Source organism: Scomber japonicus, chromosome 19, assembly GCF_027409825.1.
Source record: "Scomber japonicus isolate fScoJap1 chromosome 19, fScoJap1.pri, whole genome shotgun sequence".
Taxonomy (NCBI): Eukaryota; Metazoa; Chordata; class Actinopteri; order Scombriformes; family Scombridae; genus Scomber; species Scomber japonicus.
Window position 1 is genome coordinate 22,315,455 of NC_070596.1, and position 72,089 is coordinate 22,387,543.

At 37.8% G+C, this 72,089-nt stretch overlaps 3 protein-coding genes across 4 annotated transcripts in view; all 3 read right to left on the reverse strand.

The window, feature by feature from the left end:
- ttc33 (tetratricopeptide repeat domain 33) overlaps window positions 1–15,933 on the reverse strand; it is an 18,343-nt gene extending 2,410 nt beyond the window's left edge. The window contains exons 1-6 of one of the 2 annotated variants that reach the window (XM_053340466.1): window positions 15,873–15,888; window positions 15,259–15,308; window positions 14,908–15,135; window positions 8,371–8,452; window positions 3,537–3,668; window positions 1–205 (exon numbers count right to left, since the gene is read on the reverse strand). The exon at window positions 1–205 is cut by the window's left edge and continues 2,410 nt beyond it. In XM_053340466.1, coding sequence (XP_053196441.1) covers window positions 1–205; window positions 3,537–3,668; window positions 8,371–8,452; window positions 14,908–15,134 — 646 coding nt within the window. In that variant the 5' untranslated portion in view covers window position 15,135; window positions 15,259–15,308; window positions 15,873–15,888. Of the gene's footprint in view, window positions 206–3,536; window positions 3,669–8,370; window positions 8,453–14,907; window positions 15,136–15,258; window positions 15,309–15,872 lie in introns of both variants that reach the window. The other variant, XM_053340467.1, reaches the window with a different exon arrangement.
- A 1,954-nt stretch (window positions 15,934–17,887) lies between these two features.
- prkaa1 (protein kinase, AMP-activated, alpha 1 catalytic subunit) lies at window positions 17,888–29,204 on the reverse strand. The gene is made up of 9 exons (XM_053339951.1): window positions 29,034–29,204; window positions 26,758–26,899; window positions 24,149–24,242; window positions 23,703–23,847; window positions 22,885–22,972; window positions 22,485–22,709; window positions 21,849–22,359; window positions 21,483–21,609; window positions 17,888–20,847 (listed from the first exon to the last, which is right to left on the reverse strand). Exons 1-9 carry the CDS (start codon window positions 29,128–29,130, stop codon window positions 20,564–20,566), a joined length of 1,713 nt encoding a protein of 570 aa, XP_053195926.1. The 5' UTR covers window positions 29,131–29,204; the 3' UTR covers window positions 17,888–20,563.
- A 5,397-nt stretch (window positions 29,205–34,601) lies between these two features.
- Window positions 34,602–48,369, reverse strand: aif1l (allograft inflammatory factor 1-like). The gene is made up of 6 exons (XM_053339989.1): window positions 48,229–48,369; window positions 47,979–48,040; window positions 45,173–45,239; window positions 41,960–42,001; window positions 40,534–40,699; window positions 34,602–36,318 (listed from the first exon to the last, which is right to left on the reverse strand). Exons 1-6 carry the CDS (start codon window positions 48,251–48,253, stop codon window positions 36,231–36,233), a joined length of 450 nt encoding a protein of 149 aa, XP_053195964.1. The 5' UTR covers window positions 48,254–48,369; the 3' UTR covers window positions 34,602–36,230.
- Between the last annotated feature and the right edge of the window lie 23,720 nt (window positions 48,370–72,089).

The following is a 72,089-nucleotide window of genomic DNA, read 5'->3' on the forward strand; positions in this document are numbered from 1 at the left end:
CCAGCACCTCGTCAGATTCGAAGTCATAGTCCTGCTCGAGCTCCGGGGCATTAAGGATCTGTTTTTTGGTCTCCTCCTCCTGGTGAATCTTCTCCTTGTTTGCTGTGTGCTGCTTCTGTAACCTCGATGCCCACAACAGGTCTTCCTGCCACAGGGTGCGCTCTGATGGGCACAAGTGTATTGCAACCTGGAAGGACCTCACAGCCTGCAGGGACAGTACAGACAGCGGTTTAGGATTCAAATATAATCCTAACACCAAAATGTATAGATGTGTAAAAGAATCAGAAGACAAAACATCAGATTTGGTTGTGCTAAACTTTTTTTTTTACGTGTTCTTAAAAAAAAAAAAAAAAAAGGAGCACTTACTCAAGCTGTCGTCGTTTACGATCTCTAACAAATTGAAGCCTGAATTCTTTCAAGCCTGTTTGTGCTTCACTGTAATTCACACAGATGAATGGGGCACCACTGCCATCGGTGCACGTGGATGCATTATCAGCATGTCCATAAACAAGCACCTTACGGTCTTCATGCTGTATTTCAGTCAGATTTACGGATTTCATCAAGAAGACATCAATACCTCTTAGCTGACTGTGCATTTGTAGGTCTATACTGACATTATCGTTTTGTCGAAGTGAAATACAAATGTCTTCCAATAAGTTCCAGCACCTAATGCCAATCTGGAGCTGTGATGATTTGTCACCTGTGAGATGGCGAAATAAATGGTGACTAACGAGCTCATAAATCATTTCTGACACATGACTGGGAAGGAAATGACTGAAACCTGGCAACCACGCGCTGAACGTTTGAAAGTAGTTGCATAATGGATGGCCCATGTTAATATGGTGATGAATACATTCAGTGGGGAGAAGCCATTGTGCACAGTGAGGCTCAAACATCCAGCTTAAGTAACAAATAAGCACCTTTTTGAGTGGAAGGGAACTTTAAAATCTCCTAAAATGACTCAAAGGACACTAGATTTTAAAGTTCACCTTCCTTCCTTTGCTTTTTGCTACTTTAGTTATATGTTGGAGCATCAGTGTGCAGGATGACACGTGCAGAGTGTGTTTTCACAATCATCTGCTGAAGGAGGAAACTTTCTCTGTGCTCAACTTAAATCTGAGCTTAAAGCATGTGAAGCATTTGATTTGTCCGGTAATTCAACTTACACAAGTGCGATGTGGAAACTTGAAACCTCCCACTGCGCATACACTGAGAATGACCTTTTCAGTGAAGTAGCAGACACACGGTATATAACAGTTAAATGTTTGAAATAAAACATATGTGCACATTTATAGCTTCTGGATTTATGATGAGATTTTAAGGATTGTAATGAAGTAATTGAACTTTTTTGTGAAGAAAAAAAACCCACATCAGCAATTATTATATTTCTTAAAACCTGCCAGCGTGGATCTTTAAATTACTTTAAAGGAGCACTCCACCATTTCTACACATAAGGTACTTTTACACTCGACTCAGCTTGTAAAAACTATTGTATAAAATCTTCTGAGGCTGTGAAGGAGCATTGTTAACCCTGGACAAAATTACTGGTATTGACGTCATCGTGGTTATGGAAATTTTAGGATTCTGTGTTTTTGAGGTGTTACATATTTACTATTATGAGTCAGCTTCTTTTGGACTATTCTATTTTAATATATTCATCACAAACCTCCCAGCTTTATGAAGTGCAACACTACATTGGCGCACTACTTCTACAAGTGAGATATGATGACTTCACATCTGTATTGAGCTTTTGGGTTACTGCACCTGTTGTCGGTAATACAGAGGTCAACAACACCTCTTGTGAAAATGTGAACGACGCTGAAACTAAAAGCCTTGTGGTTAACTCGTGGTTAAAGTGTCAATGAGGCAAAAAACACACAAACACGTGCTGGTATTTCATGCATGACTTAACAAAATGGGGACTTTTTAGTGCACAGCAAAATAAAGGAGAATTTTAAATGTAAAAGTGAAAATAAATATAGTTAGTAATTAAACAAATAGTTGTAGATCAGTTTGTAGTCTTCTTCTCCTTCATCTTCATCCATTAACCTCTTTATGGGAATCAAGCAGAACAGCTTAGGACTCAGCGTGAAACGTTTCCAGCCTGTAATAACCTGCACCGTGAGCCTCGACTGAAAAGGTCTGTTGAAAAGATGTAACTGTAATGGATTTTTTGACAAATGGTACTGTCGGCACCACAAACATTGTATCAAGTTTCGTCTTGAACAGACTCGAGTCCAATCAGCCTTTGCATTTCCAAAGTGTCCTTCAACAGATCTCAACGGCAGATTAACGGCTTCTCTTGGAAATCCACGGCCAAAGAGAACTTAATGATAATAATGAGAAGATTAATGGTGAATGAGCTGCCCCTGCTGTTCTGCCATCGGTGGCAGCTTCTAACGTTTTCTTAACAATATGAAAAAGGAACAGCCAAAAAAAAAAAACATAATCAGAGGCTACCTGTTTTATTTGGGTACTTTCCACATTTTATTAGAGTGAGACAGACAGGAGTGGAGATTAAACAGGAGAGGGGAAAAGAACTGAGGCAAGGAGAAAATGGGAAATCGCTCACATTTGCAAAATCAGGCACCACTCAAACATGTCGATGCATACAAAGCTCTAAGACTCGACTGAACACGCCTCGCTATAAATAGATCTTTTTTTCTCTTCCTTCCCAATAGCTTCATTATACAAGGGAGGTGTGTCTATATTTGACATAGTTTTAGCTCAGGTAACTTTCAACACTTCCCATTGTTATTTTTTGGTGCCGTAGGACAGGTCTCTCGCTCTAGGACATGTAGGAGCTGCACACAGCGCCATGTGTGTGTGTGTGTGTGTGTGGGGGGGGGGGGGTTGCGGGGTTTGCTTGGCTCTAAAATGGGTCACCAGTGTAACCATGATCTGCAGTTTTCATACACCCCACAGGTCCCGGCGTGTTCTGGGGCAATTTAAGCAATCGTCTAGGCCCCAGGCACCTGGGCGTGCTTTGAAAGAGGCACAGAGGGAGTTTGCAAAAAAAAAAAAAAAAAGAAGAAGCAGCAAACAGAAATGATTGACGGATCATAACGGCTCGACAAAACCGAGCTGATTTATGGACAGCTACGAAAACATGTGTATGTAATTGCAAAATCAAGCATTTCAAATGAAAATATGGACATTCCCGATCAATAATGAATCATTGAGCGTGAAGACATAATTTGTTATGTAACCAAGTTAATGTTTGTAGAGTCTTTAAATTTGGTGGCACCCATGAGCCAGCTTGAAAGGTGGTAGCACAGACCAAATGGCGCCTTTTTGAGTACAATGAAGCATTTGATTTTAATCACCCAAATTGAGCACTGCCGCCACCACCGTAAATCACCATCATCTGTAATTAGCAAACAAAGATCTTATGACCCAACACTACCCCCCCCTCACTATGACTCACGAATTCCTCCTCCTAGCGCTTGCCTTTGTTTACGGTATATTTACAGCATTTACGAGCAGACCGTATTCTAATTAGTTTCAATTTTGAGGCTACTGCCGGTTGTACTCACCAGATCCACCTCTCCCAGGTTGAGCTGGGCGCGGCCCAGAGTCTGCCAGCCCTCCCACCAAAGAGGGCGGAACTTCACTGCCATCTCTGCCGCCTTCACAGCTGGGAAGACTTCCTGCAGGATGGTCAACACCTGCGGAGACACACGACTGTTAGAGATGGAACGTGTTTATAGTGAGAATGGAGCCATCTTCACTAAGAACCAAAGAGTGATTCATGATATTAATAAAAGTAAAAAATAAATTGTTAAATTAGGGTTATGTAATGACTTTACCTATAATAGAAGAGTAGCATTTAACCCTTTATATTGTATCTATCAAAACAACAGACTTTTGACAGAGGAGAGAGATCTATTCATTTCAGATAGAAGATGTAACAGAAGAAAACAAACAATATTTCTCAATATTTTCCAGTTCTTATCAGTTCTATGTGATGTGTAGAGCTGAACAATTAGCTGATAAATCAATAAGCAAATCAACAGAAGCAGCAACTATTTTAATAGTTTAAATTATTTTTCAAGCAAAAATGCCCATCTCTCAAATGTGACGATATTGCAGTTTTTTCCCCCTCAATTGCATATAATTTCAAATTGAATACCTTTGGATTTTTTCACTGTTACAAAAGAAGAAATTCCAACTTGGCCTTTGGGGATTTTTGACAGGCATTATTTACCATTTACAAATGGATCAACAGATTAATTTTGACTATTAAAATAACTTTAACCACTGCACACTGAACTGACTTAAGATGTTCCTGCGACCGACCTGCACCTAAAAATACCGGCTGTGCACGAGGAGTACTCTAAAATAACTTTGTTGCAGCCCTGCAGCTCCACTGATGTGACTCATCCATCATAACACAACATAGCACAACAACAGGATTACATTCTGTAAATTACTACATTGTTCATTTATCTATGTTCACATTTGCACTCATTAACCTCTTCAACCCTGCCAGAACCAAAGATGAATCCATCTTTCATTCAGACACTAAGTTAAAAAACAATCTGCGGTTTTGTGGGGATATGGTTTAATTCTGCTGTCATGTAGAGAACCATTTGTCAAGGAGGCGATACGTTCGTGCATGAGTTTGCATTGTAAAATTAGCTAACTAATTTGAGTCAAAATTAAAGTTATTTGACTTTTATCATTTAAGGTTTTATGCACTACAGTGTTTTGTTTTTTTTGTTTGAGGCTGCAGCTGTGACATAAGTCCCTAAAACATCTTGCATCACACCTATATTTCTTTGAAATCTCACACCCATACAGGTGCAGGTTCGTGTAAAGCAAGTCGACTGTGCTAGGAATAAAGTGTGATATCAGAGGTTAGGAATCTGGTTAATCACAGACATCAAAGAAAGAAAGAGTGAGGAGCAGTACCTCTTAAAAAGGGACGTCTCATGCACATTTCCACGTCCATATTTTTATTAGAATATATCTTCATGATTTACAGCTTAAAAATCATTCTTTTCTGATCTTATACTGGCCCTTTATGCAGTCCCTCAGCCTCTGTCTGAAACAGGCTGTTTTAGTGCCCCCCCTGCACCCCTCACTCATGGCTCCGGAGGCTAAATAAACAAATAGTAGTAGACATATTTCACTTCTTTTTCTTGTTCTTAAGTAGAAATGTAACCCAAAAAATGTAAGCGGACAACCGGAATAACCCATGGAACAACTTCCGCAATGACAACAAAGGTTACAGAACAGACGTTTGTGAGCTTGTGTGAACCACACGACGTCAGTTTGATGAGGAAGTAGAAGTAATGTTGCAAACTAAGCATTTAGAGCTTGCTGAAGCACTTGCTTTTGACTTAATGCGTCATTTTTACATACATTCACTTCGAGTTTTGAAACTTTTAACAAAGACATTTGACATCATAACAGTATAAATAAATAAATAACAGAAAGTCACACAAGCATCTTATGTCGCCTTTAAGTGTTTGATGTTTTCCTCAATAACACAATCAACATGGAATTAGGACACAAGTGCTTGATAAATTGAATTCATAAGGGTTCACTGCTCCTAAATCATGTCCAGCATCAGGCAGAAGCGTTATTATTACCTTGATACCCGTGTTTCTTATTAACATGCACGGAGCACTTCTACTGAAGGGAGATATCACAATGAAAAATGTTGAGAAAAGTTTCTTGGAAGAGCCCAATTAACCTCAAAGTCCCAATTAACATGAGGAAAAGCACAACTGAGCTCCTGAATTTGCCACTTTGAGAAGTTTTAATGACTAAAAAGGTAATTTCTCACAATCAGCCAGATTCCCGTTAGGTTGAAATTATTCATACAACCGGGAAGATGTGACGACAGTGTTAGAAATGGATCTAGTTTCCTCCAGAGCACGCTACGGTCCACTGAGACAGACAGACAGGGGGGTGGGATGTATTAGGCACAAGCTGATTGAGTTAGTTAGCAGGAAAGTTTCAAGTTTCAAGTTTTATTTCATTAATATAGCATTTTAAAAAGGAAACTGATTTTGCACCAAAGTCAAGGCCAAAGACAGACAGAGATGCGTACACATACAAGCATAAAGGCAGAAATGTGCATAACTGATTAACAAGTTTAAACACAATTTAAAACACAAGGAAACAGAAAGAAATAAAAACAGGTTAGACACAATTAAAAGCCAGAGAATAAAAGTGGGTTTTAATGTGCATCTTAAAAGCATCAACAGACTCAGCCTGTCTAATGGGCTCCGACAGCATATGTCAGAGCTGAGGAGAAGCTATAGAAAAAGCCCTGGCCTTTGTTTGTTTCACGTAAGTGATGAGGAGAAGTAAATGGCCAGTGTAACCAGTGTAACTACCTTCGTCATCTGGCCCAGTAATGGGATTTTGATGAGGCCTGTTCTATTTTCAAACTAACCAACGTGAATAATATGACACTGATAATGGACAATAATAGGTTAGTTGTGCTATACGTGTGTAGTCACACACACTGAAACTGAATCTAAGTAAAAAACAGAAGTGTGTGCTTATGTCATACTACAACTTGGTTGCATTGTAAAGCTTTTTGTGGTGGTGTTTTCCAAGCCTGGTCGTCTAATGATTTCCTTCTCAAATATCCTATAATAGACACTATTATATTAGGCATACAATACGGCATGCGATGTGAATGGTTAGGGATATAGGAAGAGATTTTATTGTGTTACTTGAAGTAAATGAATAAGAGATAATGTAAAAGGGCAAAGTCCACTTCCTGTGGCTTCTCCTCCCAAATTCATAATATCTGAATAATTTTGTCAAAGACGCCTACTGTATTTTTGAAGAGCAGGATAGATAAGTGAAAGCAGAACAAGAAACAAAAGAAGACACAAAGACACAAACCCAGAGGAAGAGGAAGTGAAAGGAACGAGAGAGAAAGAGAGGAACAGGAAAATTGAGCTAAAAAGATAAAACATTGAGGGCCCCATCTTGTGCTCAGCGCACAGCGGATGGTGGGCGTGGCGCATGTGTTGTTGTTAGCTTCCCCCGGCCCAGTTTTCATTTTCTCGCCCTGCACCCACATTGTCTAAATAGCAAATGCACTTGCATGAGTCTGTGCGCCTATGAGCGTGTTGGTCTCAAAATGAGGTGTGGTCAGGCGCATTGGTGGCGCGTTGCTATTTTAAGGCAGAGGAGAGCACGTAGACACTGTGCAGCAGCACACAAACATGCAAAACATCACTAATAAAAAGGACCACAATGTGAATTGGTATTATGATGTACACCAACATTGCTTTAACAGATTTAATTAATTGTAAAAAATGGAGAGCGCCACTGCAGACAGTCCTAACAACCGTATGAAAGTCTGTAGCCTCTGAGATGCTGCACAGAGCGCAGTGCCATTACGCACAGCCACTCACTGTTTATTAAATCAGCTGATGACACCAGGCTGCTGCAGTATAACCACACACACCTCTATACTCATCAGACTGGTTGGTTATAACCACACACACCTCTACACTCATCAGACTGGTTAGTTATATCTCCATATTCTTCCTTTATATGAATGAAATGTGAGGTTAGCAGCTCATCAGCCAACTATCTTTTCAGCAAAAGTAACTCATGATATATTATTGAAACGCATTGCTGGTAAATGTGCTGTTATAATAGCAATCCGCCAATGTGACAGCGCTCCTGGATATAAAAGGGAATGGGAGATGACCCTCGGTTTGGTTTACCGCGTGGTACGCCTACAACACGCCTATGATTAATGAGGGGACTTAAGTCCATCCCTTTTAGACCATGCGCCTGGCGCAGTGACCATTTATCCGCCGTTAAAATAGCAAAAGTGGATTTGGACACGCCCCAAAGGCACTTGCGCCACGTGCTTCATGACATGCTCTATAGATCGTTAAAATGGGGCCCTAAAGCTGTTGAAAACAAGCTGATGAGTTTCAGCTGTGCCACTGTCATGCTGATATCACCAATCTGACTTGACGGCATACCAAAGTGACAGCAGGGAAGTGGCCATGAAGAGTGGCCATGATGGCTGATAAATAATCGCATACACACACTGGACACAAGCAGGCATGCATAGATAGCATGCTGGTGGTCAGTCGCATTTCCAAACCTAAAGACAGCAATGCAATGCCTGTTCTGTAATAAAGTTTCAAACTGCAAAACAAACAGGTTGGCTGTGGTTTCCTCAGTATATTTTGAAAACAGCTCTTTTAGATATGATCTAAACCAATCGTAAAACCCCAAAGTCTGAAGGCAGCTGTTGGATTTCATCCCATTTTAGACACACTTTGTACTGTGCCAATTTTAACCACATCACCTTGCTTCACAGTAGATTAGATGATAAATGTGTGTAAATAAATAGTAAAATATGGGTTTATATACCTGAGACTTCATCTCATACAGTGACGAGTTTTCTGGTGTCAGGTGAATGGCCTCGTCCCACTTCTTGATGGCCTCCCAGTGCCTGAAGAAAGCACACAATATGGTTCAAATGTAACAGAGAGAACTGTTATAGAAAATGCATGCTAATCTCAAATGGCTGAAAGTTGAGCAAAGGGTTGAGATGTAGAAGATTAACTTGCTTTAGGATGTTTTGAAGCAGTCATATTGTCTATATTCTATAATACAATTTCAGAATAACACACACACACACACACACACTTATCACACCAGCAAATGAAGAGGAGTCATACAATGCTACCCTAACTACAGACACATTATAGGAAACACTCATTAAAGAAACAAATCTCAATAATGTCTCATAAAAAAGCTTTAAAAAGAAATTGAAAATGTTATTCTTAAAAGACAGGCCTGAAAAATAAACAAGTTAAATAATTAATATTATTTTTCTTTAGATTTTTTAGCAAATGTGTTTAATTGCACTGACATTATCATTGTGGTTCTGGTTTTACTCATCAAACCAATTTAAAAGGCTCTATTTAAGATATTTTATACAGGTCTCTTGTATTGCTAGATGCAAATGGTAATGTTTTAACTATATTGTTTAATGTACATTATATAGTCTATGCTCATATTTACTTTATTGTAATATGAACCCCTGGAAGAGTAGTTAGGCTGCGACATCTGAATTAAATGTGGTGCATGAATAACGGTTGATTACAGTGTCAAAGTTACCCAAAGTTCAGCTATCGACAGACACAGACATGTTGCACTAGATCTGGTTAAAGGTGACTTTGTGCTGACTGTAGCTGAGGTTTAGTTCTGACTGACTCACAAAAAGAATGAGATAAAGCTATGGAAGATTCATTATCTTCACTCTGAGATATACATATATATATATAAACATATATATACATACACACATATATAACCTAACAGTGCCACATGTATGTTCAGTGAAGATGTAATTCATGTCTTTGGAATTCTGCCTATTTTCCGTCATTATAATCTTACATAGAATTTCTGAAAAGTGGAGATTAATCGACTTCTATTAAAAATGGATGATTCACATTTCAGTCTGTGTTTGCTATCACCCTAACCACAAATCACTCAAATAAAAAGCTAAACAATTGATTGATCTCTGCTCTACTAATAGTAAAAAGGAAAAATGACTTCCAGTACAAAGAGCATTTTTGTTTTTTTAAACACCCTGATTGTTTTTCTGTGACGTTTGCTCATCTGAGGTCTCCTAACTGTCCAAACTTGTCGTAAATCGCTCATTTCAGCCTGGTGAATGTCCCCTGTTCGTGAGGAGGTGCACGTTTGTGAGATTTTATCGTTAGTGTACTCAACGCCCCAAAGACTGCCATGTAAAGCAACCTGTTCTGCTGTTTCATTTACAACATTTTTTCCCAGAGAATAAAAACAAGAATTTCACACTCCACTGCTTTTAGTAATCAGCAGACAAAAATATAACAAAATTTAATCTGTAACAATCACAAAATATGAATACAGCTGCCAACAATGTGTCATCAGAGGAACATTGCAGTGTGAGGAAATGTTTAAGTTAGATGTTTAAAAAAAAAAAAAAACATCTCTCAAAAGCAAAAATGTCCGTAATCAGAGGCGGACAAGAGATGTGACTGTCCAAGATATGAGAAAATACTATAATAATAATAATATAAAAATAATAGCGGGGAAGGCTAGAATATTTTCACACTGGGCTCAAACAAACGCTGCTGTCAGCTGCAACACAAGCCGATATTAGACAGAAACCACCAGAGAGACTCAAATAATCCTGCCAGCTTATTAGCAAGCTATGACGATAATGATGATGATATCGTCATGGGTGAACAGAATATTCATTTTGTTTGTTTTGGTTACCCATTTGATTTTAGTTGATTTTGGAATCAAATTTAACTTCAAAGTTATCCAGATTAATACTTTATAATCCTGAGTCAAACAAGAGTTTCTCTTTATGTGACTAAAGGTCAGGAGTATCTGTTCATGACTCCTACTACAGATCTGAACCATGGTAATTAAGCTTTTTTTTACTGTGCCTCCTAAGAGTCTGTTAATATGAGTGTTTCTTGCATGAAGCCCAAAGTGCTCCCTGAGCTTATCGAAGCTTTACAGCTACAAGCGTACACCACAGCACCTGTCCACCTGTCTGACGGAGTATATGAGGGCAGCAGCAGGTTGATTAAACACAGGCGCTTCCAGTAAGATGAACAAAATCTTTCCAGCAAAGCCAGTAACTTATTATCTGAGCAAGGTGGGCACAGAGATTAGCTACTGGCTCCTTTTCAGACATGCACAGGGATAATAACCAGGATTTGCATACAAACTGGGCAGAAGCAACATTGATCGCCACTGCAGCTTCACTCCAAGCAGCTGTCGCCCCTGTAGTCTCCCTAATCTGTTTTGCATATATTTGTCTACCAGAGAGTTCACAATCGTTAACAATTTTGATGAGCAGATATTTACTTTTTCAACACGCTAAAAGGACAAGAGGATATGTTCGTGCTCGCTCTAATAACCGTCTCCTCGTCAAGTCAATATTGACTCAAGAATCATTGCAATTGCACGATCAAGACAAAGGCTTGGAAAGATTATGAGGTGAAATCCCAGGTTTAGCAAATATACCTGTCATGTCTACAGCTTTCTTTTTTTTATTGCTTTATGGAGACGGATATCCTGAAAAAATTCCATAGCAATTAAATCCGCACAATGAGACCATTAACACAGATCAGTTATTAAAGTGATTTCAGATTACAGCCAGAACCAGAGTCAGGCCTGAACAAACATACAGTATACTGCTGCTAGGAGTTATAGTAGTGAGGAAATGGAACTAAGGCCATGTGGACATTTTACTAACAAGTGAGGCAAAGGACATTGCAATATCATGTGAGGAATATTAAGCAATACGTGCTGCACCACATGAAGCCCGAGAGCTAAAAATGACTCCTTGTGATTCTGTACATCAGTCAAAGAAAGCACAGAGATGCACAGACAGTAAGACTGCTGCGAAAAACTAAAAATGTTTATAGTGACATATACATGCTGTTGTGTTGGAAAATAGTGTTGAAACAGGTCCGTTTTAGTCTGAAAACTGACTCAGCTCTGACTCTGTTCGCTGGAAATCAGACAGATTATAATTTGTTAGCTGACTCTTGACGCTTTCTTCTCTTGTTGGCTCACAAAAATACCTCCCTTGCTTTTCAGAGTTTCATCAGTTTCTAAGGAATTGCATTAGGCGGATACCTATAAAAAAGGCGTTGATGCTTCCACAGAAAATGCCAATGTGGTTGCAGGTTGGTGGGGGTACATTGAGTTGCCATTGTGTATGAAATAAGCTATATAAATAAAACTGCCTTGCCTTGCCTTGGTTGTTTTTTTGGGGCGGGGGTTTGGGTTAGTTTTGATTTTTAAGTTTGGAAGGCTTCCAGCTGATGTCTGAGAAATGAAAACATCACCTTTAGTTCACTTCAAATGAATATGCAACCTATTAATTAAGCATCTTATATGTTTGTATTATTTGTATGTCAATCATTCATTTCTCAGTCTGTTAATTGTTTTTTTTTCTATTTGATATACAATGAATGAAAGTGTCACCCAGTCCATTCGTGCGTATGCAATAACAGGACAGTCTGTCATCCTTCATATTTTACTCTGAATAACGGCAAAAAAAGCTGATATTACAGAAAACATTTTAGTGTGCTACCGTGTGAAGATTCTTGTGACTGTAGAGAGTTTATACGATTCTTCTGCTCTGCTAAAGAGGCTAAATCTGAAGTAAGGAAAACATAATTAAAAAACACACTGTAAAATACCAACTGTAGTTTGTAAGATTTGGGTAATTACAGCAGTACAGGAAATTGTACCTAACTGTGAATTGTGACCCTAGTAAATTCACATAAGATAAGCAGAAAACGTCAAATATGATATCATACCTCTACATTCACAGGCCCACCTATCAGCTCACTATGCAGTTCTAGAGGAGATGGAGATCACAAACAGGTACTAGAGGAACTCTGCAATTACATCAGGAGCATCTAAACCTCAGTAATGACCGACTGACATCAGAGGTCGATGTTGTTAGGGTGGGAAAATGCTCCTGGCCGTCATCACTGACCAGACACCAAACCTCTGAATAGCCATTATGTAGCAGTAAGACATCATTTCCCCGGCAAAATCCACTTCCTCCGCGCTAATACAATTATGAGCAGTCACTAAGGGCAACAACATTACATCCCCCGGACTATGGGTTTTCACAAAGTGATTGTTATTTGACTAAAACGGTCAATTACTGTGGGGGAAATATCAGGTGACGGTTACTGAATGAGGCCTTTTTGGTGTTCTGACATCTGTATTTATTTTAAAGAATAGTAAGAATAACATCACATACTTGCAATGCAATGATTTTTACTAACCTACTTCAAGAGGTTCTGCAGACAATCGTAGAAGCAGATATACAGCAAATTTTTGATTTCAAGTGCTTTCAATTGGAAAATTAAGAGACTCTATATTTAAATTTTTCCCCAAAGTTTGAATATATTATATATATTATATTATATATTTAATAGAACACAAAACCAGCTTTACCATGACCTCAACAGATGTTATTGTTGCTGAACAGGTCCAGTCTTAAAAAGGAAAAGCACTGTTTGGCTTTTGCAATGCATCTCTATTCAAGAGCATGTTAATACGGGTCTCAATATCACCTTCCACTCCCACAGAAAGCCATTAAAACAATTAAGGAGAAAATTGCAAGCTCTGAAGGATCCAAGCTGATGGTGCATGCATTATTGCTTGAATACTCATCTTGATCAACGAGTCTGTAGTGAGCTCTTAGCTGTGCTGGATGAGTCTGTATGCTCTGTAGACTGATGCCCTCTTCTGGTCAATTGTTAATATCACATGTTGCTGAGTATTGCCAAAATTGTCTTCCTTTAATCTAGTCTGTAGATAATGTAAATGTAAAATCTGGAATAAAGAGGAGGAGGAGAAAAAGTGTGCTAACCTTGTGCTATACTTCCTTTTTCACATGGAATTCTCTGATTGCTTGTCTTTAGAGGGTGAAACTGTCTCTGGACAGTAGCGCTGAAACATTACTTGATTGATTGAGACAACTACTTTGTGTCATTTTTACATCAAAGACGCACAAATTGAACTGGTTCCAGCTTCTCCAATATGAGCATCTGGTGATTTTGTATGTCATGTATGATAATAAATGAAATAGTTGTGGTTTTTGGGCTTTTGGCCTAATAAAACAACACTTTTGTATATATTATTTTTTTGGGAAATTGTGATGGGCATATTTTTTGCACTTTTTTTACAGACCAAACAACGCATAATAAAGAAAATAATCAGCAGATTACTCAGCTATGAAAGTAATTATTAGTTGCAGCCCTACAAGACAGTGTGTCTGAGCTTTTATCAAAGAGGAAAATAAGCCCCTGCTATCAGATTCAGTAGTTCACACATAAAGCACACACGCAGACAGGACGACCCTCGTGGAGTAAACTAAGATTCGAGCTGCAGGCCTTCTTGCTAGGAGAACACCCTTCAAACAGCAAAAGTATAAGCCTGTTTGTTCGGGAATGGCGGTCAGAGTCGAAACAATAGCTGAGCCAATATTGGCCCAGGATATATCAGAACAGCAAACATGTCACAAATGATTGTGATATTATCAGTAAAACCCAGAGCTACAACATTTAGTTGAGTACTCAATCATTCAGTCAACACAAAAATTAACCAGCAACTATTTATGTAATCATTTCTTTACGTTTTCAAGCAAAAATGCAAAAATAGGATTTCAGCAACTCAAATGTGAGGATTCTCTGCTTGACATTGTCATATGTGACTAGGGCTGGGTATTGTTTAAAAAGATTACCAGTACCAATCCAAGTACCCTTAAAGCTATACTGATACCAATTGATGCTTATATTCACCCACCATGTGAATATAAGCATTAAATTGCGACTTCATCACCACAGACGGGATGTAGCTGCTGTAGCAGTGGGCCAATCACATGTTACATTAAATCAAAGAACAAGTCCATACAAATAGTCATATTTTTTTAGCTCTGGGTGCAAAGAAGATCGATTGCAGGTATTGTTTGAGAGAAGACGTTTCAATACTACTTGGTATTGATTTATTTCTGTCAATACCTTAAAGGTATCAAGAACCAATACCAGAATATATTCTTCAGAACAGAAATATTTAGGTTTTGGAGTGCTGGTCGGACAAAAGAGATCAGGCCACCGGCTCTAAAAAGATTTTTACAAACATTATATGTATAAATCGATAAAATCTAAAAGTCATTAGTAGCAGACACGCACACACAGGACCACAAGTGTAGTGCAGAATTACCTGCAAGAATGTATCTTTCCATACAAGCTGTTGAACAATGTATGTCTTTTGCCATACCCCTGTGTGTTATTTCTAAGCTGTACCTACCATAATATGGAAACACTCAATTGCTGATAATTGCCTGCCTGTCACACCTTTCCTCACCTGCCTTGCTCAGCCAACACTGCACCTTCATCCTTCAGTCTCTTGCTCTTAGCTGCACAATCCTCCAGCAGGACCTCTCGCCGTCGTTTGATGGCGTGCATCCAGTCTACCTCCTCGTCCTGTTTTCCCCTGTCATGTGGAGCCTTATCTGCCTCAGCCTCGAACTGCTGCACCACTGACTTTGACACCTTCTCGCCAACTTTCCTCTTCCACCCAAATGAGGCCATCCTGTACAGAGAAAGGAGGGAGGTGGGTGATGGGGACGGTTACAGACTGTCCAGACCATGATCGCCATCTCACTCAAAAAGTAGTATAACATTATCAATCAATCAAACATTATTTATATAGCACCTTTCATACAGGTTAGTGTAGTTCAAAGTGCTTTCCAGGTGATTGATAAGCTGATAATGCGACAGAACAAGTGACAGCATAATGAAAAGGAACGAGAGAGAGAAAAAGTACAAATTAAAAGACAAAAACAGAGACAAATGCATGCTAGAGAAAATAAGGGGTAAAAAAAAAAGTTAAGAAAAATAACTAATAAATAGTAGAAAAATAAGAGAGGAAAGAGAAAAGGTTAAAAGTTAAAAGTAAAATGAAATAAAAGAGATACAATTTAATAAGAGCTAAGTTAAAAAAGAGACTAAAAGATTTAAAAAAACAACAAATAAAGACAAATAAAATTGACAAGATAATAATTAAATAACGTTAAATAAATAGGAAAACATAATATTACTATCTTATTACTATCTTAAGTCTCTTCTTTAAGTGTAGAAAATATAACAATATAATAATAAACAAAACAGACGTCATAACAACGCTAGCTAAAGTTAGCAATGGTAGCTAACACTTTCCATAAAACCCAAACTCAAACTGCATTTAATTTGATTTTGACAACAAGGTTTTGCTCTTATTATTCGTAAGGTAGTAAAATACTATCAGAACAGATGGCAAGATATACGCACAGACTTCTGCAGCTGCCCGTAAACAAAACACTGGCTAGCAGGAGCTAGATGTTAGCCATAGTGGTGACCCTTAGTAACCCGGAAGCAGTAGAAATATTTACATTATGTCTTAAAGGGACAGTAACCCTACTTTTAGAGCTGAGAAAACATGTTTATTGTTTAAAAAAACTCCATTTCTCTATAAAAAAATTTATTTGGTTTTGTTTTTTGGAAATAAATATATTTTTTGTATATCATCACCTTTGATTTTTTAATTTTTTTTAATTTTATTTTGTTCAATGATAAGACAAAAAGCAAAAGATAAAGAAATAACAACAAAATACAGGTGCAAGGTAGCAACAAGAAACCCAACAGGGCTTATACAGGTCATCTACCTATATTATGCAGAATTCACAAGTTATTCTAAAAACAAGTACCTATATTAAAAAAATCATACTTACAAGATATTTTATGAAAAAACTAAAAAAGTCTGACATGGGCTTAATTGGTACTGTGACCCATGTCATGATTTATTAACAAAATATAAAAATATATTGATTCCACAGAATTAAAAACAGTAATATATGTATTCAGTAATATTAAAAAATGAGGAAAAACCCCTCTTCCTGAGCAAAATCTTGTTTGACTTCAGATGTAACAATAACAACTAATTTGTAATTCATGAGTAACTGTAATTTAATTCAATTTTTTTCAGTAACTACAACCGATTACATTTTACAGGCATAGTTTTGGTCCACTTGGCCCCTTAGAGCAGAGGTAGGCAAATAGTGGCTTGTGGGCCAAATTTGGCCCTGCAGCAAAAATATTTGGCCCTTTGATGAAAATTCTGACTTTCATAGTTCACACCAAACTTTTAACCTTCATTTTTCACAAATCTACAATATAACAAAATAAAGACAAGGCTCCTGTGAATCCCAATTATTGTTATGTATACTTGTTGCATCAAATCCTGCCCCCAACACCAACAGAGGCATTAAAACCTGTCATGCTATCTTAAGTCCAATAAACCTTCTAGAAATTAAAGTTTAATATGTGAATTGAAACTTTTGGCAGTGTAAGAGAAATGCTGTGTTGATGCCCTTTTCACATTAGATAAAATCTGTAATAGTGTAAAGTGTAAATCTGTTTAATTCTTAAATTGATTAGAAGAAATAAACATATAAATCTGCGTCTTCACTGCATCAATTAACAGCCCTCCAATGAAAAATCCTAAAAAACTGGCCCGTCACTGAACCTAACTGCTGACCCCTGCTTTAGAAGGAAGGGTCACAGCAAATCAATACACTGTTGTTGTAAGTAATCACCTTTATCCTATGATGAAACATTTCAATCCTGATATTTCATTATCTCAATGCTCCATAGGGCACAAGGGGTCACTGAATGGTTTGAGTATGAAAGTATGAGTATGAAAATAATGTGACTCATGTGCTGTGGCCTTGGCAGTCACCAGATCTCAACCCAGCTGAACACCCATGGGAGATTTTGGGCTGTTAGTCATCAAAACACCAAATGAGGGAATATGTTTTGAAATGGTATTTATCCCTCCAGTAGAGTTCAGAGATTTGTAGAATCAATGCCAAGGTGCACTGACGCTGTTCTGACAGCAAGTGGTGACCCAACACCTTACTAAGTCACTTTATCTGTATATATTTATTATCTTATCACTATTATTTATTCTATTATCTTTGTCCTAAATGTTCCTATCACAAGACTTTATTATAATTCCAATGTAAATGTATGATAGCGAACATTTAATAAATAAACTCTATCCTATACTCTAGTGACCTGTCAGAATAACAGACAGGCTTATGATATAAAGTGTACAAACATGTCTTCTTGCAGTTGAACATTTGATTTATTTAGTAAACAAATGGATAAAAGCAAAGTAATATGTAACTTTCCGTTTCCTTAGCGTAGTTTTTTGCCCAACTGGTCATATATGTCATAACAAACCTATATTTTTCCCCAAAGCTGTCAAAAACAAACTAGAAACATACAGAGAGGCTTCAGCAGAGTTTTGTGCAATTTAGCAGTTTATTAGGCAGTTGTGTATACAAATGATTTTCAACACTGTCCATTCAGATTTACACTGATCAATCTGGTAGGGTCCCTTTACACACCAAACAAAAATAGAACAATATTTATTTGAAGCAGTTCAAACAGACTGACAGAATTTAACTGCTAACAGTCCACTAGGACACTACTCCATAAGCTGTCAAAAGGTCATGTTTTCACACATTCATCTTTCCCACAAAACCCATCATGTAACCCATGAAAAGTTTTGTTATAAGAGCTTGCAACTTCCCTTCAAAACTAAAAATGTTTAGTTTTACAATATCTTTAAAGACCATAGTGTATTCATTAACTATGATCACTATATGTAATAAACTCTAGTTTAAAACTGAGACATTAAAAGGTCAAATATCAACTAAAGAGTTCAGTCCAAACCTGCCTGTCAGGACAGCGAGAGAAACAAGACCATCACAATTATTGTCACTCTTTAAGATGTTGTCATGTGAAATGTAAAATCATTTATACAAACAAGATATTTAGATGTTTAAAGCTGTAGAGAGTTTAACTCTCCAAACCCAGACTTCAGCAACTGCTGACACCTCCTAATGAATGTAAAAAAAAACTAACACTAACGAGTGTTTGATATCACTGTGAAGACATCCAAAAGGTATTTCAATCCTGGCTCAGTTGTTTTTTTCCTATTACCATTAGTGAAAGATGGTAGCAGTTACTGAGGTCTACAATAGTTTGGCAAGAATACAATCAGATGTTTATTTTAAAAGTTCCGCTTTTGATAATTTTGAAATGCCAACACTTAAAATAATGTGATTTCTTTTTAAACAAACATTAATTGTGAATTAACAACACTGACAATAATTTGTGGACTTGAATCCTTAAAATTGCAAAATGTGCCAATAATTCTGACCAGGACTGATTTCAGACTTTTAATGACATAAAAACTGATTTAACAGTACTGATAATGATAAGGCAGCCAAACAACAGACATCACTTACTGTAAAACGTTAAGACTCTGGAACAGAAATGGAGGAAGACGCATCATACTTACGAATAAAGACTTAACACTTAGTGAGCTTGCAAGTATAAGGTTCTGTCTGGCTATTTTTAATCAAATATAAAATCAGCCACACATTCATGATCTTAAATGCTGTGTATGATGGAGTTTTTTCTGTTCTTCCTTTTATCAGAATTGTAATTTACCCACGCAGGACGTTATAGTTTCGAGCTCACGAGTCTGTTTCAGGTTTAAACATACAGTATGTAAACCTTTTGTTTCCAAGGTCAACCTTCAAGGGAATGTATGGGCAGTCAAACAAACATACCCAAAAATGGCAATGTTTTAGATGTATTCTCCTGCCAATACATTGTCCATGCACTGCATGTAATCGCTATTACTAATTTTCAAATTGAGACCTGAGGTCTATACACACTTGTAATGAATTGGCATTTACGAATTGAATGTAGGCAAAAGGCATTTCACTCAGTAATCATACTCAAATCCTAATCATTAATCTGCTAATAAAACAAGAAATAGAGAAAATACAATGAAAAATAAAGTCAAAATCAAGTTGTCATTTTAATATGTGACACTGAAAATGATATATTTCTGGATTTTGACCGTCATGGCAAATACCTCTTAAATGGTAAGAGGTATTTTCCATGACTATATTAATCTGGAAAGACAATCAAGTATCAGAATAACTGTGATTGAAGGAAACAAAACTGTGATATTGATTTAAAAACGAGACAGTAAAAAAGGAAAATATATACCATCCAGCAATAGATCTTAATGCAAGAAAAAAAACAAAAAAAACACATTTCTATTTCCAATAGATCCAACACTCTGTCCACTTAACGCACTGATAAATATATTCACGTCTTTATATAAAAATGTAGGGGACAGACAGATTCAACCAGATTTTTACAACAAGGACAAAACCATGAAAATTTAGTCTCTGACAACTCAAATTCACAAAAAAAAAAGAAAGAAAACCAAACATAAATCTGATGAAGCATTCTTTTTGTCCCTGACAAGACAGAAATACAGGGGTCATTGCACTTCTTCAAAGTCCAATGAGCGGCATGGGCATGACAGCCCTGGTTAGAGCCAGTGCAGCATCCCGATACATCTGCACCGTTTTTCTGATCCCCACTGAGAGAAAAACAAGAGCAGCAGGAAATAAAAGAAACTTGTGCAAAAGTGCTTCCTGCATCCTATACGACTGCCACACAAACACCAAAACACTCAACTTGTGGCCTCCTTTCTCTGCAGGCAAAAACTTGATCTTGTTCTCTGTACTGGAAAGCAGTGCTCACTGGCTACAGTACAGAAAATTCAGTGTAATCACTTGCGCATATATATGTATAGGTGGGATGTGGACATTTGCTATTAAATTGATCAGGAAATTGTAAAACCCTCTCCTAAATGTTGTTCTGTCCTTGCTATTAAAGTAGCTTGTCATTCATCTTTCTCAATAACCCCTTACATCTCCTGCCAGCTCAGTATACATCCCTTCAGCTTAGGGAACGCCAACCTGCATCAGTGCCATGGAACAATCGCTTCATCCTCAGCCGGGATGAATTGAGCCATGAATCGGTTGCATGCTTATTGCTATAAAGACACTCAGAGAGGAGAAAAAGGCTAGCGATTGTTTTGCAAGCTATCGTGCAAGAAGTTTAATAAGGTTTGCGCACATCTCAAAGAACTCGATGGTGTGGCTTCCCGGGCGAGGGACGGCCGTAATGTCCGCCCCTCCCGTTGAGTCGATGGATGAGGTCAACGATGAAGCTAATGAGCCTTCTGCGGCCTTCGGGGGGTGCACAGCGCTAGACGTAGCTGGAGCTTCTGCACCATCTACATCGTTCTTAATTGTGGTGCGGTAGTTGCCCACAGATCCAGAGCGGAGAGGGGTAGCAGTTCCAGATTTTGTCTCCAACATATCATCTGAATAACACAAAAGACATGTTAGCATAAAAAACAAAAAAAATCATTTAATTCCAGATTCATTTCCATAACTTTAACACTTGGTTTTTGAGCAATCCTGCTTTACCATTCCTTATAGCGTCCTGTTACGACTGGAACTTAAAACAAGCAGACTGATTTTCAAGTAGCCTGAGGTCAAAATTAAGCCTCGGAGCCTTTACACAGCATGCCTGCGCCGCATTAATGACCCACAACAACACCCTTATCTCATCTTTTCCTTTGACGCACCGCTGTGTACCTACACAGACTGTGTAAAAGCCCATGCCCTCTACTCCAAGTCAATAATTTATCAAGTCTACACTGACGCAGCGCACTGTAGGGACAGAATGGACTCCTGTTGAGGGGTAATAGGTTATAAACTTCCTAAACTATGTGAAAGAGGTATGTGACCAGTTTAGCTGATAAAACATTAGAGAACTACGCAGCTATGGTTTATTCTCTGGCAAATAGTGTTAGAATAGAAATACACAGAAAACATTTATGGCAGCACAGAAGCACAATATAAATACTGTGCAACATATAACCTCATCATTTACATACTATTATTGGGTTGTGTTAATATGTAACTAACACAGAACTGTGTGGTTCAAACTTACCATCTATGCTACGAAAGTCAAGGAGGTAGGTCCTACTGTCCACCTGGTAGAGTTGAAGGCTCATTTTGGTTTGCATTCCAGTAATCGGGTTCTTCCTTCTCACACGTAAATAATATGGATTCACAACCTGGAAAATATAATGAAAGGTGAAGAAACTTTGTATCAAACCACCTCTGATGAAGTACTCTCATATCAGAAATTGTTATATAACTTTGAAACTCAAGTGAATAACAGGATCCTAACGTTAATTACTATTTAAATATTTGCACTTTAAATATTGCACTCTGACTACATCTACAACCATCTACTGCCTTTTTTCTCCTATATATATCCCTCTCTCTCTCTCTCATGTACTTGCTTCCTTACCTTCCACTCATAATCCAGCTGTTTCATGGCACGGCACACTTCTGACATGATGTCGTTGGGCCTGCTCTGGCTGCGGATACCCAGGTGCCACTTGGCCCTTCTAACACCCTGGTGCTTAACCTTCTGGGGGTTTAGTTCGTCCAGTGTGTGGCGAGCCCTGGGAGGAGTCTCCGCCACGAGGAAGGGTACACGCTCGGGGTGGGGCTTCAAAATGCCCACGGCTGACGAGGTTAGGTGCTGGTCGTCTAGGAAAGAGTCGGGAGGGCTGGACGCCAGGTAGAAGTCCTTGGCTTCATTCATGATGCGACGATTGTCGATAATGAGATGGTAGGCAACAGCCAATGGATCCTGGTGGTTGCGACTGTATATGCAGGACAGGACCTCCTCCTCCGTGCACTCAAACTTCTCACAGACCTCCTTCAGGGCCTCGTCGTCAATCATGTTGTTGCTGTAGGAGGGGTCCTCAGGGAACAAGTACTTGGGTAGGTCCTGTTTGAACCAATCATCCTCTCTGTAGTAAAACAAACCACACACCATGAGTGCAACAATTTGAAAAAGTTGTTTTAATTATTTATTTTCACTTCAAAAAGACAAGCTGCAACAGTTTGACTTTGTAGTTGATCTTGCTCAGCTCACCTGATCTCTTTGATGGTGGCTCTTTTCATGGGGTCCACCTGCAGCATGTGTTTAAGGAGGCTTATTACTGAAGGGTTCAGATACTGCGGGGTGAAAAAGATCCCATCACAGATCTTCTTAAAGAGTGTTGGCACATGGTCGTCGTCGAAAGGAAGTGTCCCGCACAACAAGGCATAGAGAATGACCCCGCTGCTCCAGATATCCACCTCTGGACCAGCATATAACCTGAGGATCGTTGTTAAGTGGGTACAGGCACAATAAGTGAACAGAAACAAGCCCATAATACCATTAAAGCTATGTTATACTAAGTTTTCTTTATACTGCAAGATCCTGGAGCATCGTAACTGGAGAATGCTTTAAGTTCTATGTCTGTCTGACAAAAATAAAAATAAAACCTTACCTTCCTGAGATAACCTCAGGAGCAGCATAGTTAGGAGAACCACAGCTTGTACGTAGGAACTCCCCATCAGACATCATGTTTGATAAACCTGCACAGAATTTTACATTGTTATTTAACATCATACACATGAGAATAAACAGATTTAATAAAGAAATAAAGTAGTAGTAGTAGTAAAGTAGTAAGTTGACCAGCTTAAGATAAGAGACTGAAACATGTTGCACTTAATCCAAGAAGTCTAAGGTACAAGTCTGAGGTTAAATTTTCAGTTCTGTGTATGTGCAAGACATCGGCTTAAGGGTGTCCTGTGGAGAAATGTTTACATTGTGTTTTCCTTGAGGCTTAATAAATAAGTCGCAATGTTACTATTGTAAATATTTTGAATATATTTGATTGTTTAAAGCCATGATTCCCAGTCATTATTTCTATATTTTATATAAATATTTACAGAGTCAGTCGTTTTTATTTTATGATCAGCAGGCCCGTAGCACTATATTTCATTCTCTATCATGTATCTACATGGCTGGAATGACAATAAATATCCTTGAATCCATTAGTCCCCATCTTCCTTGCCTTTTCTGGGATGTTGCTACACTTTATGTAGCTCTGTTGAATAACATATAACATGAAACTGTTCAAATGTGTATCATGTTGCCCTCAAGCTTGTTCCTTCTTGTGTGCTTGATACAAACGAAACAAGGACCCACTTATAAAAAATACCCCAGACCACAACTAGTAGTCAATGTGACCGTTGCATCTTTTTCATATGAAAATAATGTCTCCTGTTAAGACTCCTAGGTTTAAGATTGAGGCGTACTTACCAAAGTCTGCAATCTTGGCATTCATGTGCGCATCCAGCAGCACATTTTCTGGTTTGAGGTCTCGGTGTACCACCATGTGTCTGTGGCAGTAATCTACTGCTGAAATAATCTGCTGGAACAGCCGACGGCTCTCCTTTTCATCCAACTGTCAAAGCACAAATTATACATGAGGTGTGATCTTCACTTATGACTCAGTTAGCACATCACAGCTGACTAAGCAGTGCTCCATGTTGTGTGTTGATATTTTTTCCCAGTTGTTTTTTGATTCACACAGATCAAAGAATATCTGCAGCAGGCTGGCAATAATACCAAGCATATAATGCAGTCCTGTGTTCTGCATCGTAACTGATTATAAAATGTACACATCTATTACATTTAAGTGAGAGAAAATGTGGGACGTCATTAGACCAGACTGTAAGATATTTTCCAGTATCATAGTGTATTACCTTTCCATTTTTGCAGATGTAGTCGAAGAGCTCTCCTCCTGACACATACTCCATCACCATGAAGATATCTGTAGGGGTGCTAATAACCTGATACCTGCAGACATGAACATTAAAAACAACATTTAAAAAAAAAATTCATGTAGGTCATCTGCAGTTAGCTGACAGTACACTGCTCAAACATTAATTTTTTCATCATTTGTGCCTGGAAGAAAATAGGAATGTGTGTCTGGCATCTCCTGGGTTTGGCACCCAAAACATCAGAAGAGGCCAGAGGAAATATTTTTCTTTCTACTTCTATCTTATGCACACTCTCCCTACATCTCGCCTTTTACAGTCTTTGGGTAGCAATACATTTTGTTAAAATGTTAACATTTAAAATATTCCGTCCCTCAGAGCAAAGCCTGTTTGATGAAGATGAGCAGTGTCCAACCTGCTTTCATCACAGGCCAGGAGGGACGTCGTGAAGGCAAAGTCATCTTATCTACACTGACACATTCAAATAAACGTGTGTCACTGTGTCAGGCTGAAAAGAGTAAACTTTGTCTCATCAAAACAGTTTAAACTAATTCACTACTAAAGCAGCAAAGACAAACACAAAAACGCCTTGGTGGATTTTAAAATAATAAATGTCAGAAGCTGGATGAGCAACCCAAACAATGTATTAATATTCTTTGATAATGCAACTGTAAGACACTGAAAATGTTTGAAAGGATGCTTAAATATGATTTGTATTGTTTCTATGACTTTTTTTTCAAATCACAAAATGTTAAAACTTCATAGAAATAAAAGAATAAAGAAATGTGGCAGCCAGGTTGATTAACAGCTTTACTGCATCTTTCTCTTTGCTACAGAAAGCTTAAGACCCATTTTTAATGAGTTGTGTACACACTTCTTCACAAGCTAGCAAAGTCAAAACTCCAAAACTAGCTTCCTGACTCCTTCGGCTGTGTCTGCTGGTCTGTCAAGAGGCTCCTGCATCATCTCAGAAGTTTTTATAAACATAGCAAATACTAAAATGCCATTAGTTTAAATTGACTGAGTGCCTTGTTATTGGTTACCTTCTATCCTTTCCAAGGCTTTGTGGGAAATTCTAACATCCCAGAATAGGATTGGGTACCGAATCTGATACTGACCGAATTACATCGGTACTACCAAGTACAGGAAATGAAATGTTTTTAATCGCTCAGTCGGTAGAGGTTTGTTAGAGGTGCTATATAATAAAAACAAGTTTACACAAGATATTTGAAGCTATTTGTTCAGCTAATCAGTTAAAAACACTGCAGGAAAAGTACAAGCCTAAACAGCCACAGTGATGACGATTTTTGATAAAGGGCAGCAGACGAGACTCTCAGTGCATTTTTGGCTAACAGAACATCTCCAACAGGTCACCTAAACAACTTATTTTACCTTGTTTATTCTTCACTTACTATTTTTTATTTCACCATACACAACAACTAAATGTTCCAACTAAATAACAATGCTGAACTGAAGAAGTTTGGAATGAAATTACATTTGTGTCATTAAAGAATGAGTTAAGTGAAAAAAGGGTATCTTAGAGTAACTATATCTAATTCCAGGTACCAAACCCTACACCAGAATCCACACAGGCATTCATCACACTTACATCTATTCTCCCTACACCGACACTGTAGCTGCACTGTGATACTGTGACTGTCACACTGCACATCAAGTAGCAGAATAAAGCAACTGGATCAAGTGAAATTCCTGCCAGCAGCACAGACAGACCACACTGTAAACTCTGCCCCCTCTTCAATCCACAGGTTGTTCATATTACACTTTAAAACAGCAGCAAAATGATAATGTGACACTGTGTTAAGGATACTGCATATATTATGTTGCAAGGAAAACATTTTGCCTTATCCTCAGTCCACCATCTTTAGTGCATCCTTTACAATTCCTCATTTCATGTGTAACAAACATCCAGTAAATCAGATGAAACAGTATTGTGTTATATTGCTTGTTTACTCGGTTTGGCTTCACTAATAGTTATTCTGCAACAGGCGGTGTTTTGCGCTCTGCCCCAGTGTTTGTGAACCCTGACGAAAGATTAGATCTCTCTTTCTCTCTATCTCTCTCACACTCACACACACACACACGCAAACAAGCGAGTTTACATTCTTGTGCATGCTTGACATGGAGCTGGTATTTTGGGCAATTAGCCACACCTCCTGGTAAGTTTAATGACCGCTTAAACTGCAGTCTTGGGCTCTTTCGCCGCAGTCTGTGGACATTTAGGAGGAAGTACCACCGTAATTTTCTGACAATATTTTTAAAAAAAAGGTCTAGCAGTAGTTACTATCACTTAAGGAGAGGTCACATGGCAAGGCATGAGCAATCACAGGGGCATGATAAAGCACTTTTTGTGCCGTCGAAATGTAACGTCAAACAGAGAGGACAAACATAAACAGGCAACAACGCCGAATGAGCGAAGGATTGAAGGGAGAAGGGAGAGTGGGTCAGACAGATATCGTCCTAGATGGATGTACTCTAAAACACACCATTAAAGCCCAGAAATAGCTCAGTGGGTGGCTTTAATGTGGCGGCGGGGGGATTATGGAGCAGCGAGTAGGGTGTAATCTAGGACTTACAGTTTAATTATGTGAGGGTGCCTGAAAAGCTTGAGGTTCTGGATCTCCCTGCGGATCTTTCCCACCACGTCCAAACTGCGGATCTTCTGCCTGTTCAAGATCTTCACCGCAACTTGGTGTTTGGTCAGCTCATGTTGGCCCACTGGAGGATTAACAGAAGAGCAAACACGAATAATATCCATTAGAGCTCAGAGTACATAAAAAGATGAAACATAGTACAGAATAATTGTCATTATGGAAGCAAAAACAGTAGTTAAAACATTATTAACATTAACAGATTATTTTGGCCATGGAACAAAACATTTACATATTATTACCATAGGATGTTGATATGGTGGACATGTTTAGCTGCTTATTGACACAGCAGATTCACGGCAACATCAGCATACATTCAGAGTCATTTTCATATCGACCTAATGAATACAAGCCCAATTTTCACTCTCCAGAGATCTAGTGGGTTCTCCAGCTTGTCGCTAAATGTTACTGTTGCTCATTTGATGCTGGACAGGTAGCTTTTAGAGCTGGAAATATGTGCTTACAGCATCTGGAAACAAAACTGATAATAACTCTGAAAATGAATCGAAACCACAAAGTTACGTGCCTGAAAGGCCTAAAACTTTCCATAGAGATGAAAGGAACTGCAAAGTCTTCCGTCTCACATATACATAATCATATGACCCGTTGATAATATAAAAGTATTGATTATAACAGCTTTAACTGTAACAAAAAACTGTGTGAAAGCCACAAAGTGTTTGTAATAGCTACAAGTGCATCTGAAGAGCACAGGAATATCAATGTGGCTTATACCCAAATATACTCAAGACCCACAACTATTCATTAATAAGGATGTGGTTTTAAACAAGGACTTTGGGAGCAGTTTCCCCCAACAAGGAAGGCTTGAGCTTTATCTCAAACCAAAGATGTGGCACAGAGGATTTAACTTTGACAATAGGGATACGCAACAGTGGCAGCCAGGAGAGAAGTATGCGCACATAAGCCGAGACATATCAGGACAAATCTATCACAAACGAGAGAATAAATAATAACAGCTGATTATGCGGAAGAGACGCTTTGTATGTGATGGGACTGAGATAAAACAGCTCCTGATTGATTGAATTACCAGTTGTGCAGGTAGTGAACTATTAACCAAGTCTTCAGTAATCAAAACCATAATCCCAGTGTTTAAAAAAAACAAAAAAACAGTGTGGTGTGGTCCTGTTTCTTTTCAGCAACACATACACACACACACACTGAGTGCAGACTACAGAGATGACTCACTGGGAATTAACTGACTGTAAACAAAGCTGGTGGTTGTTCTGGCTGTTTTTAGAGAGCCTGGGCTGGTTCTCTTCATTTGGAGTACATATATATATAAATATACATTCAGACTTAATCATGATGGAGGATAAAAGCTCTAAAAAAGGATGGAAAAACAGTACAAAAAAGCAGCCTGCCCTATATGAAGATGTTAACATATTTTAAATGATCACATTTAGTTGATAATATGTGCTGCAAAAAGCATGGGAGTGAATGGAAATAGGCGTTTTCTGGAATACAATAGGGGTATTTGGACAGTAAGTGTGGATACATGCCTGGCTGTATGCTGACATACTTTGCTGCTCGTACCGCCCCCCTGAACTGACAGCATTGGGCGTCGGTTCGGCTTGGTTTTTAGCCTTGTTGACCACCTCCCCTCACACACATTTACAGGCTTTTATGTCTCTCAATAGGATGGTAAAAAAAAAAAAAAAAAAAATCAACTCGAAATGAAAGAAAGAGTTGAGACTGAAGTGCACAGCTAGAGAAGTATCATGTATTATTTAGAAAAGCAAAAAAATGATATATAGCAACGATAAATGCTTCAAATGAATAATATTAAGACGTAACATCATCTAAGAGGGTTTACTTCCCGGTGTCTGTCTTGTCAAGCGACTTGTGGCTCTCCGGCTAGCTTCACAACGCAGCCGACGCTAAGTTAGCTCAGATAAATGTCGCTTAAAAAAATGAAACTAAATGTGTACAAACTACATTGTACGTCTGTCTTTATTTTAGCAACTGCAGCCGTATCCTTAAAAAATCTGTCATAATAGCAGGGCATATAAAGTTCAGCTAACTAAGCTAAAACAACAAGTGTGATACCTTCCTGGGTTTTTTTTTTGGCGACAAGTTTAGCTTTCACAGGAGGCTAAATTAGCATCGGAGCTACTAAACGCGTCCATTGCCACACCATCTTTCAGCTGACAGGATGCACCGACGTCAACGGCAGCCAGACGTACCTTTAACCTTTCCAAATGTCCCCACTCCGAGCGTGTCTCCGAGAATGTAATGTCCTATTTTAACTCTTCCTTCATGTTTGGTTTTTTCCGTCGCCATCTTTCCCGCAGTGGCCTTTTGCTTGCGGGGTTAGCTAGCTGCGGGAAGAGATGGACCGAGCTCCGCGGTGTGTGTGCTCTCTCTACTCTAGCGGCTCTGCCCCTCGCAGACTGTGGGAGGCGCCACGGCTCCTGCGTGGATTCGTCAAAAACGTAAACTACGTAGCGCAGCGTTGCATTCATGTGCTGTCAGGAAATTTCTTAATCTATCAATTTCACTCACTTATGCCTGAAAATCTGTGGTATGGCTGTATACAAGGGCGATTTTAGAAACCTAATTTTGATCTCAGTACCACTAAAAAGAAATAAATTACTATTGTATTCTTTTTCTAAAAATATATTTTATACAACTTTAATTATTTTGAGAGTCTGTCTGTTAGAGATGGGACAAATACATTCAAAGATTTTATTTTAACAGGTTTAATGTAATTTGGATAGTTCTGTCATTATAATTGTCTTTCCCTTAGAGTTCATTAACTATCTTAGAGTCCTCTCTGTAGAAATCTGTGATTGTTTATTCTGAACCATTATTATTATTATACATTATAGTAGCTCACTCAACTATGTATTAATATTTCTTGTTGTAATTTTCATTATCCAGTGAAATGAGTAGTTCTGCAGGGGGTTTGAACACTTGCAGCAGGGCAATGTATGTCAAATTCTCATTAGGAGCTGAGCCCCCCTAAAGGTCTGATCCTAGAATTGTTTTAAATCAAGGTCACATAGTGTATGAGAGAGAGACAATCCAAGTGATCCATTAATGAGAAAAAACGTAAGACAAATAAAACTTTTGGATGCTGAAAAAAACAAAAACAAAACAGAAGCAAACATGACCAAATGCCACACAAGTGCAACATCAATTATTTACAGAGAAAGCTAAACATTGTCTTAAATACATAACCACAAGACGCAAATGCTGACGTTCCAGCACCATATGGGAACTGTGAGGTCAGGACTGCAGTACCATGTATGACCTATATTCTTATCAGTCAATCCAACCATGTGCATTTATTTAAGTATGACCTTTGTCTAAGACACAGCATGCAAAGTGTGACTATGACTGGTCAAATCCTGTTGGGGTTACAAACAAGGAGTTAGATATATATGTCTCACCCAAAATTTCAACTGAGTTTCATAACAAAACTGATTCTCTGGTCATGCAGTGTGGCTCAATTTTGAATGTGTGCCACACCCAAACAAAGTAGGAAGGGGACACAAATAGTGTTTGCACAGTTTTTCCACTAATAATGAATAGCTTTTCCTGAGACGTAAGTGGCCTGAAATATATCTACAGTGCAACACTTATCAAAAGAAAGTTTCCTCTTGTAACCCATTATGTTCTTGAAATGCCACAGAAATAAGCGTGTACTCGTTAGGCTTAACCCTTTCAGGCATGAATTATGATAACATCAGTCAGGATTTTTTTCCTTTTTTCCATTCTCTTTAGAGATGTCTTTAAGAAAATTAAGATAAGACAATCACCCTGTTACCCATATCATGTTCCTTCCCAAAGTATTGCATCACATTTATCTGACAACAGAACTTATGGATAATGCTGAACGTTACTGGAATGGAACTTAACCCTCATAAAATCACCACTTTAAATCACACCTTGTATTTATAGGGTGCATTTCCTCCCAAACCAACAGGCTCACATCTGTTTTTCCAGAAAGGATTATAAACTAGACTGAACCAGAGAGGAACATGTTGGTGTGTCAAATATTGTAGGTGCTTGATCTAGGCATGGCTAAACACATGGCATGAATGAGAAGCAAATTGTTTATTTGTAAAGCTGAATACAGTTAGCTGATACACAGCCAGGGAACCTCAGTAGGTGACCTTTATCCTAGGCTCATTGCTCATATCCTAGATAATGAGTAATGTATTACATTACAGGCCTAATTGCCGATGTAACATTAATGCTTGATATTCAGCAAAAGCCAGAGACATTGTTCTCTTTCCTATTTGCTGTCACTAATCTAATTTCTTGTATTTATTTGATTAGTTTGAACCTTGGATTTCTTTTAGGCTTTGGTCACACAAGTACACGAATGTATCAGGCAATACCTGTGGGATGACTCACTCATGAACCAAGTGTTTATTTACACTGAGGATCAGGAAGCAAACTCTGTTGATACATGACTAGTAAAACATAATTTATGCTATACAAACTCCATAAAAAAAAAGATTTAAAAGATTAAATGCAGACTCAGCTGTACGTCCATTTTCTCGTGTTTCCCTGCTTAGCTTTTTTTTTTTTTTTTTTTTTTACTGTAATCACTTGTAAGAAACTATTCATGAGTTGCAAAAGCAAATGAGAGTGAACAGAAAGGGAGAAAGGAAAGTCTGGTTAAAGTGAATAAATGAGAAAAGAAAGACAGAATTCAATATATAATATGATCAAATAGGATTGGTTTGTAAGACGGCATTTCATATGCTGTGTGATCTACATACCTCTAATCCCTTATGTGATATACAGAAAATAGTAAAAAAAAAAAATAGTTATTTGTTGTTTGTCAGGTTTTTTAAGTCTTAAGTCTTTGCATACAGAGATGACAGAGGTAATTATTCAGAGTTTTTCTCATTGTGAGTTTTGAGCATCTCCAAAAATAGGAAGTCAAAGGCAGGTGGACCTTGCTGTTTCTTGAGACACCCAAGACTTACTCACTGAATTTTAAACAGAGCCACTCCTACTGTATCTCATGACCTGAGAGACACATTGTGAATAACAATTAGCCAGCCAGGATCTGAACAGCTGCTTGCTGACAGTAATGGATGAGCAAATATGTGAATACATTGTGATGAACCATACTGATCACCTCAAAGCATAACAAAGCACAATCCTATGTACCTCCAACAATATCCTGAATAAATGTAAAGATTTTCATTTTTGTCAAATCCAAATGACAGGCTGAACAAACACACGTTTCGCTCAGTCAATGCAGGAAGGAAGAAAGGCCTGGTGAACGGTTACCATGACTCCCTTGGGTGGTCTGCTAGGAATTAACAGTGAAACTTGGTGTAGGTTTGTGTATCTATTTGTATGGATAGAATTGTGCTGAATAAATTAAAAGTCTTATGCATGATTTCTCCATTTTAGGGCACAAGAAGTCCTCAGGAAGTTCGACATCAGTACAAATACTCAGGTATGTTTTGTTTTGTTTCTGCTCTCATTTATCAGGTGGATATTTTAGGAGTGATGGCTATTGAATGCCTTCAGATTTTTTTTGTTTCTTTTTTATCTTAATAACTGAACACATTTGCTCAGATCTTCAATTACATCCCAAGAAATGTGATCCACCAAAGTAATCTCAGTGGCGCCACCTTGTGGTTATTTGTGGGTATAGCAGGTTAAATTGGCCCCTTTTTAGGAGTTATTCTAGTCAGTTCATCTTTTTTTTTGCTGTGAATAACAGAATGAGCTGGACAGGATGAGAAGAGCTGCCCATTGACAGTGATTTCACAGTTATGTGGGGATGAATTGACTATATAGGTCCAGCTATAGATCTTCCTTTGCTAGAATAATAGGAAGTAGGTCAAAGGTTAGATGGGGTGCAAGAGTTCAGGGCGTAATGGGCTGAAATGTCAGTCAAGTCACTGTAGCAAATTAATGAGAGGGTTGACACCTCCAACTTAATAAATGTTCATAATATACACAATTAGCTCTGTGGTTTAGCATTTGACTAATTGGGCATTTACTGTTTGTACATATAAATGTGATTAAAAGCACCATGTAGCAATCACACACAGCTTAGAGAAGTTATTGCTGGATGAGAGCTAATTCAAATCATATAGAGTGAGGGGAGATGTGACGAACATACTTAAATACTGATGAGATTGATCATATTTGAACATTTCATATTATTTGTGAATCTTCTGTTAAAATTGTCATTTTCATTTGGAATACAGTAGTACAAACCAACGTTTTGGGGCATAACTCAACATGTATATGAATAGTATTGTCTATAAGTTAAACAATTTGCTCAGGTTATGTGCTTGTTACACTAATCACTGTCAGGGCCATTTTTGGACATTTTGTTGACATAGGTGAGAAATGCACTGGCACCACTGAGGACACCAGTCTTTTCATTAGAGTATTTTATGACTATTATACTCACTTTATGATACTATTATTATTTTACATGTAACTTTATTTAACTTCTTAAATCTGTTACTCGCCCATTACATCAACACTTCAGTAACAAGACTCTACTTTAATGCTACATGACTGCAAATTCAACATTTAAAACAAACTGAGCTCAAAATGTCTTTCTTTCTGTTGAAAAGTAATATTTATTATTAAACTCAGGCTGTTTGGGTCACTTATGGAAAGAATGTGGTTTCTTAATGCTTCAAGAATCCTGTGTTCATTTAAGGTAATAACATTGCCTTCAAGTGGTCGAGCAGTCTATCATTTTATTACCAAATATCTCACTCATGTCCTGACTGTGAGCGTCCACTAGATGGCAGTGTCTATACAAGAGAGCAGGAGGAGGATGCACTGACCTAGGATACAAGGCAGTGTTGCAGAGACACACCAGCTGCTTTTGACTCAGCAATAACCATACAACTCATTGAAATAAATCACATGTGAATCAATGACTGGAAAAAAAAGTATATGCTAAATTTCCTGAACATGTAAATAAAGCAGACAGACTGATGACATACAGAGAAATAAAAGTTGTTCATGAGTGAAGGAGGAATGGAGCGGGATGATAAAGTAATAGTAATAATTAGTTAATACTAACAAGCCTTAACTATCACACTGTTACTGATCATGTGATGTGACCTCCTTTCACAGCATGACACACAACTTGCATTTGTGATCTGAAAAAGTAATGTGCAGAATATATGTTATGCTGCAGTTTTTCCAATATTGTGATGTGGAACCAAGTAAAACACAGTAGATAAAATATGACAAGGGCCTCAGGCTCAGTGTCAGCATTACTAGCTCAATGTTTTTTTCCTTGCATGAGTCTCCCTGCACCTTCCTACTCTTCTTCCACTGTGCCTACATGCACTAAGCTCCTGGCAGTTTATTGCATGGAACAGTGATTATCATTTTAATTACAAAAGGTGCTTATTATAATCCTACTGGACCTGCCTGTTAGCATGCTCGTTAAAGTGTTTCTTATTATCCTCTACGCTGTTCCACACCCCCAAACAGCTCTCCTAGTGAAATAAAATATTTAAATAAGACACAACCAAAAAACCCTTTTAAGAGATTGTTTGCACTAGAAGCTATTTGCTTTTTCATGAAAACATTTTATTGCTCAACAGTATGTAATGCATACAGCTGCATGTAGAATACGCAATATGAAATGTTAATGAGGAAAACATAATGGAATGAAAACAATATTACAATAAAACCAAAAGACTCAGATAGTTGAGTCTAATTTATGGGTTTGTTTGTAATTTTTTTTTTTTTTTTTAAACCAAACTCAAAATGTGTTAAAAGTTTTAAAAGTAGTCTCTATTACCACAAAACAATACACAATTCAAAACTTAACAGGCCAGTGTACGAAGAATTTTTAATTCCTTTGGTGTCTGCAAAGAATGTGCATGATGGTTAAACAACATTATAATATCAGTCTGGAAAAAAAAAATAAATGTGTTAAGTGAGTTAAAAATACGACAAGTACCAAATTCACAGTAAATAAGTGTGAGTTACAGGAACATTTCAACTGGAGACAAACTCTGAGGCACAAATAACAGAATTCACAGGACAATGAACCCAGTTTGACAGACAGACAGACAGACATGGCTGCCTGATGAACACGGGGAATACAGGGGAAGGAAAATGAATCAGAGACAAGAAAAGAAAATGAATAACACGTATGAATCGCAAGACAAATACATGGTAATCTAAACAGTGAAATTACCCAATAAACAGCTTAAACTCTGTGTGCTGTGACATAAAAAATAAAAGGTAAGAAAAGGGAAAATACAGAAAACTACATTTGTTTTAAAAAAAACCCACCACTTGTGAACATCACTCACTCAGAATGTTGTGGAAAGCAATAATAAACACCATATCAATAAAATTCAACAAAACATCATTAAAACTATCTTACCAAATGCCAAAGAACATGATTTCATGGATTTCTGGAATTAGTAAGCTAAATGGACTGCTTGAACTGAACACGTGTGTGCACTCCCTCCTTTTTTTTTTCTCTTCTTCAATCTGTGTGTTTAAGCTCTACAGTATCTGCATGTTGAGGCACTTGGAAAGAATATGATTGTACTGTCTGTAGTATATTATGTACATTTGTTATGCTTGTAGACTATTCGTGTGCTTGTAAATCACACTCCTTCCAAAATGAACATGTGCTTTAACCTTACAGATCTAAAAAAAAAAAAACGGAGTCAAATTTGCTTTCGGTCATCAAACCACACGATGATACTGAAAGTCCCACGGTCAACATGATCACTCATTCTTCTCTCAGCTAATGTGAGTGTATAATATTCAAAATGCAGAAAAATTGCTTTTTTCATATCATCAAGTGGACATGATAACCTTGTTACTGATTCCAGATCAGTATTCCAGCTCTGAGGGCTGATGCCTCTGACCCAGAGGAAATGGCCTGGCCCTGTAATCTCTGGCACCTGATCTAAAGAGAGACGCTGACCAAGATTAGCCTGGCAAGAATCCATGCAAGACCACTGAGGACAGTGCAAAAATGTGTTGGGAAAAAAACTGCTTCTTTTCCTTGTGCTTCTCCTAAAGCATCCTACTTTCACGCCGTTAAAAAAATGGAACGTGTCTTCCCTTAAAAGTATAACCATGAAACACTTACTACTGAATTTAATTTATCAAGCAGATTACACACGTACAACTATCAATGCTACATTTTAATTAAGGAAAAAAAAAAGAGAAGATGAATAATAATATTCACAGTCAAACATAATTTAGCCAATCGTGGGCTCAGTCTTCCAAAATAACAGACACCTCGCACACACCTTAAATCACAAAAATCACATCCTCGATCACTGGTCCCACACTATTACAACAACTCCACATGTTAAGAGAACAGCTCTATTTCCAAGCAGCCACCGATGGTCCCTCTGCTCCACTAGCAGTCTACAAGCTGACATTTCAACTTAAGGTAGGCTAGCAATGTCCCGCTTTGGAGGAGGTCCATCTGGCTTACAGGGAGTCCCATTGGCTTTGTCCTCAAAGATTAAGACTCTGCAGAGAGAGAGAGAGAGAGAGAGAGAGGGAGAGAGAGAGAGAGAGTGAGAGAGTGAGAGATCAGATATATTGGCAATGTATAAAAATAGACAGCAGTAGCTAAACATGCTACACAAATGGTGATAGAGTAATGGATGAATCTCTGAAACCTGTGCAAAATGATGGATACAAGGGGTTACAAGTATTACGAAATGGGTACAGGAACAATTCCATTATGTAAAAAAAACAGTAAGGTATTCCTGCTGCCAGAGTAAAATGGTAGTGCAGCATTGGTAGGTGGTTGCTAAGGTGTTGCTCAGTGTTAGGTACACTCTTCAGGGCATTTTTAGGAAGTTATATGGCAGGTTTTGTATTCTGGGTGGCTGCTGCTGGGGCAGTATGGGTAGTTTGGTTTTTATGGTGTGTGATGTGATTGAATACTAAATACAAAGTTGATGGTTGCTGTTGGGTCTGTAGTAGTAACACAAGCTGATATCACCCTGTGTGACCCAGCAAACTCATTGACGATGCACATTATTATATCGATATTCAGATTTGGCTTTGGCTATGTCATATTGATGTCTAAAGTACACTGAGGCTAAAAAAAGGAAGCAGTTCACATGAATTGAATTTGCTGTTGTATTTGTTTAATTGAAGTTAGGGCTCCAACTGGCATTTATGCTGTATGTTTTTTTATTTTTTTTAATATTATTTTCCTCAATAAATGACGTAAAAGTCCCTTAAGTGTTTAAATAGCTTATTTTGTTGGCTTTGTCTGTCCCAAAAAACACATCACATCTTTTGCTTGAAAAATGACAATTGATCCAATCCACTACGAATTGTTTTATGTAGAGAGGCTTAAAGGTAGCAAAAAATCTAAAAAAGAAAACCTTTTCTGAGGCAATTGCAGTATGAATGCTGGCTGTTTAAAGACTGACACTTAACTGGATTGCTGTCTTTAATTTGGATCAAGAAGCAGCTGAAGGAATGAGTTAGAAAAGTGGGGAATGGAAGGGTTGAATTAAGAAATGTCAATCAACCTTGTTAGTCTTGAAAATGAATTGGATTTTAAAACAGAATAAAACTAATATATGAAGAATGTGGAATATTTTAAGATTTGAATTGAGCATGAATCAGAGTTGAAAATCCTTGAAAATGTTTTAAATGTTGAAAATTTCTAAATTTTGACGAAATATTAAAAATTTGAATTCTGTCCATTTATTTACATTGTAAGAAATTGTTGAAAAAATTGAAAAAATAACAACATTTTTTGAAAGAATATTATAATAACATATCTGAACATTTTGATACTGAAATGGTTTCTATGGCTGAAAATGACAGAAGTACATACAGAAGAATAAAGAAGCATTCACACTACTTAGGAAAACACTGTAAAGAACACACAAGTAGAAACACTACAATCATGAAGTGAGAGTGAAGAAGGATAATCATGGTTACAGTCAGGTATGAAGTGGCTGAACAGTAAGTGAAAGCAAAGGAATGAAAGGAAACCGCAAAGGCTGTACACACAGTAGAGTGAAGGATCTGACAGGAGCTATTCAGAGCCAATGTCTGTCTTTAATTTCCTTTTTTGGAAAACCTACGCAAAGCCCCGCTAAGCCCATAAGGAGCAATGATCCCAGTGATGAAACCGGCACTCAGCAACTCAAACTCTAGCACATCTCTGTGGCAAAACATTCATTTCCTTTCTTCTGCAAACTTCCTCTGCTCTCTGGATGAAATTGGTCAGGTCTCTGCTGAGTCATGATTCAATGGTGACTCACATAACGAGTAAAATATCCAGTTTTTGTCACAGAAATGATTCGTTGTAATTATGTCAACTACATTTTTTGTCATTTGGAATAAATTAAACCACAATTTATGATACTGGCAGTGCCATGTTTGGTCAATCTGCTCTAAATGCAGTAGATTTAAAGAGATCAAGTGATTGGCTGGCTTAATTGTCTTACCAAACATCCCTAACATCTGTATAAATAGTGACAAATATACCCACACATGCACACACACAGGGCTGTGGTATTTATTCTGTGTAAAGCCTAAAGGCCAACATCCAATTTGTGGCCAAGAATACACAATACAAGATAGATTCAAACCTTTGATAAACTACACTGACTCTGTATCGCACTTTAGTGGAAGGCCTTTCACAATCGGAGCCCAATTGTGGACCCTGACCTCCAAAATATTCCTCCACTTGCAACTAAATCAATTGTTGTTTTGCCAAATGCTTTGAATAACACTATTGTAAAAGCTGTTTTGTACACTCCACCTCTCCCTCCCCTCTCCTCTCTCTAGAGACAAACAAACACAATAGCACACAAGAGAGGCGTTGTAGACCTTTGCAGTTATTGAGCAATGATGTACAACTCTCTCCCTGATGCAGCGAAATTGAAAACAATTACACACATCCTCTTTTTAGGAACGGGGTCACATCTCTTACTAGAGTGCTATACCGAGTGGACAATTGAAGCGAGGGGAGGGAACGAGACATTTATAAATAGTAGCTGCGGGATTATGGGATACACTTTCGAAAAGTGGTTGAGGGCAAAGGAGGAAAAGTTATGCATTTTCTGTGCTGTTGGTGTATTTGGGATTATGAGATTTGTCTGCTAAAGGGTCCGGGCCAGCTTAGCCCCAGCAGAGCGGACATGCAGCAGCCAATATACTCTGGCTTCTGCAGTCTGACCCGGGGCGAGGCTGCTTTAAAAGGCTTACACTGGTTACACTAACCCGTTTTACAAACATTTCCAGGGACTGTTGAGAGAAACAAACTCTCTCCTCTATGAATTCTCGGCGTATAATATGATGATGATGATGAGTTTTGGTGTTTTTTGTCAGTCCTGCGTGACAGTCATTGGTTAATCAGCCTATAATCGGTTACCTAAGCAGCTAAGGATAAGGATGGGTTGACTATGGATAGGCTACATAGATGGGTTTTGTTGCCATGGAGATTAACGACTAATGCAGCATGTGGGTAATGACATCATCGCGGGTCATCCCAGAACCCCTGCTGATGGATAAAACAATTGGCTGACACAGCACACGATTCATATCCTCCCTCTCCGTTAACTGAACACACACACACACACGCACCCACACACACACATAATGAACCAACAGATGGTTAAAAGGGCTGGACAATGATTAATTAGACTTTTTATTTTAACATGATGTGTAAAATGTCTGAATTGTAACTTAGTTATTACAATGTCCACAAATAACATTATTTCTAGTCAAAAAGTAACGTAGCTGGTAGCTGCTACCTGCCGCAGTTTACGGGACTCTTGTGACTCCAGGCGACTAGCTACCTTTGGCTATCTCGTAGTGAATTTAACAGTTGCATATATGAGAATGACTCTGCACACTGATCTGCACTCTCTGGAATTATAAGAGTTGTTTGTCTGTACCTGCTAGGTAGCTAGCGTTAGGTACTGTAGTAGCAGTCTGCAGATATGGTGCTGGTGTTTTGTTGAGCAACGCAAACAGCCGATGATTTAGTGAACGGACCACTCTGCTCTATCTGTGCTGAAACTGAATATTAAAGTGGATGTGCTGTGTGCTTAGTTTAAGCACCTGGTGCTGTGTGAGATAACCAGTGCTTTATGCATAATGATGGCAGCATTGCAGGTGGTGATAGGGCTGGGCGATTGTGGCAAACATCTAAATCACGATTAATTGAACTTTTAACCTCGATTACGATTAATGAACGATTATCTCCACCCTTGATGAACATGATATTTTGTGATATATTCACACAAGTATCTTTAGGGAGTGAAAATAATGATGTTTTAAGGTGTGAGGCTGTGGTTAATGTCTAGTTTACTTGATTAGAACTATGTAAAGATCATGGTTTGGGTTAAAATGATCACTGGAGACAAGTTTTCAAACTCCTTAAAGATATGCAACCTTTACTGTCATGGCAACAGTTAACACCACGATTAATTGACGTGAGCAAGATTAGGTCGATTAGAGTTTCTAAATGTCGGTTTCGATTATTTTTCGATTAATTGCCCAGCCCTAGGTGGTGAAGGTCTTTTAATTTCTTAATCAATTGCCTTTAAAAAAAAGATGTAAACAAAAATCTATTAAAACTGTGAATCGTCCCCAAGCCAAAAAAATTAGATTACATTTTTTTGGCCACACCACCTAACCCTACTTTAAAGACACTATTAAGGCTGCATATAGACACCTTCACATACACAGAGTTTTACTTACAGTTTGAGCACAGCTGAGCGCTTGCCCAGCATCATCTTGACAAAGTCCCTGTAGTCAATAGTGTTGCTGCTGCTGCCGCCGGTCACCTCCACGATCATCTTTTTCAACTCCAAGTGGGTCTTGGGTACCCCTAGCTTCTCCATCATCCTCTTCAGACCCATCAAGTCTGGGACAAGAAAAGAGAGAAACATGTAAAGGTGGGAAAATATCAATCTTTCTGTGTAAGTCATGATGTTATCAGGGTTATTTTGGATTTGGTAGAGACTTAAAGGTGTTGGTTTTGAAAGAAGTGAGCATTTAGATGAGTTAGATTAGATTAGTAGCTTTATTGTCATTATATTGAGGGTCAGACAACAATATAACGACATTTAGATAGCACTCTCTGAGCCATAACAACATTTAAGACAATAAAAAAAACAACAACTTAAGACATAAATATAACATTAACAATCTATAAGAGGCAGGGAGAGTTTAATTAGAGATGCTATTGAGTTCCATAATGAGAAATATAGAATCCAGTGTGATTGGGGTTTGACTAATAATAAAACTAAAAGTAATACCATTACTTTTAGTTTGGTAAAAACTTCAAATCAAAGTCAATTCTGACTTTGATTTCTTTTTCAAATCTGTTTCTAGTGGATTTCCCAGAGTCACTTTAAGAACTTCAGAAAATACATATGATTATTGTACATGTGCTTCTTATTTTTCTAAATGTGATTTTACTATTAGTTTTAATATCATAATACTTTAATAAATGTTTGCTTATTGTATTTTTATATCTGTATGTAAGGCAATGTGTAACTTGCTACACATTGAGTTACAAAAGAACTCTATAAATAAATACTATTACTACTATTATTATTAATTGTGAAGAAAAAAAAGGAAGTACACAATAAAAATTCTGCTGATGGCTCAAGAAGAAATGTATCGGGATCATGAAAAACTAGTGGAGAATCTTAAATGTCTGTAGAAAGTTTCACTGGATAGCTGCTGGTGGCTCAAATCAGTGGATTGCCAAATGGATCTGTGCCAAATTTCATGGAAATCCCTCAAATAGCTGTAGAGATCCCTCACTCCGGACTAAAACATCCAACTGACATTGCTATGCACAGAGCTATGCCGCTAATGTGGCTAAAATAAAATGATAGGACACGACTTCCTCTTTCAGGATTCGCAGACAGAAAGCACATCTGTTGTCTGGCTCGTGAACTAAAGGCCTTTCCCACCGGTGTACAGTATGATCTCACTTTACATATAGGACACAAACATGACACATGAGCCTGTTGATGCTCTGTGCTCACACTGGTCAGACAATACACACACAACAGTATTAATTACTGTTCCCTCGTGTCTCTGTGACACTTTGGGTCAACTGACAGTTGTTATCTGGGGGTGCAGCTGGTGTTTAGCAGTGACTATCACTCACCGATCTCTCCTTCATCAGTCAGGTCGAACTCAGCATATTTATCTGGAAAAACAAAACATACACACACACACACACACAAGGGATTATTACCAGCAATTCTAATTTCATCCTTCAATGCAACACTTTCCTTGCAGCTGGCGCCTTACATGTCAGCAAAACAGTTCAGCACGACTTTTATGGTGATCTCACTGTCTTTGCACTCTGCAGACAGCTGACCTGGCACGACAGACACAAATAACTGATAATGGCAGGTGTGTTTTTCTGCCTGTGTGTTTTTTTTTTTTGCACGTCTGTCAGCAGAAAACAGGCAAAGGGCAGCTGAAGGAGGAATGAGGAAAGGGGTCAAGGAGCTGAAGTAGGATTTGATGTTCAAACACAGGAAAAAGAAAAGAAAAACAAAGATTCCCCAGTCCCCAGTTAGAGTTGTGCTGCTGAGATTGCAAACCAATTATAACCTTATTTTCTTTTGAGAGACAATTTTCTTGCATTTAAATAATAAACACAACTTTCTCCTCTTTTAAAAGATCATTATTAACATGCTGCGGAAGGTGCAGCTGTTATGAAACCCCACTGTGGACAGACATTTTCCCGCTTTCCCCCTAAATTTCGCCATCCTATCGACTGTGGAAGACCACTTTAGTCAGATTACACTTGCTATTTCCGTCCCACAATGGGCCCTCTGTGTGTGTGTGTGTGTGTGTGTGTTGGGAGGGAGAGAGAGGGAACTTTGTTAACTGTGTGAACCCATGGGGAGTAAGACAGGACAATGCTAACCCTGTTCATAAACTCTGAGGAGTGGGCCTCAACATGCACGCACACACACACACACCCACACACACACACAGAGCACGTCTTGAGTGGGACACTTGTCGTAGAGCAGCCTGTTGATCATCTGCAGCCACAGAAAGTGTCTTGAACTGAACCACACAGTCTTTAGTTTGTCCTCCTAACCTACATTCCTTCACAAACTATGACAAAAAAAAAAACAACACAGCTTTTAACTTATGAGCTGTGAGCCATTTTCACTTTAACTTTTTTTTTTGTGCTTCTCTTTGTCGCTTGTTGACTTGACTTCATTTTGATTTAATCTGATAGTAAGCTTTCCTGCCAAACCATTACGGCAGCTATAATTTGAAGGGGCTTTTCAGCTTTATATAAAAAAAAAAGAAGAAGAAGAAAAAAAAGAAAACAAAGCTTTGCCGATAAAACTGCTGAAATGGACGATGACTTCCTCCTCTCTGCCACTTTTGGCCAGCAGATAAGCAAAGAATTTTCCCATCTCTTTAAAAAGACAGCGACCCTGAGGGCAGATGGGGAGGTTCAATGCAGGCTTCTGTTGCTTCTAAAAACAACTTGATTTCCGTTCTCCTCCCAATCTGACTCCAGACTGACTAATACATAATAAGCTGTGTAATCGTGTGTAGTAATTGAGTTATAAAACACCTAAACCGGATGTAAACTCAAGCTAAAATATAATATACTATTTTTTTTTTTTTAATTCATACTTACTTAATAACTTAATAAGAGGATAAACCCCTTGAAATGCCCCCCTTTTTTTCATGGGCACAAAAAAAATCTACTATATGAAACATGATACAGAAAGAAGGAAATAATCCACTTCCTGTTTCAGGCTGCTGGCAACTACACCAGGACTAGTTATACCAAAAAAAAAAAAAAAAAAAAGGGAATACTAGAAAACAATGGTCTCATTATTCTACAGCTATTACATACTATGCAGTCAATACTGATTTAGCTCTGACACAACACAGTTAATATTCAACATATAAGAGTTTTAGATGACTTAATCTGCGTTCGCTCTAACCCTGCCACGCAGAGTGCCATTGCTGGTTGGTGGTGGCAACAGACGATCAAAGTCCAGCTTGTTAGTGCGGTCTAAAGTCTGTAAACTAGCAATTTGTTGCGAGCTCCATAAAGTGACAGTGAGTCCGACTAGTGAGACAACCTTCAGCGTGGTGTAAGTGCCCCTGTTAGGATTTATAAACACTATATAAACACTGCTTTATCAGACACTGTAATGTAGTTAAGGCGGCTTTGTAAATGACCAATATAAGTGACCAATATCAAAATATGCAACATATGACTGAGCACAAGACAACAGAATAGGGAAAACTACACTGAGACAAGCTGCAACTGAAAGACACTATACAACAATAACAAGGTCAAAGGTCAGATCGAGCACAGGCCAGATAAGGGGGAGAATTTTATGTATTTGTTTTTCCCTTCCTTTTATTTCTGTTTGGTTGCTTGGAACCTGTTTTAGTGACAAACATAGCAACAAGTGCAAGTGTTATAATAACTCATAAAACAATCATTATCATAAGTTAAATCAAAGTTATCTGAAAACGGTTTGTGAAGTACTTCCTGTTCATGTCGGTGTTAAAGATGTGTATATGTAATATGCAGTTTCTGTGGTTTTCATGCTAAATTTTGGTTGGTGGTAAAAGGCATGAGGTTTTTTAGATCCTAACTTCTGGGTCAGTGGGACAGTATGGAAACAGATTGGGGGGTTGGGGGTGGAGGGGTGGGGGTAAGAAAAAAAAAACCCAGCTATCTTCTCAGGACCTAGGTGTTGGGCCCCCATTTCTGTTTATATCTGCTCCATTTCCTCCAGCGAGCATAGCTTGTTAAGTAGGACACTGGAGCATGTTTCTCTTTTCAAAATGACCTATGTATGCCTGTTAGCATAAACATTATAGCATTATGCTATACTGTCTGGAAAACTGCAGATGGAAAATGTACACAGAGTAGAAAGATTCATACATATGTAATATCTGAGGAATGAGGAGGAGTCCTTTAGTAAGTCACGCTATTGTGTTCTCCTAATGGCAGCGTTTTCTCTATTCCCCTGAGCTGAGAGTTTACCCACAAAAGTTTGGAATATTGTAACAAGAAGCAGAGAAAACGCCCCGCTGCATTCCTCCAAGGCCATCGAGGACCGGGCCTTGCAAAAATGAAAAAACCTTCTCTTCTTATAAATCACAGCAGCAGTCTGTCTTTTTTCCCCACAGGAGGAAAAACAAAATACTTCAGGGGTTTTTTGTGTGTGCGTGCGGACTGCCAACAAATAAACAAATATCGAGTTTGAGACGAAAAGCCAGGAGAGCGGGAACACACCCTAAAAAAAAAAAAACGATAACCACACAATATGTGCAGAAGCTAGAAGAATCAAAGGGGAGGACTGGACTTGCTTACTCTTGAAACCTTCCAATTTTTCTGCCAGGTCTTCTTCATCCCTGTATTTCTGGTCTTCCAGGTATTCCTGAGAATGATAGAGAGAGAGAGGAAAAGAGAGGAGGAGGAGGGAGGGGAGCAGGGGGTAATAAAGAAAAGGTGATTAGGAAAAACAGTTTTACAGGCTTTACTGAAATCCTTTTAATCAGTTTATAGTCAATTTCTTAACAGGAATCTCTGGCCAATCAAAATTTGGCTCGGCAAAGACAAAACAATACATTATCTAAGAGGGAAGGGGCCCCACACACACACACACACACACACACACACACACACACACACACACACACACACACACACACACACACACACACACACACATCAAAGTACATTGTTTCCTGTCAGATCTGTCTTCAACTTGAGCATGATGACTCACAGTCTTAAGATGTTCTTCCTCCTGGTTTGTCATGACTTATCACTGTGTTGATTAAGTGGGACACCTCACATGGGTGTAAAAGGAAAAGAGCTGAACAATGCCCACAGGGGAGCCAATCTAATGAAATTATAATGACGCAATCTGCCATGTGGGAGTCAGCTTCACTGAAAGGAGAGCAAGAGAGTGAGCGAGAGAGAGAGAGAGCGAGAGAGCGAGAGAGAGATGAGGAGTAACGTTGTTGACCGCCTTGACCTTTATGTGTGTGTCAGGTTTATAATTAAGAGTGAACAGGGTAAACACAGCTCCTGGATTATCATCAGAGATGCTTGACTCGACTGTGCTGAATCACCGCTGCAGCCTCGGCACGTAGGAATGTCCGTTCTCAAACACAAGAGTATCTCAAGTATGCGAGTGTATTTGAACAAATATGGTGGCAGCATTGTGAGGTATGAAATCTCTGGAAGGATCTATAAAGAATGTTTTTGCCATTTGGAGGTCAAAGACAGAGCACACTTCCTCCAGCTGCATGTTTATAACGTTTTCATTATTACATTATCAGCGGATTGTTTTCTCTAGAGATTGATATGTTGCTCCATGAAATATCAGAAAAAAAGTTGAAAAATTGTGCATCACAATCTCTCTGAGCCCGTACAGAACGTTTTAGTAAGTTTTTTCTTGTCTGACTGGCAGCCCAAAACCAAAAGATATTCAATTTTGTATATCAAACATTAAGAAAATCAGTGAAATATTCATATTTTTAGGTATTTTTGCTAGAAAAATGACAACAATCAATGCTAGCAGCAACTCAAGAATATTTCTATTATAAATTAATCTGCAGATAATGTTTTGGGCTCCAGCAGCACATCCTGCTTTATTCATCTTGAGCCAAAGACATTCATTTTTCATGGAATTCAACTGAAGATCAAACGTATTTGCACCTAAAGCAGAACATTTGATTTGTCAATGAATCATTGCCTCTATGGAAATAAAAAAAAGTGAATTATAACTGTAATAATTTCCCAGAGTCAAAGGTTATGTGTTAAAATATCTGGTTCTGTACATCAAAATCCAGAGAGAATCAGTTTACGGGTCATGTATGACAATGAGAAGCATTAAACCATCACATTTTAGAAGCTGAAACCAGCATACTTACAAAATGACCTAAACAACAGATTTATTCACCAATTAATAAACTAATTACTGCAGCTCTAAACCAATTAAAAAACAATGAATTTCTTATCACCCTATTCACACATTCACCAGCTGACCCATGGGCACCAGTGGAGGAGGAGGAGGAGGAGGAGGAGGAGGAGGAGAAGTGTCACACAGCAGCTCCAAACATTTACTGAGTGTCAACTGACTAATAATCAATTATTCAGATAATAATATCAGCTCCAAAGTATTTATTGGACTAGATTTTTTTATAGCTGGATAGCCAGACCCATAACAGTGCTGGTATTTAAGCTTTTATCCCCACTGGATCTACTAATACAAATGTACCCATGTTAATACAATATAACAATGGACTAGATGGCAGTGGAGGGAAAAATGGACTTAATCACAGATGTGTTATTATTAGAGCTGGCCGCTTAGGAATCTGGGGTCTGATCTCTTTTCATTTGTCTAATGAACAAATGAAGGATGTCAAAAACACTACATAAATCACTGTGGGGGTGAGGCAAGGAGTGTTTGCAACTGTGCACTGAAATGTCACACAGGCGCTCCCGGCTGCCCTCTTGCCGCGACCTGGATTTCATGTGGCCGCAGTGGGGAGCTGATGACAGGCAGCCAGCCAAGCAGAGTAATAAAGGAGGGAAAACCGAGATTATACAGACAGATAGTTAATCTGTGGGAATTTACTGCACGGTTATATCTGACTGGATGAGGCCTTAATGTTAAGACAAAGAGCTCCATGGAGACACCTGTTTCACTCCCGCGTTGAAACCACACACATGCAGCTCGGCTCGGGCGTGCACACACACACACACACACACACACGGAGAGAGAGAGAGACACACACATACAAAGTGGGATGAGCAGGCTTCAAATGCATTTTTAATCTCGATTCAAATACTCACACACATATTTGTATGTGACAGCACGCGAACCATTCAACAAGTGCCACAAAACCACAGGGGGAGGTGGAAGGGGCACAAAAAAAAATCAATAAAATCCATTAACAGCATCGCTACGGTCAACTACACTGAACTGACTGTGGCGTTTGGGGTGAATTCATTATTCACCAGAGATACAGAGGCAGTTCAATCTAAACGACCCCCCCTTAAATCATAAATGTGACTACAAGTCCAAAAACAAGGCCAATGCCAAGTCAAGTGTGTGTGTCTCTCTGTGTGTGTGTGAGTCCTCGGCACATAAAGAGAGCATGCGTACCTTGTTTATTTCTTCCAATTTCTGCCGCTGCTGCTCCTTTAACAGTCCAAAGGCTTTCCCTCCTGGTTAAAAAAACACACCAAAAAAAGAGAGGAACATTTAACAAAGCAGCTAGTTAATACAGGCTAAGCTTTAATGGTTACCCGGCCTACTGATGCTCTCTATTGTAAAGAGGCTTTAGCTATCCGCCCGGGGAATAAACAATGCAGTCCGCTAGCTTATTTATTTATTTCTTTATCTTATGTATTACCTTGGGTGTTTTTATTTGAAGGCATCCCGGGGTTTATTTGAGATGTGTAAGATCCAGGAAAAAAAAGGAAAAAAGATATTCAAGCCAGAAGGCTGCCGCGACCGTCCGGGTGATACTGCTCCTCTCTCCGTTTAGAGGTTGGGCTCACTGGGCCACTCGGCGGTGTCGGCACCGGTGTCAAACTGGAGGTGATTTAGGAGAAGCACATCCGGTCAAGTATTTCAAAATAAACTAGGTATTCTTGACCCCCTTTTAAGATCAGATATTTTCTTTGTTAGTCCCACAATGGGGGAAATGTGCATTGTTACAGCAGCAGTGGACAGCAAAATAGAATATAAGAGCAGCAATAAGAAAAAAATAAAGAACAATAAATAATAGGTACAAAAACAATAAAAATAATAATAGTAAAAATATGTAATAAAAATATTGTGACATTATTTATATTATTTACAAGAGTAATATTGTTATTGAGTTGTAACATAGCAGAGGTGATATTCTTATTGCACAGATTAAAGTGAAATAAATATATATGTATATTATATGAATATTGCACACAATTTACATCCCAAAGCCTACATGTGTCGACAGGGCTGGGAAGGTTACTTTGGAAATGTAATGGGTTACAGATTAGTTACCCTTTTCAAAAAATGTAATGAGTAATGTAACTATTTCACTTGCTTAATCAAAGCCGGTGTTGCGTTAAATACTGCCAGGCAATGACTCACATAACACATGCACCTCTGTCTTACACTAGATATGCACTTTAAGGACTGAGTGCAATACTGTATTGTTATGTGGACGAGTGAGTGGGTTGTTTTATACTGCTTTAGGTGTTTTTATATTGTTTTTTTAAATGTGTTTCTTCTTATTTAATTATTTATTAGCTCTTAGTTTTGCACTGCCAAGGACTGCACTTAATTTAGTTGTACCTGTTACAATGACAATACAGATATTCAGATTCTGTAATGTGACTTTTTACATTTGATTACTTTTCAAATTATCTAACAAATGCTTTCAGCTGTTAAGGTAAGTGTACCAAACTACGTTCAGGTATTCATTAGTTCATGTAGATTTTGGAAAAATTATAAAATAAAGATATTTTATTAAAAAAAAGTCAAAAGTCTGGCATTAATTGGTATTGTGACATCATATAATCATCGTATAAATCATCATCATATAAAATATAAATTAATGATATGGCATTCATTATTAATATTAATTAAACACTGGTATCGAATGTGTACTCACTATCGGACAACACCCAAAGCCCAGGTATCGTATCAGGACTGAAAAAGTCAGATTAAAATTCTAGAAACATCATTGTCTGTCACATAGTAATAGAAATTCCTCTTTGACACAGTCCAATCAAAGACAAAGGCAGACATACATGACCATAACAATGTGGAAACAATAGACCAGCAAAATATCTTATTTTGAAGGCGGGTTCATACAACTTCCGGTTTCATTGTGTATTTTCATCATGCTCATCAGTCAAAGATGCTCTTGGAGTAAAGTGGGACGCTTGACTCGCGCTTACCATCATGTGGCGTGCGAGGAAACTACACATGATGAGGGCGTGACCCAGACAATGCTGGTGTTACAGCGTATTTGGTGACCTGTCAGATTCTGTGACCTGCAGAAAGAACTGGCATCCTTTAGGCTACTTCAATGCCACGTTGTAAAACACATTACAATATTTAAATCCTTCTTAAAGTACTAAAGTGGTAGCCTAATTTTATTTTATTTCTTTAAATTTAGCATGTAAAAGTAAAACTAGCCTATAGGCCATAGGCTACTTTTACTTTGGTAGGATTTTAAATGCAGGAATTCAAGTATAAACGATGCAGGATTTCATTTTAACTTGTGATTAAATAGCTAGTTTTAAATTTTGGCACTTTTGCTTAAGTAAAATATCTGAGTAATGCTCTAGGTCACAGAATCTGATGGATCACCAAATACAGTGTAACATTGGGAGATAAGCGAAGTCACCCAATTCCAATGGAGTGAAGGCATTTCAGTGTGAAGAAATACATTTCAAAACACTAAAGACATCTTCAAAATATCACTCTACACAAACTAGTCTCCCTGAATGTCTGTGATATGCAACTCATCTGAAATCATCATGTAGATCATTTGTATTCTTTTTGTCCAAAAACAGTCAATAGATTAGATATTTTATCATATGACACATGTAGTAGAAGAACAAATTGTTTCAACTTTTATACCGTAACTCCCAGTGGAAATTTGAAAAAGAGCGGGCAAGAAAGTAATAAAGTAACGAAGTAACAGTCATAAAATAATAAAGTACAGAAACCAAACAAGGAATACTTTTGCTGACCCCCGCCTAGATCAGAAACGGTTAGTTTTATTACCAGGTGTCTTGTCTGATTAACAAACTGCCTGAGGCTCAGAAGTGGCTCAGAAGTGAAGGCACATAAACCCCTGAGGCTTAGGTCCTTACAGAAGTACACAAAAAGTTCCTCACACACAACAGTGTTGTTGGTAATTGTTTGACACAGTATGGTGGCTCAGACAAACTAAGACAAAACAAGCAAACAGGCACCATAAACCATTGCACACACACACACACACACACACACACACACACACAGTAAACATGTGAATAGGATAAGATAAGATGTATCTTTATTGATCCCCCTCGGGAGGGACATCATCAGCCTGTTTTAGTGGGAGTGGGAGGTACTGGGACTTGAGAGTATGTATAGTGAATCTGTATTATATATATAGTCCAGTCCAGCCTGAGTTCAGTTCAGTGCTTATGGAGCATACAAGTCAGTATATGACAAGGGGTGCTGGCAGGAGTCCTGATTCCTGTAGGAAAGTAGCTCTTTTTTGAATTGAGTGATATTGGATAATAATTATTTCTTTGCCAGCCTGGGTCTGAATCATTACCTCCCCGCTGCAGTGGAGGCTTTATGTTTCTTAATGTGTTGTGGCCACATCATGTCAGCCTCACAAAGACCCATTCTGGCTCATACTGTACAACAAGGGAAAAAAGCAGTTTGGGGATGCTTTATGTTTCTTAATAGAGCAAATTTCTAAAGCAATTTAACATTATTTCATGAATGCAGTGTCACTAAAATCCACCTGCCTGTCCACACACAAAACATGATGAAGAGATCTCTAATATCCAGTTTATGCAGCCCTCAAATATAAAGGAAAAACAACAAGATTTCAGCTACGGTACAGCAATAACAAACAAAGTTTTATTCTCCATTACTATGTTTTTTTCATGATGATTAGCAGTGAAATATGCACTACAATACAATTAAACTGTGTATATATATATGTAAATAAAGTCTTTTTTCTAAATGTGCAGATGTATCATGTGTCTTATTTATCTCCAATGTAATACATATCTATTTAAAATGTATTTACATGTATCAACATTGATAAGGAAGAATACAACATTTAATAATGATGAGGAAATATTTACAATGAAATGAATGAGTGAATGAATGAATGAATGAATGATTGAATGATTGATTGAATGATTGAATGAATGAATGAATGAATGAATGAATGAATCCATTCCTCATTGGATTATTTAGACACATTAATAAACACACCAGGATCTAACACAACAAACACACTGACCTCATACAAAATCTACATATAGTGTCCTGGGACATATTCATCAATTGAATTTAAATAAATACACACACGTAACCTTATCTAAATGCAAAATTTAAACAAATACAAGCAAACATAACCCAAACAAAACAAAATCCAACGTAATCCTCCAGTTTATGTAAATTAACAAACTGTGGTCTGATTCAAAGTGGGTAGAAATAATATGTAAGTCTATAATCAAATAAAGGTTTATATGGTTCTTTTCTTCTCCTTTTCTTTCTCCTCCTTCAAATGTAAATATAACTGAATACATAATATGAACAGCATATTCATTTTTAACTGCTTATCAATGTTGTTATTGCATGTACCTGTGAATATAATTAAAACGTGTTGGTATCATTTAAGGTAGTTTGACTCCCCCTTGTGGTCATTTATTGTAACAGCTCTCATTTTTTCAAATTTGGCATTCAAGTTCTACTGCAATAATATTTGGTTAGCAATAAGCAATAATTAGATAACATTTTTATTGTGTTGTTTTTATGGTTGTGTTGTTGGGTTTTTTTAGGTGTTTTTTGGACAGCTGGCCTTTTGGAGCTGTCTACTTTGTTGTATTCATATAATGAATTAAAATTATTCCTGCCTCCAGTCTTTATTGCACTTTGACCGATCCTGGTACGTTGGACAGGCACATAAAATTAATTATTGCACTCGATTATGATTGAGTTAATGTCCGGCAAATTCCTAGAGCTAGTAACAATTTAAAAATGTTAATGTCAGATTTGCAAACAGGTAAACAAGACCATAAAGGTTAACATTGCAAGGAGGGTTTATGGACTAAATGTCACTGTAATCAGAAATATCACTCATTAGCATTTATAAATGTGCAGATTTTAAAAACATGCTATGAATGCTTGAAACACAGTTGTGTTTACAAAAGACAGATCAGTTGTGTAAATGAAATGTGAACATAAATAACTTGTAGGACAGTAAAGTATGCAAACATTAGACACATAAATGTGGCAGGAGCTTCACAATGTGGACAGTTCATAAAAACTTTAACACTGTAAAAAAATAGTATATATATAAGCAGCACACGCACTGTCCAACCAAAGCCACAAGAGAGAAATAGCTATCTATAATGCATTACACATTATCACAATAGACAGTTTTATAGATAATAGCACAAATACATTGGTTTTTAGACATGAGTGTCATTGGCTGTGATCTGCCACTTACAGATGGTCCAGTTTCAGATATTTATGGAAATGTAGCAAAATAGTCTATGCACACTGCTTAAAGTCCTCCTCAAATGTGTTTTCTTCTTGTTCCTACAGTTGAATGTTTAAGCTTCACTGTGCAAAATTATGTATGAGCAGTGTTTAATATGCAAAGGCTGTTTCCACTGCCATCTGCTGAAGACTGGAAGGTTATTGGAGCTAATTGAAAATCCACTTTGAAGGGGCGGGCCCACACACAGGATTTGTGACATCATCATTAGCTATAATTGGCCAATCCTGGTCTAGTATGCCACTTAAAACAGTGTGAGGTGGAAACTTGAAGCCTCCAATGCACAAACTGTGCATTGGAGAATGGACTTAACAGGGAAGTAGGAGATGTCTTGTGTCCAGCAGTTAAAATGAGAAATATTTACATATTCATAGATTATTGAATTTTTAATGAGGGAGAAGAGGGAGATGCTTAAGGATTTTAATGTGATTATATTTTTTTCTGGAGAAAAACACATCAGACACACATTCTCGTTCCAAGCAGAGTATTTTTGTATGTCTTAATACATGTCTGGAGGGGCTCTTTAAGCTGTTTCCAGAGTCATTTAACAACCACTGCACACTTGACAAGTCTAGTAAGGGGTCTCCTCTCTGTGTGGGCCCCTCCAAGGTTCATTGGGTTCATTTTTTCCTAATGGTTCTTTCAGTTCCTGTGTCTCTGGGGCTGTCATGTTCATTAATTGTTTAATAATGTAGGCATTGTGAAAGCCTTTTAGAGTCTAACTGTGGGCTATTCTGCGCTGTTAGTCCTTTTTCCTGATTAGCCTGACTTGTCGCTGTGAATTCACAGTTTGAGGGCAAACGTGTTTCTTTTTAAATGTGAAACATTTTGGAGAGACACAGCCACACCTGATTTATTAGATGGTAATAACTGACATATGTTAAATCAGGAGAAGTATTACACATGCCAACATTAATATCACAATTTAACACAATTCAATTGGACTCAAATTCAGGGAAAACAATGGGGTTGTTTTTGTAAATCGTTTTGCTTCTGTGATCGCACATACAGAATAAAAATCTCCATAATAAGAGCCAAGGGCAAGGCCTTTGTCATGAATCAGTACAGAATTTAATTAAGTTGAAATAAGACCTTGCAGGAACAGACCTGCGTTTAAAAAAAACAACATAAAAAAAAGTCAAGTCTGTACTGAATGTGATTATACAGACATTTTTATTCACATGCTCCAACCAAAAACAAGTTGCCTCTCTTGTCAGTGGGACTGTACAACCAAAAACAACATTTACGTAAATGACAAAAAAGTGTTTTGAGTGTTTTGTAGGCGTATATTTTTTAAATCCTGTTTACTCAGCTTATCATAGTGCTTAAAGTTTTATTACAGAAGACATTTATCTGATTTACATGAAATGGCCCTTCTTTACAACAACTAGAGAGATTAAACTGCATTATACTCAGCATTTGAAGCTACTCTGTGAGCTTACAGTTTTTTTCATACATTCATTAATCCAGTGCTAGATCATAAGGCTGTTTGGTTTTAAATAAAATATGACCTTGGCAAGACCATGGTCTGCTACTAAATTGAACAGACTGCAAAACACTTTCAAATTATAATATGTTGCCCTCCCAGTGATTTTTGAGGCTACAATACACATTTTCTCCCAGAATGTTTTTAATGCATGTTTATGAGGGGCCGTTCGGGACATGTGGCCGAGACCCGCCACAGCTGCAAATAAAAGTAACGCTGCAAACAAAAACAAACGCTGCTGCAAATAAAAAGAAACGCTGCTGCATATAAAAGAAACGCTGCAAATAAAAAGACACACCGCAGTAAACAAAAAAAAAAACGCTGCAAATGAAAACAAACGCCGCTGCAAATAAAAGAAACACCGCAGCAAACAAAACAAAAAAAACACCGCAGCATATAATAAAAAAAAAACGATCGGAAGTGGATTACCGGGGACTGTTTTTGCCGAAACAACAACAACAGGACTACGAATTGGAAAACGAACTAGAAAGTAAGTGAAAATAGTAGTGTTTAATGTCGCTACATGTACTTTTTAATGTGTTATTTGGTCAGGCGATGTAGCCCCAGGTTTGAAGTTGAACTGGAGAATGCCGGTGTATTGTTAGCTTCGGCTGCAGACACTTAAAACACGCTGTTCCGCCTACGGGACGGGTCGGAGGTTGGGAGGTAGCCACAAGTCCTTCTGAATGTTTTAAACACCAACCCTTAAACATATTTATTCATGCCGTACATTGTTAGAAAGCATAGGTTGCCCTGATTCATTCAAGACCACTCACGAATTATATTGGTTGCTCACAGCCGTAATAGTATTAGCGATTGGCTCGGCTAGCCACTCAGCTAAAGTAAAAACAGCTATAATGCCTACATACCTTCAAAGTCTTCCCTTTATCCACACCGATCATCTTATGACTCAGGACTTTCTGTACAGCTCGCCAAGTATCCATTCTTGTGAAATATGAAATCCGTTTCCATAACATTGAAATACTTTCCTCAATATGTCCATGTATTTAGTCCAACACTTAACGTAATAACACAAATAACAAACCATATACGGTCCCTTTTACGTCTTTTCCTGACCTACACGTACAAGCAACAACAACAACGACAGTAATAAGCTGCCGGAACTATGTAGCCGTCAGTTGTTTGTTTCCACTCTCGTTAGTGGTCTCCCCGTGTTAGCCGAAGCTAACAATACAACAAGTTCGTTTTCCAATTCGTAGTCCTGTTGTTGTTCTTGTTTCTTCTTCCGGTGTTTCGGCAAAAACTGTCCCCGGTAATCCACTTCCGTTGTGGCTTTTTTTTATTTGCATCGGTTTTTTTTTTATTATATGCTGCGGTGTTTTTTTTTTGTTTGCTGCGGTGTTTCTTTTATTTGCAGTGGCGTTTGTTTTTATTTGCAGCGTTTTTGTTTGTTTGCTGCGGTGTGTCTTTTTATTTGCAGCGTTTCTTTTATATGCAGCAGTGTTTCTTTTTACTTGCAGCAGCGTTTGTTTTTGTTTGCAGCGTTACTTTTATTTGCAGCTATGGCGGGTCTCGGCCACCGTACATGTTGCTGATAGTTTGACTGGTAAAAAAGTGACCATATACTCTCATAAACTCTGTGAGAAAGACATGAGACTTCTGGGTTCACGAGAATGATGCAAAAGCTGGTGGTTCACGAAAACTGGTGCAAGAACAAACAACAGTAATAAAGCCACAGATCCACAGATTAATTAATAATTCAGTGTGTAATTATGTGAAGACTGAACTTTGTCTAGTTTCATGAAATGAGAACTTTACTCTGTACTTGAAACTTTAAGGTTGAAATATTAAATGCTTTCATTTTTCACCATTAAATTGTAGAAGACTTAGAGACTTTCCAGTTCAACAGACCAAAAAGGCCTCATCAACATCAGCTGGATGAAATTCAAAGTAATATTAATTCAAGGAGTAGTTCAAGTAATAAAAAATGTTTTTACAGAACTAGATTTTTTTTTTATTAAATAAATGGAAAATGAGGAAACGAGAGCATCTGGATCAAGGACACTCTTGCTGTGAGACAACAGTACTAACCACTGATTTTACCATTCTGACCATTCAAACTAATAAATTAGTCCTGATGAGCAAAAGTGGGATTCATCTTCTGCATAATTAATTTGCACTTTTAAAACATATCTTTGGCAAAACTGTGTGGCAGAGGGAAATATCAGAGCAAAGACATCTGCTATAGGGATGTTAAAAAGCAAAATTGTGTTTGTTAAAACTCACCAATAGACCACAGTGCACATATTCAACAGGTCACGAAAATGAGACAGATATGATACAATTCATTCAGACAGTTCAATGACAAATATTCTTGAGCCAGGCTTTCGATCTGTATCATTAAGACAGCTAAAAAAGATTTGTCAATAGGTTGCTTTTCTTTGCTGTCTATCTTGGGGAAGATATTCTTGTCAAAGATGGATTCAAACAACAAAGAGAAATCATTAGGCTTGTGCACCTCTGCTGGAGCAAAACAATATGGTAGTGACTTAATATAAGGTATGAAGTAAGTGGTGCACATACAAAAGCCACTTATTGATCATTACAGTAAACCAAAAATAGCCTTTACTACCATGATGTACCATTTGGCAAAAGGTTCCTAGAGCTAACTCCCATGCATAGTCACAAAGAGCTATGACAGTCAGTATTAAAAGATAAGGCTGTCAAAATTGGATATATTTTTTATTGTCAACAAATTCCATCAAAATCAAATAGATTTTTTGCCTCTGTACCCAAATTATTCTGTCAAAGATCTCCATTGTTACACCATCCTCCATTAAAACACACCAATGAGTAACAACTTGTTTCTACAGTAGCCTATATTACAATGAAGATGGTGTCTGTAGATTATTTTGAGTCAATCTTATATATGATGCCCTGCTGTAATAGTGCTACAAAAGGTACCTGTTTTAAAAAAATGAATCAGCCTTTAAAAAAGAAAGAAACATTTGTGACAGTTTCTTTCTTACGTCCACAACTGGAACTAATGGACTTGAGTAAGTGCCACACAGGGTAGGGAAGTTGGAAAGTATTGAGAGACGGACTAATGCATTTTTGGTCCTTTCATGAGATTCGTTGACACTAAAAGAAATCTAGAATAATATTTTTGCTAAACGAAAGTCTCGAGGCTTAATTTAACCTCAAACCACCCAACCTTACTCTCACACCTAATTAGACACTCTCAGAAGAAGTAAAACCTCTAAGCCAGTGAGTCTCTTTGCTTCTTTGTTGTGTGTTGAACAAAGAAAGCAGAATGTAAATTTAAATAGACTTTTTTTCACCCTTGTAATTTTATTCTATTCGCTTAATATTGCCTGGATTTTGTTTGAATGTTTAACTAGCTATCTTGCATTGTAATATATTAGATTCTTAGTTTAATGAGGCCAGAGGATAACTGTAAGATTGTGAATGGAATAATGATGTACCGTATGTTAGAATGAAAACCTCATTTTCTTTTTCATTCAGTTCTTTATTCACTGCCAGTGTTCAGATTTGTAATATTGTCTTTGTATAGAAAAAAAAACATCTGCCATCCATCATCAATGCAACCATTCATTCATCTTTGATTGCAATTAATAAATTGGTGGAACGCCCTTTTGGATCCTGTGTTTAAATGTGCACCCCTTATCAGTTGTTCCACGAGGAAACGCCATAACTGTTACTTTACTACACTTTTTTCACAAACCCGCTTCACAGTTCACAGTGTGAGACAAGATCCACAACTTGTGTGCTTCACATCCACCTTGTTGTTGTTCTGTCAGCGCCCCGATATCCTCAGGTCAACAGTGAACATCTGGTGGTTCAAAGTGTTGTAGGTTACTGAATGTGAAGGCTGTGAAGAATGAAAGAGCTCCAGCAGTGTGAAGTGACATCAGAGACGGAGACTGGCGGTTCAGTTTTGGAACATATTGAGTCTGACAGGTATTTGTGCAAGGTGTAATGAGAAATTTGTTTTGTGGTGGTGCCTTCACATGCACACAAACTAGAGGGTGAAGTACCTGTCTGCGGTTTGATGTCCTGCAGGTTTAAGACAATCAGAGTTGATGATCTGACAGAGGGTGGGCAGGAAAAGGTTAGGAGGGCAAGCGGCAGGTAAGATGGTGGAAATGAGTTTTACGCACCTGCACAGAAGATGTTACAGTTTTTCTCAGTTGCTTTGGCTCAACTCTCGAAGTTGTCATAACAGCATGTGAACTTCTTCATGACATATTGTTTCCTGTGCACAATAGAAAAGGCATTTCTCATTCTTTGCTACCAAATGACGAAGTACAATTATCTACAATTTGAACAATTATTGGTATGTCTTTGTGATCAAAACAGATTGTTTCTTCTTATTTCATCTAATTGTCAAAATCTGCCAAGCCCAAGTTTCATAAATTATATTGATACAGAGCAGTGGCGTGCACAGACTTTTTGAAGGGCAGCGGCGAAAAGAAAAAAAGGGCACATACAGCGCATTGTCGCCACTGAAGAGGGCACTGAAGAGGGCACTTCAGTGCGCGCTTTTGCCACCCAAGTGGGCAGTTGCATTTTGCCAACCAGGAGGGCACTTTAGCACACGTTTTGGCTCCCAAGAAGGCACGTTAGCTCATGTTTTGGCTCCCAAGAAGGCACTTTAGCACACGTTTTGGCTCCCAAGAAGGCACTTTAGCACACGTTTTGGCTCCCAAGAAGGCACTTTAGCGCGTGTATTGGCTCCCAAGAAGGCACTTTAGCACACAGTTTGGCTCCCAAGAAGGCAATTTAGCACACGTTTTGGCTCCCAAGAAGGCACATTAGCACATGTTTTGGCACCCAAAAAGGCACTTTAGCACGTGCTTTGGCTCCCAAGAAGGCACTTTAGCACACAGTTTGGCTCCCAAGAAGGCACTTTAGCACACGTTTTGGGTCCCAAGAAGGTACATTAGCACATGTTTTGGCACCCAAGAAGGCACTTTAGCCCACATTTTGGCTCCCAAGAAGGCACTTTAGTACACGTTTTGGCTCCCAAGAAGGTACTTTAGCATGCGTTTTTCGATAATTAGGACACGAAGGGGTGCGAACGCCCCCCCCTGCCCCCCCTTTGTGCACACCACTGATACAGAGTGTTTGTAAAGTTTGCTAAATTGATAAATTTGTTGTCAGGTAACTCAGAAACTCTGACTTCATTTACAAATGTGGAGTTTCTCACATCTTAGATTAACCAATTGCACATGCTGTCCTGTTAGCTTACAGTTGTAAATAGTGAGTATTGCTACTGTAAAACACATTTATAGAGCTTGAGGGCAAGAGAATTACTACGATTTGTCAGCGTGGAGGAGCCAGCTCAGATGAACATTTGACGAGGGCAATGGAGGTATAAAGTGGAGGTGTGGAATATACGATCATCGACCACAAAATCAAATGTCTTCTCGCTGCAATGGATGCTGCTTGTGATGACATAATAGCAGATGCATGCAGAAGCTGGTTGCTGTATTACTGCAAAGAGCAATCCTATGTTTTGCTTCGATTTTTCAAGGTTTTTTTCTGTTTACTGCATTGTACTGTGTTATGTGACCACTGCAGGGAAATAAAACAGTCTGTCCTCACATTACATGCAAATCTAAGTGGTCATTTGCCTTACAAATTGTAATTTAAAACCTTGTACTCTTGAAATCAGCATCTGAAGAGTACTCACACTGATACACAATAGCAGTCCTTTAGCTTTCAGAAAGACATCTGTAATGGCATTCAGTGTCTGTGAAAACATGTAGGACAATACTGTTTGGGAAATTAGAATATGGGGAACACACTTCCAGAGTCCACTGTCAGCCTGACAAAAACATTGATGTCAAAGGGATGTGTCATTTTGGTGGCAATGACTTATTCATTGATACGATAAATTAATCTTGAAACATGAATTGAAGATTTTGGGTGAGGTACATCATTCTGCAGGTTAACTAATGTTTTGCTGTACATTACATAGTACAATATAATATTTAGGAAAATGCATCTTCAGTGCAGAGAACTTTTAAAATATGCTAAAGCAAAACTGTATTTTCGAAACACTGAATGAAAAGGAGGTTGAAAGTGAATTAGGTCAAGGGTTAAAGGACAATTGCTTCTTGGAAGGGTGTCAAACTTCTCAAAGTAGGAGACATGGTCCTCAGTGGATGGAGAGGAGGGATGAATGGCTGCAGGGAAATGAGGTGAGAAAAGGTTTCATTGGAAGCTGAGTGGAAGGAATCTGGTGGAGAAAATTAGTAGTGGATTGAAAGGAAGGGCAGTATAGATTTCACTAAGTTATAATGGGGTGACAAATAGCTCGCTATCATGGAGGGAAATGGGGACAGGATACTATATGATATCTTTTAGACCAAGAGAAGTGGATTGACTGAAACCAAAAAGAGGGAACTGATGTTTTATGGAAGTAGGAGATGACTTGCATCCAGCAATTAAACTTTTGAATTGAAAATATTTGCATGTTCATAGCTTCTTTTTAATGAGAAAGAAAGAGCAGATGCTGTTTTAAGGATTTTTTAACGAGGTAATTTAACTTTTAATTCTCCTTAAAATTGTTATTTTAAGGAGAGGACCTTCATATTAAAACACAACTGAAAGGAATCTATAAAAATGAAACTGTGAATAATTTGCTTATTTCTCAATTATACCATCACTAAAGCATAAATAAAATACCCCAACCGAGCATATCAAGTCTCATTGACCCTCAATTTGTTTGTTTCTTCTTTGGTATTGACAATCAAACACACCACACGAGGGCAGCATTGATTCACACCACTGTTGGCTCTCTTACAGCTGGGCCATGTTTATTCCGCAGACAGCACTCTCTTTCAAAAGCAGGCGGTGGGAAAAGCAGTCGCAAAAGATTAGTGAATATTTAAGATTTCTAACAATACTTGGGAGCCTTTTGGTCTGTAAAATGGAAATCATGTCCACAAAAGAACACAGGCATGCAATATAAATCTATTCTGTGTGAAAATAATATTGATACTGATATTGTCATTGAGATTTATATGAATGGGTTTGATAATGGTATGCCTTAACTTCATGAGTCTCTTGTTAGTGTGTTATTAGATTACAGCTGCACCACCCACTTGATAACCCAATTGACAGTAAGCATTCAGTCCTCACCCATGCTTAATCCTTTTATATATGCTGGATGTTGCATGCTGAACACATAGACTGAAAAAAAAATTACGTAGCTACTCCCATTTAGCCCTGAGTTTAAATTTTGATTGCTGCCATCTTGGATTTTTGAAGCCAGACGTGATATTTGGACAAGAGGGTGAAGCTAACCCTAACAGTAGCTGCTAGCTTGGTGAGCACAGTGCAGTTACAGCAGATGGTCAACTGGGAATATTCGAATGAAAGAAGAAACAATATATAAAATAAAATGTATTTACCAGAAAAACTGTTTTTTAGTACAACAAAAGAAGAACAAGATTTTTTTTAGGTGACCAACATGCTATAGAACTGTAAATACACTGCAATATGTTTACCTAACCAAAGTTGTTGCCATGGTAGCGACCTGTGACAGCACCCAACCCATCATTCAGGCGACTTTACCCATAATTATGCATACTTTTAAGCCTTAGTACAATTTAACGGATGAGTTATATAAAAAATTCACCCCCACTGTTTTCATAAATGGGGAAATTAGCTACAGAGAAGAAAGCTCTGTGTCTCTGTATCATGCTGTAAACACGTTCATTTCTGCTGTAAAGTTGGGCATTTTAACTACAGGGTCTATCGGGTTCAATATTTTTCAACTGTTATTAGCATGACAAAACTACAGTTAATCATAAGGGGTATACAGTCCAGCTAATGCTACAGTCAGCCAAAAGTGATACTGTATACTTGATATTGTAGCTCAGTAAGTTTTATGCTGAGCTGTAGAGCTTACAAAGACAAAACTAAAATGTAAAAAGACTGAAAAAAAGAAAACGTTTGACTTAATTGACCTATTAAGACTTAATATCACATTATTGATAATTAGCTCCATAATGTTCATGAAATAATTAATTATGAATAAACAATTCAGGAAATTAACAAATAAGCCCAACAATTAAACTACAATTAACTGATAAACACTGACTCATAATTGCTTATTAAATAGTGCTACCAATTTTGATTAACTTTATCCTTGATTGCATGTAATTACTGAATAACGAAATAATGATCTTACAGATTCTGTTCTCCTTGTTTTATTGGCACCATCATATTTATATGTAACCTCTAATTTCTAGACATATCAGTCTTCATTATTATTATTATTGTTATTTTACTTAATGTCCAGATAAAAGTACCAATGGCAACAGCAGGGAAGCCCTGAAAACCCCATTATGTCAGCTTCTAAATAATAATTGTTTATTCTGGTTCAACATCATTTGTTATGTCTCTATCTCTGCCTCAGAGAACTAATTTTTCTGTCTCTTTGACAGGATTTCCCACATGGGAAATGTCCTTGTGTTCTACGCATATGGGTACGATGGAAACAAGACCAAATATTTGATAAAAACAAGGCAATTGTTAGTTGATAAGATTACACTTTCACACACATTTATGAAAATATTGATAGATGAGGACCACCATGAAGAAGCAGCAGCTGGACCCCAAGGCCTTCTTGTATGATTGCACACTTAACCCTTTACATGCATATAGAGATAAGCTGCCCTCTGGAAGAATCCCATTTTATCTTCTTACATGCACAATCTTTTGGTCACTTCCCAAAGCTTGTGACACTAGGTGAGTGTCAGACTAAAGTTTGACCTGTAAATTGAGCTCACTGTGTCCCTGTTTGATCCTGCACAAAATCCGTCTTACCCTTAATTAAGGTCTGTCATGACCGTTAATGCCACTTGTGAATAAACCACCTTTTTGTTCAACCACTCCTTGAACTTCAACCCTGTCATGATGGTGGAGCATGTGTGTGTGCCTCAGTGATCCTGCAAGTGAGATTTTCAGGAACATGAGCTACTGTTAAGGACGCCTGAGTCAAACTAATAAAGTTTGAGAGAATCATGCAGAGAATATGCACATTGACCTGGTTGGGTAATGATGCTCTTACCTGGGCATGTACCTTGGTGACCCCTGTAGCTTAACACAGGGGCTAAATCTGCATCCTCGTAGACACAGACATGAAAATTCAGAACACTTTCTGTATTACATTTTGTCCTTAATTGTGGGTCATGCTCAGATAAAGGAAAAGTCCAATTTGTGACCTTGATTATGCTCTGTTTGTTGATTTTAGCATCGTAATGTGCCATCCAGGAGTGGGCTGGCATAATCTACAACAATGCAACAGAGGACGTTGTATGTGTTTGCATCAATTTATTCAACAATTCTAAAGAGTACAGCATGTAAGTACAGAATACAATTGCTTTTCAATGCATTGAAAACAGAAAAAGTCAATAATAACAGCAAAACCTTAAGCCTGGTTTTTACTCTTTGTAAGAATATGTACAGTATGTGTCGGTGTGTATTGTTGCTATGTAAGAGTGCTGCACTTTGAGGTGTCATTGTACCAATATCAACTAGATTAGTCATAAAAAGACTGATAACGAGCTCCACCTCAAGGTTTCTTGTCTCAGTATCTATTTATTCTTAGAAGAAAAAAGAATACAATTTGGTTCTCAATAAATTTCGTGCAGAGCAAACAATTACAGTTCCCATAAAAGGAAGGAAATGCATAATGAATGTTCCCTTGAGGGGCCTGATGCACAATGCACCTAGACTGAGAAAGGCCCCCTCAACATCTGCCACCTGTTTTCTGTCTTAAAGGTAAAACTTTACATAAGAGTGTCTTTAAAACCAGGTAAACACTGGACCACAATGTCAAACATCACTCTTCCATAGAAATACCTCTATTTATTCAACCACCTCATTCATGATAAAGTCAGTCAAAAGTGACAAATCAGTGGAGTGAATATAAATCAGCACACTGTCAACTGCCCAAAGCTTGCAGCACTATTTATGAACAGATATTTGAACCCAGCAAGGATCTTCTTCAGGTCTCTAGGTGACAAGGTTGCGTTAAAGGTTGACTGGTGGGTTGAAGGGACATCGTCTTCTGTTCATTTACAAGTTAATATATTTTCTAGCTATTCATAAACAAGTATGTGAGTGCTCTGAGAAGCCAGTGCACAGACAGTTTAAAATCTCTGCACAAACAACTGCACTTCAAGCACATCTGTGGTCCTGTGCATCAAGTAAACACTGCATAATTGACCAAGGAAGTATTCAGTATAAAATGGTGTCAGCATTACATGCACATCTTAATTCCGCTTCAGTTGCAGCCTATTATTATCCTTTGCGGTATTCATTTCTTTAAGATAAGATAAGGCTTTATTGTTTCCCAGGGGGGGAATTTACATGAGACAGCAGCACAGAGGCATGCTGGAAGGTAAGAAAGCCATAAAGAGGACATAACATGCACATTTTCATGTCTGTAGTTTTGTTCTGGGGCCCTACTGGAATGTCTCTCTATGATTTACGGTTCAAAAAACTCTTCATTTATCTTATACAGATCCTCAGTCCAGCCTCTGTCTGAAACTGGCTGTTTTAGCTCCTGTCTCCATTTTTATAGGCCAGCTTGCAGAAGCCGCCCCTCAGTTCCAGAGGATACGCAAACGTAAAATAGTTGTCAGATTTTGCTTTTATAACCCGTTCTTTACTAGAAATATAAAAAACCCAAATACACCCATACATATTCATGCTCAAATCTGAAGTGAACTAGTATGAAATACAAATACAATACAGATAATAAACACAGTATGTGTAATATAATACTCTACACAGTAATAATATAATGCTATTAAATATGTGTATATAATGAAAATGGAAGAAGATAAAATTGATAACATATATATTATAAAAATACAATTGTAACAGTATCGTAGCAATATAGCCATAGAGCATTTTAATACTACCTCTTGTACCACTCCCATAGTAATAATAGAACTGGTTATATATGATTAGGGACAAGATACAGTCGTATTTGTTGTAAAGTGTTTTGCATAAAACATACAATAAACAAATTCTGTGATCAATTGTCCCTGTTCATTTGAAATGTTCTGAACACATTGTTATCTAAAAGATCAAACTATAGTTTAACTATTACTTCAGTCTACAGGCACTCCATACTTTTCCTTCTGCATGTTTGTAGATTTTGAACATCTTAAAACACTTTCAGAACTCATTAGGGAACATCAAAAAGCATTTTTATCAAGCTGAAAACAAGGCAGCTTTAATGATTTGATGGAATTTTTTTGACAAGGTTTTCACCTGACAGCAGAGATGAGCAGAATTGACAGGGACAGTCACAGTCACTTGTCATTGCCATTATGATTGTGCATCTATGTAGACCACATACAGCAGTATTGGATCTTTTCCAGACCATATTCAGCAGGTGATGACTGCAGGGAACAATGCTGCTGGATATCCAATCCAGCAGCATTGTTGCTTGGATTGGATACTGCTTGGATACTGGCTTCATAAAGCACCTGTATCTTTGGAGAAGGTAGGTAAAAGTGCAGACAGATGCAGCATCTTGTCTCTTTTTTCCTGAGTGAATAATCCCCTCCTTTTCCAGTCTGTTGCTACTCCTCAGTGGTGAAGTCTGTTGTAGAAAGCCTGGCTGAGTGGGTAGTGTCAGTGTCCAGGTGTCAGCAGTATACTTTCACTGTGTGAAGGTTGAGCGCATGTAGGGATTAGAGGGAAGTGGTGTTTGAAGTGGGTATTACCCTTTTTATTCACCTTATGTGTATCTTTTCTTTATTTGCCTGGCGTGCCCAAGCAGCTGGAGAGAGTGCCATCTAAGGGCACAGCAGAGTGGGAGAAAGGAAGGTAAAGTTGAAGCTCACATTATTTCAACTTTATAATGACATTTTCAATATTGTGTATTTATTTTGTACTGAACAAGAGGGTTGCAGACCTTGAGGAAGACTTTAAAACTGTGACTATATGTTCACATTTATGACTGTATGTTCAAGGACCTCCTATGGTTGCAGTGATTCACAATTTTTGAAAAACCTATTTTATAATGTGATTATTCAGGAGCCTTTTGTAAAGCTTAAACTTTTCAGCGTCATCTTTTCAGCAGTCCTCACCATTTTATGATATGTGTTGAGACAGATAGCAAAAGGCACCGCTGTCAATCGGTTCAGCTAAAAACAAGGCTTACCTAGTCTGCCGCAGGCCACATCTTGGCCTTTGTCCTGGCTCAAAACCTGACATCCATAGTAATGTTTGTGCTCATCTTGAATGGGAGCTTCTGCAGATTAATTCCATACCTGATATGTTATGATCCACTAAATCACGATACGAGACGAATAAAACCCCGCTTTTGTTTTCTTTGCCAATCTCTTGTCTCTATGGGTGAGACAACTGAGTTAGATTCAACTCTTCATTTGGTGTGTTACAAAAAAATACACGAATAACCATTTGAACTGAGAAATTTGGACAAATCGCAACATTAATTGTTTCCTTATTAACTTTACACAATTAGGTGAACTCAGGATGACCCATTACAATACCATTACACTATTCTCTGCATCTTAAAGAAAACTGGGACAACAGAGGTTTACAGCACAGAGGAATAAGATATATCAGGCTTTAGATGCACATACAGTAATACCTATTGGATCTGTTCATCATTGGTTTGGCTCTGCACATGAGATTTGTTGTGATTAGAAAAAATTTAAATCAACAGTCTTATCATTTAACTCTCTTTAACACCTCTAATCTAAACTCTTGACTTGTCCATTTGACAGAATAACATATTTGTACAGCACTGTAATAATGATGATGAAGACGACTAAATCTGATGATGAAAGTTGTGGATTGTTGATGGGAGATCACGTTTCTTTTGTCTACTTGCAGTATATAGTATTTACAAAATGAATGAAAGATGATAACATATAAAAAGTCTTCGATTGCAGTGAAGCCTTGCCATAAAATACCTGTTAGCAGTGTAGAAGATATAATGAACCAGTTAGGCTTTTGTCTTTTTAAGGCTCACACCTTCATAGCTCTAGATGGGCTATGTTTCTGAGAGGTGGAGTTATTGAGGCTATACAAGTTCCCCTGACAGCAATAGTCCAACTAATAAACGCTAGATAACGTGAACCACTCTTACCTGTCTAAGAGAAAAACAACTGCTTCAGTTTTCATTCCTTCTGTCTCTCTCAGGTTCTTTCTTTTTTCAACAGGCAGTCCAAAGTCTATTGTTGTCTGACTCCACCATAGCCAGTTTACAAGGCATACTGGAGATATTTGGAGACTCTATGAACTGAATGCTGCTCCATCATATTTTGCATTGCCACACCTGTGCCTGGGATGTTTTTCAGAGCCTGCTTAAAGATGGTGAGAATTTTATGACGCAGAAACAAAACCATCTGCATTGCTATCAATAGGCATGACTGAGAAAAAAGATTAAACCTTAAACAAAAGGTTATATTGTGGACACATTTCAGTCATGGCCCAGCCAGCAGTAAAAAACTGAGTCACCTCTCCTCAGGGTGTCTAATGATCTGCTGATGTGTGTGGGTTTTTGGTATTTGTGCCATTTTCTTCCACTTTTGACATAGCATGATGCTTCTCTCCTGCAGTGCCACAAGCACGTGTCATGGTTGGCCTTCAATTATAAGACAGAATAGTTCCTGTTAGAACTGAAAACTTTTCTCTTTCCTCTTTGTCCTGTGGCTCATTTTTTGAAATGGGGTCATTTCTTACATTCTCCAAAAACACAACTTTCCTTATAACTGCTAATACAAAGCTTTACTCTTTTTTGAAACAGAGTGATACTTTCAGAAAATTCAGTTCTAAATGACAAAAAAAATAATTCAACCAACCAAGAGTAAGTCTAAGATCCTTGTAATATAAATGCTGCTTTTTGTGGTTTTCTGTTATTTTACACTGTTATAAACTTGGATGTCTTTGAACTGTAAATCATGCAATTTAAGCTGTAGAATATAAATATAGACCAGAACATGTGCATGATATGTCCCCTTTAAGACAGCACCAAACTGTTTGTGTCCACTAATAGGTGTCATCTTTGATTTAATCTTAACATTTGACAATGAATATTATATTAAGTAGAAATTTAGAACAATTTCTCTTGGTCAGAAATATCCTAAAAGCCTTCATTTCTTCCCCTTCTCAGTTTTTGCAGCTCTCTTTACACAGGGGTCAATTACTCTAGTCAGCCCTGTCAGTTCAATTTAATAACCACCAGACTCCTTAGGCACTATGAGGGTGTATATCTCTGATTATGGCCTGCTTTCAGTGGAAACCAGTCAAATATATACTTGATTCAAAGATTTTTATAAAACCTATCCTTCAGATTGTAGAGGATCTTAAAGCCATTAAGATCTTTTAGCAAATTTCTATTCTCCTCTCGAGTCCTTGTTAAAATGTTATCTAACTTTTGATTTCAAAAGTTCCCATGTATGCATTATTATTCATAAAGATTCCTTTTTATTGGATGTTGTCAACAGAGTATCAAATAATATATAATTCAAAAGCACACCAGAATTTAGGAGGAGGCTGTGGAGCTTCTTGAGGAAATTGTTTGTTACGCAATCAGAGCACTGACACCCCAAATTAAGGCTGTTAGATGTTACTTGCCACCAAAAAACTGAGAGAGGGATGATGAGCAATGCATCATCTGTAGCAGGATTGCTTGCCAAAAAGTATGGTTTTATTAACAAAAATCATAAGGGAACAGAGGCGAAAAATGAACCAGAGGGAGTTCAACAAAAACAATCTAAAAGTGAAGTAAAAACAAATGACACCCTTCCAGGCAAGCTGTCTCTTCTTTCTGATCTACAGACTAGTGACTGGCATTTTACCTTCACAGCCTCACTCAAACTGAAAACCTACTATCTGCTAAAGTAACCGCAGGATGAACAAAACCAGAATATGAGAATATATCCAAAACCAAACAAAAGCGTAATTAAAGGTGCTGAGCCACTGTTGATACCTAAATTTAGCTATGAGCACACACAAACTTTAATAAAATGTCATAGAACTCAGTTTCACCTTTCTTTCCACGATAGTGCCAAGTCATTCAAGACATAGTGATGCACTCGTTTTCAATCATCAGTAATTACCAATGTGAACAGATCATAACCCAGTGGAACACAAATTAAACTACACAAGTGAAACAAACTCACTTTTGTATAATTGATAAAACACTATAATTAGAGACTATGACATCAATAAATAATAATAGTGGGTACAAGGGGAAAGCTGCTGTAATATGCAGGTGGTAATATCTGTAGACAACATTTTGCATACAGTTTGCAACCTAAAAAGTGTCTTATTTAAGGAATGACCCATAAATGTGACAAGTGATGAACGTTGTAATTAGCCTACAACTATGTGTCAGCTTTCCTCAGCAGGTAAATTCATTTCAGGGCACAGAAACTCAAACAGAGTGGGTTGAACCATGACTAAAAAAAGCTATGCCACCTCTGAGATTTCCCAGACTTCAAGTCACTATCACGCAACTGAATCTCTCCCAAGTGCAATTATATTTGCATGACCGCTTTTACAAAAGAGAAGAAGTATTTTTCTCTTAGTGATATCCATAATATCCCTTACATTTTGTGAAGTAACCCCACAGAGCTAAAAATAAATTCCATTTCGATGGATTAAAGTTAAATGACAAAATATGTGATAAGAGACGAAGAGCAGTTATAAATATGCAATATAGACGTAAACAGCAAGGCCAGTTGTGTCAATACCTTTTCCTTATTATCCGCTCTATGATAGTAATTCCACTAGATCTGTATTAGGGAATAATTATCTCATATTGTTCAGCCTGAGCCAAGCTAGGAATAACATAAAAGCAGTGTCAGAAACACATGACACCTTGACAGCTCTAGAAATGGTCTCAGGCCAGAATAGGTTGCAAAACCTTGTAATTGCTTCAAGTGCATCCAATACACATTTTTCATCCTAACCCATTTTTGCATTGTGAAGATGTTCTCACAATGTTTCTCACAGTGTTATATCCTGATTCAAAACACCACTTTATAATAGTTGGACCGGAAAGAGGAAGAAAATACTTTTCCACTTAAAATACCTTCTCCCTACTGACTGTTATACCTGAACCATTGGCTTTTTGAAATGCTATATGACCATTATGCAGTTATTATTCTTTTCTTTTTGAATAGCTATTCTTAAAGCTGCATTACTCAATATTTTCATGCTAACAATGGATCAAATTACTATGTGTAACATACTGTTCCTGCAAAATAAGATACACGCTCCTCTCAAAAAGAAAGACTAGGAGACTATTTCCCTTGTGAGTTGGTGGAGAACCAAAACAGAGCTAAAAGGAGACAGACTATTGATCTGCATGGTGAAACATGGCGCCAAATGAATGCTAACGTCATGACTAGCTGTGAAGATAGGCAAATATCTACTAGAACAATGGCCATATCAATTTTACAAGGCAAACATAAATATTGTGAGCTTGTTGTGCTTTCTCCAAAAAAAAACAAACACTTTATGTATAATTATTGTTATTCCAAAAGCAGTGTTCCAATTAATTGTCCAGCTTCAACTTTTGTTACTATGATGATGATTATTCCCCTTGGAATAATTTTGGCACCATATGTTCCTTGTTTACCACAAAAAAATGTTGTGTTTAGTCTTTAATATGCTAATCTAAATCCTCTTTCATATGTCAATTCTTTTTAACTTGTTCTCTCTCCATTGAAGACACACATCAGCTTTCAACCACACCATAGCTTTCACAGTTCATTTGGGTTCTCTTAAAGCTTAACAATTCCCAACACGATGCGCAGTATGTTCTTCTTCAGTGGGAAAATGCAACAGGACTTGAGGCGACAGAGTATGATTGTAAATGAGGTTACAATTATTTCATCATGCAGAATCTTTTTCTTTATAGTTTTAACTTGAATGATTCCACTTGTAGATATATTTGCAGTCCTGTCACGCCGCAGTTAGGCTTCTCCTTCATTAAAACTAGCATTGATGGGAAAACCCGAATACACTGAAATATTATTATTTATATTAGCAGCGGTAATGTTTTTGACAACCTTTTTCTGAGTCACTTTTCTTCAGTTCAAAGAGCACATGTATAGACACTGTTTGACACAGCATGCACGCAGCAGACAGAAATTGAGGTGGGTGGTTTCTAGCACAGTGCAGATGTAGTGTTATAATAGAACATATGGCATGTTGTTGTATTTTTATAACAGTAAGTAAAACAGTCCCATGAGTAAGAAAAAGAGCTGTGAGGATCGGAAACTTACCTGACACCACGTTAAAAATGTATTTCCGTATTTATATACAAATCACAATGTATTGGTGACAACTGAAAAACATATATTTGCATATGTTTACATGATTTCAAAAGGTGAGTCACAGATACAGTACAAATCCCTCTGCAGTTATCCGTGCAAGGTTGTTTGATCCTGTGGTCTTTGACATATTTATGAGTTCTCTGACATTTATTTCCCCC

Coding starts and splice junctions, on each gene's coding strand:
- aif1l (XM_053339989.1), bottom strand. CDS start 48,253: ATGCCTTCAAATAAAAACACCCAAG. Junction 48,041..48,228: donor TTCAAATAAAAACACCCAAG/GTAATACATAAG, acceptor TTTTTTAACCAG/GAGGGAAAGCCTTTGGACTG. Junction 45,240..47,978: donor AATTGGAAGAAATAAACAAG/GTACGCATGCTC, acceptor TATCATTCTCAG/GAATACCTGGAAGACCAGAA.
- prkaa1 (XM_053339951.1), bottom strand. CDS start 29,130: ATGGCGACGGAAAAAACCAAACATGAAGGAAGAGTTAAAATAGGACAT. Junction 26,900..29,033: donor GACATTTGGAAAGGTTAAAG/GTACGTCTGGCT, acceptor TTAATCCTCCAG/TGGGCCAACATGAGCTGACC. Junction 22,973..23,702: donor TGCCAAGATTGCAGACTTTG/GTAAGTACGCCT, acceptor AATTCTGTGCAG/GTTTATCAAACATGATGTCT.